This window comes from Acinonyx jubatus, chromosome D3 (genome assembly GCF_027475565.1).
Source record: "Acinonyx jubatus isolate Ajub_Pintada_27869175 chromosome D3, VMU_Ajub_asm_v1.0, whole genome shotgun sequence".
NCBI classification, from domain to species: Eukaryota; Metazoa; Chordata; class Mammalia; order Carnivora; family Felidae; genus Acinonyx; species Acinonyx jubatus.
The window spans coordinates 32908685-32980773 of NC_069392.1; the positions used below are offsets into that span (position 1 = coordinate 32908685).

Genomic DNA, 72089 nt, shown 5'->3' on the forward strand with positions numbered 1-72089 from the left:
AAGTGTCGGGCGGGCTCATTGCTTCTCCAGGATGCCGCTTAGAGTGTCTCTTCCTCTCTGGGGTGAGGAGACGTTTATTTTACTTAAAGTACGTCTCTCTCTGCTAACAGTTCTTACTTGTTGAGCCAACTTAGAAGCCCGCCTAACACGGAGCTGAAGCCCACGCTCACAGAACCTCCCTGGGGAGGGTCCATGCTCCCTGCTCCCAAGCCGCCACCGCCTGGTGCCTGCTGTGGAACTGAGCCCCTGTGTCCTCTGTTGGGGAAGAGGGAATTTCTGTCAGAAAACTTTAAATGTCTCCGGGTTGCTAGCCTGGGAAACCTTCCTCTAATCCAGTAATCCAGTCTGAAAGGAGAAAGAGGAGGGGCCAAGGACTTTGCATTTAGGCAACTTTGTGACTCTCGGGAGAAGGAATAAACCCAGTGGGGTCAGACCGAAAACAGTTACTTGGGGGCCTGGATACCAGGTCCCCTGCATCAGGCGTATGTGAAACTCAAGGGGGGTCGGACAGGAGGAGCCAAATACATGCTCTGTTGTGCACACCCGGTCCGGTAGCCACTGGACCCATGGGGCTATCGAGCATTTGGGGTGTGACTAGTGCGGCCAAAGAGAGGAATTTTACTTGGATCTCCTTTTGATTTCTTTCCATTTGAGCAGCTCATGTGGGGATTATATAGGGCAACACGCTCTAGAGCCGTGTTGCTGATGCTCTGACGGTAGGTCTATTTAGAAGGTAAGGCAGAGAGATACTGTATTCTCAAAGCGGTCTTGGTTCACAACAAGGGACGTTAACCCAACCCTGGGCCGGGCACGTGCACATGTAGGACATTACTGGTTGGTCACAATGCGTGGGGGACACAACCAGCATTTAGCGGGCGAGAGTCAAGGAAAGCTAAGTGACCTGCAGTGAGGGGAACAGGTCCATACAAAGAATTGCCCTGGCCAAAGTTAACACCTCCTTACTCTCCACCCCCCCCTTCCCCTCACCACCACCGGAAGAACTGAAAGTAGCCCAGGACAGAGCCTTCAGGAAGGCCCAGTCCTGTTCACATCGACTACATAATTTTATGCTAAAAGAGTAACGACACGTAAATAAATATAACCAAGGGTTTGCCTACAGAGTGCACGATTCAGAGAGACACAGAGCTGCAAGTTTTCATCTGAGTGGTAACTTTGAATCCTAATCAGCCATCCTATAGTTTGTTCACAGTCCCTGTGAGCAGTAACTTTGGAGTTGATCTGTGCGAAGCACGGCCCGCCCTCGGCCACAGACCCAGGCGCCCCCCAACCGGCAGGCTCCCTTCAGGCCCGCTCTAAGCTTGTTCTGCAGCGCCACCTGGTGGCTGGAAAATTCTAACCCTGGAGCCCCGGAACTGTCCTGATAAACCTAAATTATTATGTCCCCCAAAGGGAAGAGAGAAATGAGCAATAAATAAAGGTTCCATTCCAGAAATGTTTTCTGGCAGAAAATGGCATGAGGCGTGTGTCTTCAGAGCTCTGTTCCCAGGTGAAATCTGGGGAGGGTTTGAGAGGAGCGTCTTCATGAGAGCACGAACCCTGCAGCAGGCCTTCCCCAGGAGGACGTCCTCACCTCCAACACACCGCCCCCCACCCCCTACCCCCAGGGTCCGGGGAAAAACCGTGGCTCGGTCTGACTTGGGTCTACGGGCTTCCTGCCTCTCACGTGGGTAGGTGGCTTCCCTCAGCCCTGGTTGGAGGTCTTCTTCACTCTCTGCTTCTCCATCCATTTTCCAAGGCTCCTTCCAGATGTGCTCTCCCTGCCCTGCTTCCCCTACTGCATCTCTAAAGTGGGAGGCCTCCGGCTCCTGTGTCAGTTATCAGACAATCGGTGTGCACAGACTGGGTCTGAGGACATTTCTTTTTTTATTTTTTAAAAATGTTTATTTATTTTTGAGAGATATGGAGACAGAAAGCGAACAGGGAAGGGGCAGAGAGAGGGAGACGCAGAATCCGAAGCAGGCTCCGGGCTGTCAGCACAGAGCCCGATGCGGGGCTCAAACTCACGAACTGTGAGATCATGACCTGAGCCGAAGTCAGACACTCAACCGACTGAGCCACCCAGGCGCCCGGTCTGAGGACATTTCTAGAGGGCACCCAGAGAGGCCGACGTGTGCCCCGCACTTGAGAAGGCAGAAGAGAAATCACAACGGGAAAACCATGGACCCAGGCAAGCCAGAATCACAGCCGGCAGAGAAGCCCCCGAGGGTCTGTTGGTAAAGTACGAGAATCCTGTCCCCAGCAGCCCTTCCCTGGCATTCCCATTGGGTCTAGGGCTTGGCTACGGCAGACTGATAAAGTCTGGGTCCCCTTAGACCTCCCCACTTTTCCCTCACCCCCAGGGGTGTCTCTTAGCTTAATAATTCAAGGAAGATGGATCATGAGAAGGGGTCGGTATTAGCATGAGAAGTGCTATTTGTGTTTATTTACTCTGCACTGGAGAGCCTGGAAGGCCTTGGCCCCCTCCTACTAATGACAGTGACAACATCTGCCCTCCTATGGGTCCATCGTCAGCCCCCTTCTGGAATGAAGATCCGCAGGGCCCCTGAGGAACTCCTCCAGGATGGAATAACATCTGGGATGCCAAGAGCGAGAAATGCGTACCTGACCTGAAGCTCTTGCTTCCCAGCTGCCATGGGTCTGGGCTGGGCTCCGGCACTTTTGGCCTTTGGCAGGCGACCGGTGCGATTGCACAGGGTCCACGCACAACGGGCCCCACGCCTGGGGTCATCTTGAATTTCTCAATAATCTTGTCTTTGGAGGTGTCTTTTGTAAGCCAATCTGATGGGGTAGTGGGGGATGTGCCAGGGCCTTGGAGCCTTGACTCATGCGGGGTCCACCTCCCCATCGTCATGGGAAGGCTTCTCAGCAGCCGGCTCCCTGCCCCTGCCCACCGACCTGGGGCCGCCTCTGCTGGGAGGGCGGCCTGGGTGTGGAAGGGTCGGCGTCAGGCATGCACCCGGTGCACGGCAGGGCCAAGGCCCCATGAGGGTCTGCTCCCGAAGCACCCACATTGAATAGCAAATGCAAACACTATGATAGGCAGAGAGAGAGACACACACGCAAAGAAACAGAACTTTTTTTTCCCTGTTTTTGAACAAAGAAGCCTGTTCTTTCATGTGACACTGGGCCCAGAAAAATCATCCCATTGACCCTGGCTAGAGAAGGCCTCCAAACTCCAGACTCACTGGAGCTGGGTATGGGTCGCCAGCAGCTGTGGGGCAACTCGTGGCAGCCTTGAAGTTCTAGGTCATTTGGGGATCCTTGCATTTCCTCCCTTGTGCAGCTGTCCACAGGCACACCACTGATGCAGGGGGATGCAGGAAAGGGGGGGCAGGGCCACCGCTCACCATCCTGGGTAGCCACACGGTAACGTGCCAACCCATACATCCCGGTTGAGTAAGCACCAGCGGTGGGAGAAGTCGCCAGCGTCACAATGGCAGTTGGGTCCTGATAAATCTTAATACTTCCGTCCCATTCATCTTTCTTCTCGTGCCTTCTGCACCCTTCTCGGATAACACAGCTACAGAAACCCACTGCTTTTGCCAAGAGAATTGGTTAGGATTATCGCATTGCAACGTTTAAGCCAATGTTCAGCTCTGAAGATACAAGTCCGGACATGCCTCTCATACGTCTGCCAGGTGACAGGACGGTCCAGCTTCCGGTGGGGTGTTCGTCTGTCTATATGCCCACAGAAGCCACGGATATGGCCCCGGAGCTAAGCGGCTTCTGTAGAGGTGTGGATGAGACAGCGGAGGATATGAAGAGGAAAACATTCAGAGACCGAGCCGTGGAAGATGCTGGAAAAACGCAAGACAGCTACAAAGAGACTTCCAAAATACGGGAAGAGATCAAAACGTGTTGCTCATTCTACAACGCTCTACACATCACAGTTCAATTTTGTGAGTGAGTTCACGTAGCATGCTTGACGTCAGCCCTGAAGTTAGAAATATTCATCTGCACGGTTCTGGGAGGTATCACTGTGCCCCAGACATTTTATAAAGCCTCCCTCATCAAAATCATATTCAATCAAATCTCAAGAAACATTTGCTAACATCACAGTTAAAAGGAGCTATTGGCCAAAGGACTAAACCTAAACACACCAAAAAGGTGAAACACTGGTTTCATTTTGAACAGAAATCTTCTGCAGGGGGACTTCTGCAAGCCACCCATGCAATAAGCTATCGGAATGTCGCCTGTTCTCACCATCAAGGTCGTAGGTGCAAAGAAGGCAGGATGTTCCGCTCTCTTGAACTGGGAAGCCCAGGTTCTAGAAAGAGCTTCAGAGAGGCTTGAAGAGGAAAGGCAAGGTTTCTGTGTACAAGTTCTAAGATTTGAACAGCACAGCTCGGACCAATTTTGTTTTCAGATTCTCCAATCTCCGCCCCTCTGATGGATCACCCCTGTGAAATCAAAGCCAGACTGGACCTCAGCTTCGAGCAATAAAACAACTTCAGGGTTTGGCTCTGATATCTGGAGAACTTGCAGCCTGAGACTCACCCAACATGGCCTCGCTGGGCTCTGGAAGGCAAATAGCCGAACGCATCTCCTTGTGCTCAGGTATTTCTCAGAGCCTCCCTGAGGAGGCTTGTGTCCTACGAGTGCCTTGGTCTAAGATCTACAGCAGGGAATGTTCAGTCCCTCTAAATGAGGCATGGAGGGACAGGGAAAACAGAGAAGCTCCTAAGTTAACATTTCATGACCTTAGAAATGCTACGTCTACTGGGTTTGAAAGCACTGGATAAATATTGGCTAATACAAATTAAGAGTGACAAAGAACAGGACCAGAGACCAGCCAGTTTCTTTTTCTTTTAATTTTTTTTAATGTTTGTTTATTTTTGAGAGAGACAGAACATGAGCAGGGGAGGAGCAGACAGAGAGGGAGACACAGAATTAGAAGCAGGCTCCAGGCTCTAAGCTGTCAGCACAGTGCCCGACGCGGGGCTCGAACTCACAAACCGCGAGATCACGACCTGAGCCGAAGCTGGACACTCAACCGACTGAGATGCCCAGGCGCCCTGAGACCAGCCGATTTCAGTAAGAGCAAACGGAATAACATTTGCTGAGTGCTTTTGTTCCCGTATCTATTAATATTTATTCAGTGCCCACTATGTGCCAGAAACTGTTCTGAAAGACTCACAGGTGAGGGAGAGAATGAAGGCCCTGCTCTCATGGCGGCCGTATTTTAACCTAATGGAGTTCACATTTTCTTCACAATTCGTACACAAAAAACACATGCACACATGCCGTAATTCCAAGTACTGAGAAGCACTAGGAAGCAAAATAACACAGGATGAAGAAAGGGCAATCTGGAGAGTGAGAACAAATCCCACATTCTCTGGGAGGGAACGAACCCTAATTTGCTCAGCTGGAGTCAGAAGCCAAGTCCGGGACCAAACCACTGTGGCCAGGAGGGTGGGGACGGTGTCTGAACCTGACTGCTGAGGGCCCACCACACAGCCTGCAGAGGGAGGAGGGAGATGTTGGGCTGTCCCCCCACTCCGCCCCCAGGTTCAGAGCCACTGGTCCTGGTCTGAAGGCAGGCAGAGGTCAGCCTCCAAGAGATCACGGGGCAGTGGAGGACACAAACGGAACTGTGGGAGAGGCCGGCAGGCAGCATCCTGGGTTCGCAAAGCCCGAGGGCTGCGGCCCATCGGTCAGTCTAGCCGGGAGGTGCCAACAGGCACAGAGACACAAGTCTCTAGCAGAGACTTGGCCTCAGTTGTCATCCGGCCACAATGAGAATAAAATGAAGTCTTAGATCAAATGACTTACACCGGAGTCTGAAATGCAGAAGTTCGCAAGGAAGTTTGGCTGTCAAAATTGGAACGACTAACTGACCTTTTCTCTCCCAGAGTTCATGATCTCATTCATCCCTGAGCACCCGCTATTTGTCAATTACTCTGTGAGGTGCTTTGCCTTTGTGAACTCAATCCCCCAAGCCCCTTTAAGTAGACGCCATGAGGCTCCTGTGGTTAAGTGAGGAAGCCAGCTTGCCCAAGATCCACAGCAAGTCAGCTGGGAGCACCGCGGGCCGGCTTGTCCAGGAGCCTGGCTCACCAGCGCCGCACAAAAAACACAATATAGCTTCCATCAACTCTTAACATTAAAGTCATACACGCTTTTCGAAGACCAACTAAAACACTTTACAACAAAACGTGCCTTACTCCAGGCTTATATTCTTATAGAAGTAATAACATTTTTCAAGAAAAATTTCTTGAATAATTAGTCAACTTCTGCACAAATCCTGGGACAGTCTTTACGTACTAAGGCGCACTGGAAACCAAGTTCATTCCTGCTTTGTGTGCATCACAGGTCAGCTGAGGGCTCTGCTTACGGCTTCCGCTCTCAGGGCGGGACACGGGAGCATTCCGGATCTGAGTGGCAGGGGAAAGGGAACTCATGAGTGTCCCTCCAGCAGTAAGTGGTCTGGCCTGGAAATGATGCACTTGACTTCCACCGCCTCCCTTCGTGAAAGAATTACTCTCTTGGAAGAGGTTAATACCTCTTCCAAGAGAGTAATTAAAGTCTTCCACCTCAACAAGCAGCAGATAGTACAGTATTATACTAACTGGAGGATCAGTATCTTAAAAACTCAAATAGTTTAAAGTAACTCCTAAAGGTACTTAACTGACTCCCAAAGAGCAGAATACAGGACCTAACAAAATATTGTTCTTGTATATGTATGGCTGGAAATCACATAAATGAGACTATGTTCTTGGAAGAAAGGAAATAAGTAAAGCGAAATGAGTAACAGTAATAATCATACTTTCATATCATATATATATATATATCATAGTTACAGATTTTATTTTCATAATATCTTCCCACTGAAGCAATAATCTACATTTCTGTAACAACACATTTAATGTTTTCTCATCAAAGAACTGGAAAAAATAGGAAGGAAGCACAGATTCCATACACAAATACCATACATACTCTATGTACAAAGAAATTCAATATATTAAATAGATTTGTAGATCGACTTCACTTACAATATAATAGAACACCAAGTATTCAATTCTGAGCATACTCATGCAGACTTCCACTTTGGTAAAAGTGATGGCGCGAGCTCTGCAAAAGGTTTTCCTGTTGTTGTAAACACACGTTTCCCACTTCGGACCACACTCAGGATACAGACTTCCGTGCGTGGAACACTAAACTGCATGAGGATGGAACAAGGGCTCTTTCCTGGACACCACAGCGTGCGTCCTGCACATCAGTCCCTGAGCATGGGCAGGGAGGGGGAAGGAGGCTGCACTTGGAAGAAACAGAGCCTTTTACATTGCTAAGGGTCAGCTGCCCTGAGGATGCAGAATGCACTGAATCAATCACTCCTCGTTTTTAGAATGTAAAAGTTACCGATTTTTCCAAGGCTGCAATGGGTAATATGGTCTTTAAACAAACAGTCTAAAGTATCTTTTAAGTGCTGCCAAATCTGTTTAGACAGATGGTGACTTAGCTCACAGGAGCGTTAATATGAGGCTCTCAAAGTTTCCAACTAGATCTAAAGGGCACAGCAGCAATGGCGGGATCTTGGCAGCATTCTAGTATGTCCTTCAGTACAAATGTCTAAGTGCAGCTTTACTGAGATTGTTCAAAGTTAATCTCCACACAGTCAGTGAAAATGGGCTGCTACCAGAACTAAGAGAGCAACTTGGGGAATCCAAACATTGTATTTGTTAGTATTTTAAATAGGGTCTTCAATAAATCTGTCTCCCCTCCCACCCACCCCCACCCAAGAGCACCTGCCACATGAAGATAACGTCCTGGCTAAGCCCTCCTCTCCCTCAGCTAAAACCATGGCTAAACACCACACATCGTGATGGATCGGCCCTGGGGTCTTCAGGGAGCAGCGAACAGACACAGGCTGCACTCGCATAAGGCCGGGCTCTGTGAAGACAGGACACGCGGACAGGAAACCACCCTGCCCGCAGAAGGCACCCTGCTGCTGACCGGTGCCTCTTTCCGCTTAGCAGACTGGGAGACAGAGGTGAAAAAGGAATGCTTCAAAAATAATCTCTTAGGAATACCCACCAGGACTAAAATGCTGGCAGTCAGTCCTTTAAACAGAAGTACTTCAGAAACCATTCTTCCCTCTCAGCTAAATGTCTATGGTATACAGCATTCCCACGTCTAGTTACCGTCCGGTTACAGCTCTAAGTGAATCGAAAATTATTTTGGAGGGAAGAAATGTTCTAGACTGCTGGGAATTAGAATGCATAAAAACAGTCCTCATTAATTCCCATTTAGTCAAAACCAAGTGGATTTGGGGAGAGCCGCTGTGTTTTTTTAGTGGAAAAAATGCATTTCAAAGAGGAGCTAAATATGCCTTCAAAGGATTCAATTTACGTGTAAGACTTTAAATGTACCTTTCATTGGGCTAAACAATATTGTAAGGCTCAAAATAGCATCCTGTCCCAGTCTTGCCTTGGAAAAGACTTAGATTTAATAATTTAAATGTATCTGATATCACTGGGGATAAATCTCCTTTTCAAAACAAAAGTTTAAAATACTACTTTGTTTAACCAGTAAACTTTACTTTCAGCAGCAATGATTAAATAAAATGCAAAGAAAATTCTCTAACAATAAATTAAAAAAGCCCAAGAGGAAAGAATTTCTATGTCTACTGTCCCTTTTGTTTAGAACATCATTTGTGGCTCGCAAATTTCAAAATCAACTGTATTAAAATGTGACAATACATTTACCTGTTCATTCTTGCTGGGTGTCTTAGAAAGGCTCTTATGGACAGAAAAAAAAAAAAAGTTCTCAGGTAGTGGTACAATGGGTGACTTCGCAAAATGATGACTAAAGATGAGTCTTTATTAGCATTTTCAAAACCATGACTGCAGTGAAGTCTGGATCCCCTTAGACAAGGTCCAAGTCCATGAACGGCACGTCAGAAATTTCCTCTTCCTTTCTGCGGAGCCAAGACCCTAGCACAGGCCTCCGGCGTACTCGTCCTCGTCTTCCTCGGTGGCAGGGGCAGTGGCGCCTTCAGACTTAGCCTGTGGTGCTGCAGATTTCTTCTTGATTCCCCCTCCTGGAACCACCAAACTCAGGCCCAGCTTAGCATACTGTCAACGACAAAACATGTTCTCAGGAGCTGGATGACCAGAATCTCAGTGTGCCACATGTCGACAGTAGTTATCTATACGAGACAGATCTTAGTTCTCTACCAATACTACCATTTAGATGGACGAACACCCACAGCACAACCCACACTGCTCTGCCAGCGGATGGCTCATGACCGTGACGTGACAGGTATGCAACCAGTAAAAACATCAGTTCTCTGCCACACCTAGGAATCTGAGATCATTGGGACCCGCTAAGTAATACTGGCAGGTACCTACAAAATAAAGATCTGTGCAGTAAATGAGAAGTTAAGCTAGAGACAAATTCTTCAAAAATCATCAAACTTACAAAAACCTACAGAAGAATTTATCAAGAAAAAAACCTATATACATCATTACAAAAAACCGAAGGTCTTAAGCTGCTCTAATATCAAATCAAATGAACAGGGGCGCATCAATCTACTGAAAAGGGAAACACACAAGGGAGACCCACAGACACGGCTCGCGCTCTGTATACGGCACTGTGCGAGGCTGTTTCCCACATGCATATCTATTCTTCGAGACAGGTGGGCGAGACAGGGACCTGCTGCTCCATTCTTACAGATGAGTTAAGTGAGGCTTCCAGAGTTCAGGAGTTCAGTAATACCCCGTGTCACACAACCAGCTGTCACGGAAGTGGGCCTCCGACAAGGCCCCTGAATTACAAAGGCCACTACCTGAGGAGCCTCTTTCAGTGAAGCCTAAAAGAAAACTCAAACTAAGCGACCTACAGAGGTCTATGGGAGGAAGGCAAAGCTGAGAACTGGAACCGAATTAAAAACTACAGATATGGTCAACAGAAGGCTAGATAAATGGCTGTGAACCCACATGGCTGACATCTCAACAATCTAAGACTATGGTGAAATTCAGGGCAACTGCCGCATTCCTTGTCTGGCAGTAGCCAGAGGTGAAAAATAGAAGGGGAACATCTCACACGCCCACAGGAGAAAAATGATCTCACTAGAAGCCTCCACCTTTGAAGGGGAAAGAAAAGAGGCCACTTACATCATTGTCCATGTACTTGAAAAGGGGCGAGTTGCAGACCTCCGACACTTGGTCTTGGTCTTGCTGGTCATAGCCTTCAAGGAGCTGCTCCAGGGCGGCGCAGTCCTCACTCCCGCTGAACCCTGGAATGCTGCGGCAAGCACGAGTCACACGTCTCCACCTGCCCCCCGGCCATCCTGCCCCCCAGCAAATGTTTGGCAATATCTGGAGACATTTTTGTTAACAAGTGGGTGGCGGCCTGGGATGCCCCAGACGCCCCACAAGGTACAGGACAGGCCAGACAGCAAGGAATTATGTATGTGCCCCAAAATGTCAGCAGTGCCCAGGCTGAGACCACTCATTTGAACTACCTTCAGTAAGACATGATCCTCCTGTAACATATAATCTGAGAACATTTCTTTACTCCTTTTTTTGTTGTTCTTTTTTTCTTAGAAGGCAAACAGAACAAAATCATTGAAGTCATTCACTCCCACGAAATCCCCAGGAGAAAAACACAGGGAAGATTCCAACTTGTCAAAATCCTGCTGAAGTGGTTAGGGAAGTCCTCCTACCACTATGAAATGTATTAAAAACCAAAAATGGCTTCAGGACCAATAGCAGCTGTCTAAGCAGTGGTCTGCCACTGAGAACTACAGACATTAACACCGCACATCCGGGCAGCGCTGCCTCCATCTTACCTGTAGCTCTCTCTGACGCACCTCTCCGCAGCCACGTAGTCACTCCTGTGCAGGTGAACTAAGACTTGAGCGATTGTCTTCTAAAACAGAAGAGGTGATTACGGCCCAAATTTACATCTGTTTGGCAAAGTCAATCCCCTGATATCTGGAGTCGTATGGAGAGTTATAAATTCTTAGTAGCTTCCACAGGACGCGTGAAGGAAAACACACAACGGCACAGGTCAAACTGTACTGTGCCCACGAGCCACGCAGGGTCTTGCTAAATGAAGGCTGATTTAGGGGGTCCGAGGCAAGCCTGCAATCCCGCTTGCTCCCAGGTGTCCCAACACTGCCAGTCTGAGGACCACACTGAATAACACAACTTAGAACACAACTACCACACGCTTAAGAAAACGTCTCTTAGGTATCTACATAGGCTCAATCTTGAAAAAGGAATGAAAAAGAGGGGAGACCTGTGACGCCACAATCATACTCTGGAATTCTTAGACAGTAGGAAAAAGACAAATGAATGCATAAAAACTTTAGGTAATAGGAACAATACTATCTATAAGCCCACAAAAGCATCATTAAGACCAAAGATATGACTGATAAGATCTTATTGGCAGAACGGCTCTTCAAAACCGGTTTTTCAATCTTTTTCCGTTCTTCAGACAACTTTTACTGATCCATCTTTAAGTTCACTGTATCTTTTATCATCTCCATTATCAGATTACGTTCATCCAATATTTACTGCAGACATTGCCTTTTCAGTTCCAAAATTCTCATTTAGCTCATCTTTAGTTTTTATTTAAAGAAAGAAAGAAAGAAAGAAAGAAGGAAGGAAGGAAGGAAGGAAGGACGGACGGAAGGAAGGAAGGAAGGAAAGAAAGAAAGAAAGAAAGAAAGAAAGAAAGAAAGAAAGAAAGAAAGAAAGAAAGGAAGATAGAAAGAAAAAGAAGAGCAAACAACAGTCCTTTTGTCCATTCATCTGTTTGCCTTTCCACCTCATGGGCCAGTTGCAACAGCTGCTTCAAAGTTGTGAAGTTGTGGGGGCGCCTGGGTGGCTCAGTCAGTTGGGCGTCTGACTTCGGCTCAGGTCAAGGCCTCATGGTTTGTGAGTTCGAGCAATGCGTCGGGCTCTGTGCTGACAGCTCAGAGGCTGGAGCCTGTCCTCGGATTCTGTGTCTCCCTCTCTCTCTCTCTCCGTCCCTCCCCTGCTTGCACTGTCTCTCTCTCTCTCAAAAATAAGTAAAACATTAAAAAAAAAAAAAAAAAAAAAGGTTGGGAAGTTGTGACCTGGTAATTCCAACATCTGGGGCACCTCTGGGTGGGCGTCCACTGTCTTCTCTTGAAAACTGGCCGACTTCCTGGCTCCTTCTGTGTGGAGCGCTTTGGGGCTGTATCCTCGACACTGTGGATGTTATGCTGCATAGACTCTCCTAGAATTCTCAGGAGAGCATGGATGCTTTCAGCAGGCAATACCACAGGCAGGCTCAGACTGCAGGTTCCGTCTGCGGCTGGCGGGCAGCGGCTCTGGTCTTCAGCGCCTCTGCCCTGCCGCTGCGGCTCGGCTCCAAGCAAGAGTCCTGCCAGGGTGCTGTGGGCCCTAGACAGTGGTCAAATCTTACTTCAGCTCCCAAAGCCTATGCCCTGCTGCTCTGGGTCTGTCCGGCACACGCGGAGCTGGAGAGTAAACCCAGAACTTGTGTGGGCGCCTGCTCACACCCACACTCGCGATTCCCTTCTCCTTCCTGGGCGTTCTACCTTGCTCTTAGCTCATCGTCCCAGCTCCTCTGGCCAAAGAGACTGATAAGCCTCTTGCGGTGTTTCATCTGCCTGCACCATCGTCACAGCCATTGACATGACTAGGACTCACCCTCAGAACAAAGCCATGGGAGAAACACGGGATAGATGGGTCCCTCCAGTTAGAAACATGGGGTAGATGGGTTTTAGCTGCTGGAGCCTCTGCTGCCGAGCTCCAGGACTGGGGGCCTCTCGCAAGCAATGCCACAAGAAAAATAGGGAAAACTCTGGAAACCATCTCCTGTACTGGCTGCCTGTCCAAGTGCTTACTCACCCTCTGCTTTTATTTTTCAGAGTCCAGGAATTTTTATATTTTGTCCAGAAGTTTTAGCTGTAATCAGCAGGAGAGACAGACTATAGGGGGCTTACTCCATCTTGCCCAAAATTATTTTTAAAAATATCCATGGAATCCAGTCCTAGGTACACAGTTACACCAATATGAAAAATTAACAAATATAAAGACAAAATAAGCACTTTCAAAGCATACCTTATAACAAGTTGGATAATTCTCAATCTCCTTATAAATATTTTTTTCTTTCTGAATAGAAAGTGCTGCCTCATCAAACCTAAAGACAAAACAAAGAAATGTCAAACAAGGCAGCTCTAAATGACCTAAAGGGAAGATCGCCTTTGTATTTGATAGCACGGACTTTAGCGAAAATAACACATAAAGCACTTTTAGCTCAGTAACCCAGTTTCCATGAGCTCTGTACATCTGGCTTATGTTTTTGTTTGTTTTTTAATGTTTATTTATTTTTGAGAGACAGAGACAGAGCACAAGCAGGCTCCAAGCTCTGAGCTGTCAGCATAGAGCCCGATGCAGGGCTCGAACTCATGAACCGCGAGATCATGACCTGAGCCGAAGTCGGATGCTTAACCGACTGAGCCACCCAGGCGCCCCATGGCTTATCTTTGGAACACTCCACTCACCTGTTCAGGCATCAAGCAGACAGACAAAAAGCAGCACGTAAGGATAAGTTACTTCAAACAGAGAAGTTTAAGTCTGGTAAAGATCACCCATTAATGAGCCATCTATCCAATTCAACAAACTGCTCTGTGAATTTCCGTGAAAAGCATTAGACAAGCCCTGATTTAATCACCCCAGAGTTCTCTCCTTCCACTAAGGCCATCCAGACACCCCAAGGGCAGTGCCTCACAGCTGAAGAGTTCTTTCCCCAACTCTGTCCTCACCACCACACGCTCCACTGCTGCTCAGTGAGCCAGGAAAAATGTCCCTTTCGTCCTCACCATTCACCGGTTTCAATGAACTCTCATCCGTTTTCCTTTTCTTCCATCCCACTCAGACGGCAGGATGAAGAGGAAAGGCACTGCTAACACTGTTCCCCCGAATCCTCCAAGGCCCTCGCCCTTCCCATTCCACAGCCTCAATCCCAGCACACCGTACACAGCTCCTCGTCTCTTTCTACAGGCGTACCATGGCCCCATCCTGGGACTCCCTTCCTGGCACCTAACCCTTGCCTCAAGAAAGTGTGCAGGCCTCATCCCAAAAGCCAAAAGGGCAAGCAGTCTGCACTGTTTGGATGCAGAGGCAAAGAGCTATTTCGTAACCCAAATTAACATATAAAAATGTTAACAATTATCTTTTAAAAAAGATAATTTTAAAATTATGCCTGAATAGTTGAGTCGCATATGCGTGCACACACCACACACACACAGTATTGGCTTGGTTTAATTCTTATAAGTTAAATTGAATTTCTGTGGGCCTTACCCTGGCAACTTAATACCTCATACAATAAGAGCACCTGTTGGCATGAGCAGTGGGTGTTGTATGTAAGCGATGAACCACAGGAATCTACCCCCAAAAACCAAGAGCACACTTTACACACTGTATGTTAGCCAATCTGACAATAAATTATATTAAAAAAAAAATAAGGCTCACTGGAGAAATACATTCGGAATTTCTTAAGCCCAACTTGATAAATCTGGGGAACAAGGCCAGTTTATAAACTGCACATGGTAGCAGAATTCTAAGACTGTCCCCCAAGATTCTTGCTCCTTATATATATCCTTATGTAGTCTTCCCTTGAATGTGGGCATGACCTCTCAATATGATAGAACTCACTCCTATGAGGGGTGACTCAGTGACTAATCAACTGACTTTGAGGGAAGCAGAGAGATTGTCTGGATGGGCCTGACCTAATCAGAAGAGCTCTTAAAAGGTCAGAGATTGAAGTCAAGAGACATGCTCTCACCAACCCTGAAGAAGCCAAAGAACTACTATCTTGTAAACCGTCCAGAGGGCACATGCCAAGGAACCATGGGTACCTTTAGAGCTGAGGACTGCCCCCAGGCCAACGACTAACAAGAAAATATGGGTGTGCGTCCTACAGCCACAAGGAAAGGAATCCTGCCGACAGCCAATGAGCCCAGAATGACTTCACAGCCATACTGGACACCTCATTCCAGCCTAATGAGACTCTGAGCACAGGACCCAGCTATACTGGAGCTGGGCTTCTAACCTGCAGAACTGTGAGACAATGAATGAGTGACTGCTGTTTTAAGCTGCTGGGTTTGTGGTTACTTGTCATATAGAAAAGGAAATTAATATGCTGGGTAACATACATTTGTATCATTTGTAATTACGACATGAGCTTATCCCAGATCCTGTTTTATAAAATATATTACATCAGGACATTCGGTGAACATCATACCAGATTACACCACTCTAGTAGGAATCTTCACATTTTAAGTTTTTCATATATTTAACGATAAAGGCTGTATTCTTCACACGTGACTCACTTATCTCCTTGGCATAAAAACATCATTTCCATGTGCTAACAGCTAGTTAGCAAAACAGCCATCTAAGAGAAATACTGTTTATTTATGTGTGATTTAAAAAAATGATCAACTTGGCTAAAAGTCCATGAAACTGACATATAAAGCCAACTGTTTTCAAATGTATCCAGGAAATTATTCATAAATTATAATGGAACATGGAGATAATTCTTAATACTCCTAACAAAATAAAATGCATCTGGTTTTGCCGAAAAGAGAATAAACTGTTTTTGATCTTCTTACAATTCAAAAATAAAATAAAACGTAAGCCCCACAAAAATTATGTGCATACGGCAAGAAATTGTCACAGGACTTCACTCAACCCAGTTTTCAATGGACATCTCCCTCACAATAACTCAAAACTCCTCCACGGCCTCCTGAAATCCAGAACGTATTTTTAACTACCTACAAAACTTTCAGCCAATTCATCACATTGCCAACTAAGCTTAATATCACCCTAATAAACCTTGGCATCACAACGGACAGGACAAGGACAGGAAACTAGTCATGTTCAACTAGTACCTACCCCACATACACACACCCAGTTCTCCCTGTATTTATAGTCTAGTGACTGTCTCAGCCACCAGGGGATAGTCTGAGAGAGAGCCTTAGAAGTGGGGAGTCAGGTAGTGGTGGGGGTGGTTAATTGATACAGAAGTCAGATTATCCTCCTCACTGAGAATTATGACAAAGCTCTGGAAAGCACTCTGACTTTGTTCACTGAGCACCAACCACACAGTGTTACCAACCAGCTCAGCTGCCTCAGAACTTCTCTGGAAGGCACAGGAATGGTCTGTTAAGTCAAACCAACTGGAAGGGCCTGTTCAGGGAGGGGACACGGGCACTGGTGTGGACAGATTTAAGGCCTCACAGATGGAACCTAAATGAACTCTGACTCACTTCTGAATTATGGCTCTCCAGGAATGTGGGAAGAGCACGAGACTAATACCAATATATTAAACAGGATATTTAATGTCACTATACTTAGAAACTACTGTTAAGTTATGACTAAATATTACAGAATCACATTAATATAAAAATATATTATTCTAAATGTAACAAACATAAAATTTAAAATTGCAAGCTATACTCTATTAGATGCTCTTTCTATCATTATATAAAATTACTATTTTAGTTCTTTTGGACAACTGACAGCCCCAATTGAGATTAGAATCAAAGTATATATTCAAAATACTCAAATATCACATAAATTCTCACAGCTATCTTTTTTTAACATATATCCTCCAGGTTTTTCTCATCCCATACTACTGAAATTCTGACGGCAGTACTGTGACAGCTGACTTGTAACTCTTTCATACTATCCATACCCAGTGATAGTTTTCAAAACATCAAATTCCTTACCACTCCTGAATAAATTCAAATCAATCTTTATGTTCTTATAAAACTTAAAGAAAGTATTTCCATAAAATTTTTGTTCAAGATACTACATAAAATACTATTTTTCAATGCACCTTTACTAAAAAGGAAGAAAAAAGGCAATAAAACATTCATGAAGTAAATAAAAGACATACTGGCTGCCCTAGACATATAAATGTCCTCTTCCAGCATCTCCATACCACTTTCTCAGACTGTGAAGAAAACTCCGTATTTGTTCTAGAATAATGGTTCTCATCACACACGCTACAGCTGACTAGTAACTTCTGGGAATGGTGGTGGCTACTGCTTGGCCGGGGACCATGTACATGTAGCTAGAAAAGGCTGCTCAGCTGCCCTCCTGGGGAGCTCCTCCTGGCCCCCTCCTTCCCTTTGCTCCACCCCCTAGAAACCAGCTTTAGATAATCTCAGTCTGGACAACAGGTGAGCAGATGTGAAAGCAGAAATACCCTGGGGAGACTGAAGCAGCGCGCACTCGTGCCCAGAGCAGGCCTGACTTTCTGTCCCTAGCTCCAACTTCGCTTCGGATGCCTTCAGTGGTTAAGGGACCTCGGTCGGGCCTTAAGAAGGCTCTGGAGGTCTGCGGGAGGACTGTCAGGGAGTGGATGAGAAGAGGACAAAGTATGCCAGGGCATGCCTGTCTGCCCTGGGATGAGAAGAGTCCAGGGCACCGGTGCCTGTCTCTCCAAGTGCGAGGCTCTGCTCAGAGAATCAGAATCCAGGTATACTTCAGCTATGCTGCACCACCTGGGACCATCACCACAGACAGCTCTGTTTCTATAAGAAACCCTTTCAGGGACTGACCTCAACTTACTATATCACCGTTTATAAGTTGGGAATCGTTGGAGTTAGCATTCCAGTTGTTTGGATCTCTAGGAAGCTTAGATAAGTAAAATGAATAAATGTAATGACCCAAGGCTTATGTATATGTTAAGTTTTGCCTCACGGTTTAATACAAAACTCTTAATTTAAAATCACAACAAAAATACTACGCCGTTTAGCCCAACAAAAAAATCCTAATCAATGAAAGAAGGTCCTATAAAGTAGTAGATCTAAATGAAAACACACCAAAGTTATTAATTCTGTATTAATTTATTCCGATGCTACTTTAAACCTGTTTGAATTATATTTTACAATCTATTGTCTTCATGAAGAAAACATTTAATTCAGTCTCAGAAAAAGGTCAACTGATTCTTTAGTCATTTGTTTTTTGATTCCTTCACAGAATAGATCTTGGGTCTTTTCTGTCACGAGGCAAGTAGGGGCAAATTTTAATGAGGTTATCTACCTTCAGATTTACAGTTTTCTAAGTGTGTTCATCTTAAATAGTACTAAACAGTGTCTTGGCAAACAATTTTATTAATGACAGAGAGTGCCTACTAAGCTTAAATTAAGGTAAATGAATAAAAATAAAGGAAAATCCAGTAGCATTCTAGGTTTCTGGGGTCCAGCTATTTATGCATTAAGTCATATGTTTAAAGGATAAAAAAGCAAATACCCTATTTAATGACAATATTTGACTTTCAAGAACTGGTCAACTTCCCTGGGTGAACACTGGGGGGGATCTTGTTATTTATGCCTGTACAGCAATTTCTCCTCAAGAGAAACATGTTATAACCCAACCAAATAACGTATCAAGACAACTGCTCCCCCACACTGCTGAGCCAGGTTTTAACCAATAAAACCACAATGTATGATACATTTTGGCATCAGGTTTACAAAAACAGCAGATCTTTTAATATTTAATTCCATGTTCCACCTTGTAGACATTACTCTTTCTACTCGGTGGCCTGGTGTGCCTGTGGCTTACACCAAATAGATTAACAAGCCATTCCCCATGTTACTTAACGGTTCCAAATGTGGACTGAAGGTTTACATGGACACACAGCAACACAGTTTTGGAAATCTTACCTGCGTCCTCGGACCAGCAGTCTGGAGGCTTTTCCTAGTAATTCAACTGCCTGTCGTAAGCGTTCCTCATTCTGAAGGAATCAGAGAAAAGAGACAGTTGGCTGCTCTAATCTAGGAATCTTCTTTTCCTCCCAATAATTATTTGATAAGAAAGTAACAGCACTCAATCAAAGTGGGCAGGGGGAAAATGCCAAAGCTGTTAATCCATCTTATTAACTGTCTAATAAAAAACTACAGTTCAACTGTGAGCACAGAAACCTTTAAAAGCAGTCACTGCATTTCTCTATTTTCCTACAGAAAATGAGCCTAAACATGCTAAGTATACTTAAAGGAAAAAAGTAAAATTCAGACTTACTTCGAACACATTTGCTGTCTGTTGATATAACTGTACAGCCTTTTCTGGATCTACATTTTCTATAAGCCTATGAGACAAGAAAATTGGACTCCTATGAGAGATAGAAAACTTGTTTTTCCAAGGACTTTATTAAGACAAAAAGCCAGTGGCTCCTATGCAGACTTGTGTTCCACACACTCACTTTCCAGCGCGTTCCAAGGCCATGGCTGCCGTGTCAGGGGTGCCGTTTTCCAGATACATCATGCTGGCTTTCTCAATCAGCTGAACGGCCTCTGGTAGTTTCTGCATCTCCTTTAGGCAAAGGATAAATGCATCAGCTTAAGCACAGAATTAACAATCAGAAATTCATTTTATTCCTTATTCATGAAAGTAGAATTTATTAATTTTAACGTGTGAATACGTTATACAACAGATAGATTTAAGATGAAATGCCTTCACGTGGTTACTCTCCCCCATCAAGTTCATTTTGCCAAACTAAAAACGTTATCAGTTGAGTTCTACAGAGTTCATCACCACTTTAGAGTTTCAGAAAAGCTCTACCAACGGTAGAAACCAAAACCCTTGCTCTTGACTGTTTTGTAGGATTTATAATTCTCTGAACACTTGCTGAGTCCCTACCAGCTGCGAAGCCTATGCCAAAGGCTGCAAACCAGCAGCTCAAGGGCTGTACCTCATTTCCAAGTGCATCTTGCTTGAACCATTCAGTAGTTTTAAATCAGAAACTTTCACAAAGGTTCTGTTTTACAGCTTCCTATTTTAAAAAAGTATCACAAGCTCTGGCGTCAGCAGGTTTTCATTCCCACGTGGCAGGAGTGGGTTGAGGCTGAGCGGATGTCCCGGGAGGCGTGGTGTCTCCCACAGTGGCCTCCTCTCTCCGCACTCCCCTCCACACTCCCTGCTGTCCTATACGCCCAGGCCTGCCTCAGTCCCCACTGCCCTGGGCTCATCAGAGTCTGCAGCCCTTTTCCACAATGAGTGCCACCAACACGTTAACTCCATGCCTCACTAGGAGATCATAGGTCTCAGCATCCTGTGGTCCTTACATCCATTATCTCCAAATCTAAACTCTTTTAGAAACAGAACAATAATCATTTACAAGCCAGATATAAGGTTTATGTGGCATCGTCCTACTTAGGGTTGACATCCTTAGATCTTAAAGTAGGCTCCATGCAGACGTTTCATGGGTTGTTTTCAAATCTGCCTGTTCAGTCACTCACTAAGTTGGCAAATTCTTTAGGATACAAAACCTGTTGGTCTCATCCTTACTGATGTCCAAATATAACTTTTTCATTCTTTAGCTAAGGAATAAACAAGGATAGGCTGCCATCTGAAAAGTTACACTATTTTATACTCTTCCCCATGTTCTTGTAGCATGGCAAAATCAAAAGGAAAATAAAAACATGCTTATTTTCAGCGGTTTTGTGCCTGAGTCACCCTACTGCTTCTGTGGAACAACCAGGATATGAAATCTAACAGTCGTACAATGACAGAACCAGGGGCGACTCCAGTAAGTGGTGTCTTCCACTCGGCATCCTTCCACATATTGTCACTTCCTAAGCCTTGCTGGCAGATGATTACAAAGGTCTGTATGAATGGAAATTTCAACCCACGGAATTAACACTGAGCCAAGCAGCTCAGGACCCCTAATGCTGCTAAGGACTGTCCAAAGGCATTTAATTTAAATACAAGAGCATGGCAGAAAGCATTTTCTCTTGTCTCTTCCCCTACCTACTAGGTTTATTTTTCCTTCATTCAAAGCAGTGCCTTCAAATCCTCAAATTAAACCAATACTACCACAACGGAAATGATGTCAAAATAATATCTTTTTATGAAGACTCAAGTCTTAGCCCAGCTGTTAGAATATAAACTGAAGCTGTGAGGATTATAAATTATAGTGGTCTAGCATTTCTGTATTAAGAGAGTGGATCCTAATAATAGCCACAAATGAGATGACACGAGCCACCTGGGAGCTTCCTATTTCTCAGGGGGACCTGGGACAGCAGAAGGTCAGGGCAGACACCCAGCTCCTTCGGCTACAAGAGAAATTCTAGTTGCTAAGAAACTGCTGATAACCTGACCTGCATCACCAAATCTGGTTGCAGGTTTTATCCAGAAAAGCTTTACTACAATGGCAACGTAACAGTTTATCACAAGGAAGCACCATAATTTATTTAAATATCTTATTATTAAAAATTTAGATAACTGCCATTTTTCTTAAGCAATATATAATAAACATTTTTACACATAAATCTTTGCTATCTGTCTCTTTACAACAGAGTCACAGAATTGGAATTCCTAGGTCAAAGGATATGGAAATTCTTAAAGCCTGTGATATATATTTTGAAAGTAATTTTTTAAATGGCATGAAAAAGAAAATCTGCATGAAAAAGTTAAATGTAAATAGTAAGATACGTATGTACATAGAAAAATGACTAAAAGAAAAAAATAAACTCATTACTAACGCTTTTTGGTCCTTCCAGTTTCTAAATGTTCTACAATGAGCATGTAGTCCTTAAAAAATCAGTAAGATTATAAAAGTCATTAAAATTAAAAAAAATAGTTTTACTAAAGTATGAGTTCTTAAAGCTTCATAATAATTCAAACAGCTTTTCCCGTATTAGGAAACATAAAAATGGAAAGAAAATGTTCTATGTCAACTGCTACTTGGCATGCTTTGTAAGTGTCATAAAGTAACATGTTTTTTCTCACCACAACAATGTATTACTCCCCAACCTGCTTTAATGAGGCAGAAATATGAAAAGCGGCACAAGCACATTAGCCAACTATTCCATTCAACAAGAATCAGAATTAAATATCAATTGCTTAAGTCTAAGGTTCTTTTCAATGCCAGCTTTTATAAAACAAGCAAAACTCTCCTTTCTAAAACCCAAGAGTGGGGTGCCTGGATGTCTCAGTCCGTTAAGTGTCTGACTTTCGCTGTTCATGAGTTCAAGTCCCGTGTCAGACTCTGTGCTGACAGAGCAGAGCCTGCTTCCGATTCTGTATCTCCCTCTCTCTCTCTGCTCCTCCCCCACTTGTGCTCTGTCTCTGTCTCTCTCAAAAATAAGTATTTTTTTAAAAGTTAAAAAATAAAAATAAAAAAAATAAAACCCAAGAGTAACAAAAAACATGTATTTGTAAATTTTTACTGCATTAAAATGTCCTGAAGCTCTCAGCAGTAGGGAAATCTCCCAAAGAGCTCTCTGTTTATTAACAAGCTCCTGGTTACAAAGCATAGAAATGTGTTCCTGGTTTCCTCCATTAAGTTTTCTCTTAAATTTCACCTTTAAAACTCCCTATCTTAAGACACACAGAATATACTTTGGAAATGAAATCTTAGCACCTCTCACCTTACAGCAAGGAGACTTTTCAATCTGAACACAAATTTACTTTAACACCTAGTTAATTCATTTTACCTACAGAACAGTTGTGACACATTACTGACCTTCAACATCATGCCAGCTTGCTCATAAGCTCTGCAAAGAGAAGACAAGTTCTCAGATGAGATCTTAATGAAATAAGGAGGAGGGGAAACTTTCTACCACAGATAGAAGTTAGATCAACTAAAACTGGCTCAGGCACTATATGCTGCTTTAGGCCTTGAGTAACAGTTTTTTCTTCTTTTTATTTTTGAGGGCAATAATGCCTTGGAAACAACTGACATCTGAGTTAAAGGGATTTTATTTTGCAGATGCAAAATTAAGTAAAACTCAGACAGGTTAAAGGGCTTTCTATGTGACAAAACTAAATCCAAGTTTTGCAACATGTACTCTCCACGAAAGCAGGAGAAAGCCTGCTTCTCTCCACAAGTACTATTAACTATCAAGGAAGAGGGGGGAAAACATACTTGTTTTTTCATAGGTCATTGAACAAAATGGCCCTAAAAATATTTGGTGACTTGAACTTAACCGCTGTATATCTTAGGAGTGACTCAGTTTCTAAGGGTCAGGTAAAGACTGAAACAAATGGAAATGATGATTTTATCTAAATCAATACAGAATAATTCACTATTTATGGATTTATAACATAGGAAAAATTTACCGACCTATGGAAAAACAGCAACATTTAAAACATAAACTGCAAATACATGAAAACATGGAAAATATTTACTTACTTGGCAGCATGAAAAAGACTGAATGGATGTAACAAAGTTAAAATTAAGGAAAAAAACCAAATCAACAGTTTCTACAGATCTACCACTTAAAAAACGTCAACTGCCCCAGTTGGTTCCAAAAGACAAATCCTACAAACAGATGAAGCAGTAATTTTATGCCTATTGATGTCGCTTAAAACTACATAATTCACAAAAAACACTGAAAAAATAAAAATACCACATAGATTTTTAAGTTCTTTCCACTGCCCATTTATCTGTAAAGTTTCACTAAAATGCAAGGTTATTACAACCGCAATTTCAAAGTAGATAAAAAAGACACTTTTTACAGAGTAAATTTTCAAATACCTTAGAAAAATTTATTTAAACTACTCTTCTTTCAAAGACCTAAGGAAGACTGTATTTTAAAAATTTCCACTACCTGCCTCACTCTTCAGCACCTGTGTATTTCCCTCACTTCAGCCCAAGTAAAACCACCATGGAGCAAAATCCAGAAACAACAGAAATAAACTCTCAACTACAGTTCTGCAAAACAGTGTAAACATTATGAGAAGTCTCTGTAAATGCTCCCTCAGTTAAAAATGCAGAACTTTCTAATCATTTTCTAACTTAATAGCATTGTTCTCTCCACACGTAGCCAACTTATAACAAAACAACTAGTTTCAGTCCGTATCATTCTAATTCCCGAACTCCTTTGTAAAGGTTGAAAAAGATACGCCCTGTTATTCTCATGAGCAACAGCTTCTCTCAGGCAGGCATCTTTCGCTTGCTCAAACTGTTTGGCGTTTTTAAAAGCAACAGCTGAAACGGAACAACAACAAAGACAGACGTTCTAATCCATCATGACAAAACTTCCAACGAATCATTACTAAAATCTGTATCACGTGGGAAGTATTAGAAAATATACTTATTTTAATCAAACACCTAAGAAGTTTTATAAAACAGCACTTTTTAAAAAGCAATTTTCTTGTAACTTTTTTGATTACCAGTAACTTAGAAGTACTTTCAAAAGTTTGTTTTTGTTTTTGCTTTTTTTTAAATTGTAGACTACTGGTGATAAGTCAGTGCTACTTTCACTCAAAGCCAAGTCTTTTTAACACCTACTTTTTAACACCTTTATAAGGTACTGTGATAAAAGACAGTACCTTACTTCAGCAGTTTTACAGTTAATAATAAAAACAGTGCTGTAGTTATAGCTAAGTCCATCTTTCAAGTTATTTAGAAACTGAAGACCAATAAACACATTCAATATTTGTGTAATAAACCCTCCTTTTGTCACAATCTTTAAATAAATGCCCAAAACATTAACAATGCATGTCTTTTAAAGCGTTTACACTGTTCAGTAGGTTTCTGTGAAAATGACATTTCTATTGTCCAAAGAGCTAAAATATATTGCTCACTGTTATAAAGTGTCATCAGAGTAAAACAATTAGGAATGGTCCTAAAATAGGATCTTACAGATTTTGGAAAACTTGCCAAGGGTTGCTTACAAATAAGTAAAAAAGGATACTGCTTAAAAAAAAAAAAGTACTTGTTAAAATCAAACTCTTAAAATTCTCGTCAATAAAATGTTGAAAATAAACTACCGAACTATTTTCACCCCTGGACGTCCACGTTTTGCTTTTTAAAAAAGTTATTCTAATGATTAAATGTATTTTGCATAACCCCTTAAAGAAAAGAAACAAAGGATGATTTAATGGCAAAACAGGACCTGAAATACGTTATCTGTGAAAGCAACTCATGGTCTCGGATGTATATAAAACAAATCTGTGTTAAATTTCCCTCAGGAGATTTGCAAAACGTTGTGCCCTCCACTTACAAAACCATTCTTGTACAAGGTATCGACAGAATCCACACGAGGTTTGATTTTAATAATTTTCCTTTTAAGTATAACATAAAAAACTGGCATAAGTCAACAGAGAGAATTTACTCAGGATTTAAATGAAAGTGTTAAAGACTCATTAGTTCCTACTTACCGGATTTCTGCATTCTTTGGTGATATACTAAAACTAAAGTCTATCAAAAGCACATTACACAGGTGGTCTCTACATTTGGCTATCAAACGTGATCCAAGCTGTGGCTGCAACACAACTGCAAATGTATTCAGAGCACCTCAAAAACTGCATTAGGCTTTATATCCAAAATAATTGTGGATATGCCGAAAGCTATCATTCCATAACTGAATGCTAAATTTTTGATAAAGTCCCTCTCTGTTGCATATTGCAGATCATTTTTATCTAAATTTATTACAGATAAATTTATTCAAATATTTATACAGCTTCATACTTCATGAACACTTATCAGTGTATCTCAAAAGTGCGGCTCTTAAAAAAACATGTGCCAAACAAACACAAGATTGGCAGATCTATTCAGATTAAGGCTAAATTTTAAAAAGTTAAGAAAAATTTTTATTCAATTATAGGAAGCACAAGAGAGAGACACAGAAAAACTCCTGGAAGTAGCAAACAACTGACTGAAATTCAAGCATGTAAGAACAATGCAAAAACCCTGCAGCTATGTGCTACCAACCCTACCCATCTCTGCCGTCAGGACAGACAGCTGCAGGGAACTGGACCTCTCACTCAGTCCTCAACACATCTGAAAATAACAAGTGAGAACAAAGCAAGGGTTTGGGCAGGTTTATTTTTTTTTTTGTTTTTTGTTTTTTTTAACTATTAAAATCTTACAGAGAGCATCAAGTGTTAAGTACTTTGCCGAGAAGTTACCAGCCTATGTTAAGATTACATGTTGGAGTTACAAGGCTATGGTCACACATACCTGCTTTTCCATATTCAGAAGCGGCACTGTCATAATCTGGCTTCCATTTTAAAAAACCAGTTTTCAGGCTAAAATGAAATGAAGACACAAGTTACCAACTACATGTGTAAGTCAGAACCCTGCTTTAATAACTTTATAGGTGATTTTAAAAAACCAACAACAGGGTGCCTGGGTGGCTCAATCGGTTAAGTGTCCGACTTGATCAGGTCATGATCTCACAGTTCGTGGGTTCGAGCCCCATGTCAGGCCTGTGCTGACAGCTCAGAGTCTGGAGCATGCTTTGGATTCTGTCTCCCTCTCTCTCTGCCCCTCCTCTGCTCATACTTTCTCCCTCTCTCAAAAATAAACAAACATTAAAAAAAAACAAACAAACCGGCATTTATCTTCTTACCCAGCTGACTTCTTGGGCTGCTCCAAGGAACAAATCCAAGCACATCTGGTGGAGGGTCCAAATTATTACTACCAGTAGGGTAATAAAATAACCAAGGACACGAAAATAGAGATCAAGTAACAATGTCCAGAAAAACACCTCCTGAAGGGCCAGGCCCTGGACAGTGTACCACCCTCCTTTAATATAGCAGTGCTCACAGGTGCAGAGCACACAACAAGCTTTTAAAACGCATAAGGAACAGAAAACTAGCCAAAATGGCGAAACAGAAGAATTCTCCTCAAAAGAAATTCCAGGAAATAGCGACAGCTAACGAAGTGATCAAAACTGATTTAAGCAATATAACAGAACAATAATTTACAGTAATAGTCATAAAATTAATCCCTGGGCTTGAAAAAAGCATACAGGACAGCAGAGAATCTATTGCTACAGAGATGAAGGGACTAAAAACTAATCATGATGAATTAAAAAATGCAATAAATGAGGTGCAAAATAAAATGGAGGCGGCCACTGTGCGGACTAAAGAGGCAGAGGAGAGAATAGGTGAATTAGAAGATAAAATTATGGAAAAAGAGGAAGCTTAGAAAAGGAGATCTATAAAAAAAATCCAGGAGTACGAGGGGGAGAATTAGAGACCTAAGTGATGCAATCAAACGGAACAATATCCATATCACAGGAATTCCAGAAGAGAGAGAGAAAGGGGCTGAAGGTGCACTAGAACAAATCATAGCTGAGAACTGCCCTGATCTGGGGAAGGAAACAGGCACTGAAACCCAAGAGGCACAGAGAACTCCCTTCAGACATAACCTGAATCGAATCGATCTTCTGCAGGACATATCATAGTGAAACTGGCAAAATACAAGGATAAAGAGAGAATTCCGAAAGCAGCTAGGGATAAATGGGCCTTAACATACAAAGGTAGACACATAAGAGTAGTAACAGACCTATCTACTGAAACCTGGCAGGCCAGAAAGGAATAGCAGGAAATTTTCAATGTGATGAACAGAAAAAACATGCAGCCAAGAATCCTTTACCCAGCAAGTCTGTCATTCAGAATAGAAGAAGAGATAAAGGTTTTCCCAAACATACAAAAACTGAAGGAATTCATCACCACTAAACCAGCCCTACAAAAGATCCTAAAGGGGACTCTGTGAGTAAAAGGTTGCAAGGACCACAAAGTACCAGAGACACCAGTACAAGCATGAAACCTACAGATATCACAATGACTCTAAACCCGTATCTTTCAATAATAATATTGAATGTAATGGACCAAATGCTCCAACCAAAAGACACAGGGTATCAGAATGGATAAAAAAACAAGACCCATCTATTTGCTGTTTACAAGAGACTCATTTTAGACCTGAGGACACCTTCAGATTGAAAGTGAGGGGATGGAGAACTATCTATCATGCTACTGGAAGTCAAAAGAGAGCTGGAGTAGCCATACTTCTATCAGACAAACTAGACTTTAAATGAAAGGCTGTAACAAGAGATGAAGAAGGGCATTATATAATAATTACAGGGTCTATCCATCAGGAAGAGCTAACAATTATAAATGTCTATGCACCGAATTCAGAAGCCCCCAAATATATAAAACAATTAATCACAAACATAAGCAACCTTATTGATAAGAATGTGGTTAATTGCAAGAGACTTTAACTCCACTTACAACAATGGATAGAACATCCAGACAGAGAATAAATAAAGAAACAAGGGCCCTGAATGATATATTGGATCAGATGGACTTGACAGATATATTTAGAACTCTGTATCCCAAAGCAACAGAATACACTTTCTTCTTGAGTGCACATGGAACATTCTCCAAGACAGATCACATACTGTGTCATCAAACAGCCCTTCATAAGTATAAAAGAATTGAGATCATACCATGCACACTTTCAGACCACAATGCTATGAAACTTGAAATCCACCACAGGAAAAAGTCTGGAAAACCTCCAAAAGCATGGAGGTTAAAGAACATCCTACTAAAGAATGAATGGGTCAACCAGGCAATTAGAGAAGAAATTAAAAAATATAGGGAACAAATGAAAATGAAAATACATCAATCCAAACGCTTTGGGATGCAGCGAAGTCAGTCCTGAGAGGAAAATACATTGCAATCCAGGCCTATCTCAAGAAACAAGAAAAATCCCAAATACAAAATCTAACAGCACACCTAAAGGAAATAGAAGCAGAACAGCAAAGGCAGCCTAAACCCAGCAGAAGAAGAGAAATAATAAAGATCAGAGCAGAAATAAACAATATAGAATCTAAAAAAACAGTAGAGCAGATCAATAAAACCAAGAGTTGGTTTTTTGGAAAAATAAACAAAATTGATAAACCTCTAGCCAGGCTTCTTGAAAAGAAAAGAGAGAGGATACAAATACATAAAATCATGAATGAAAATGGAATTATTACAACCAATCCCTCAGAAATACAAGCAATTATCAGGGAATACTATGAAAAACTATATGCCAACAAACTGGACAACCTGGTAGAAATGGACAAATTCCTAAACACCCACACACTTCCAAAACTCAAACAGGAAGAAATAGAAAATTTGAACAGACCCAAAACCAGTGAAGAAATTGAATCAGTTATCAAAAATCTCCCTTGGGGCACCTGGGTGGCTCAGTCGGTTGGGCGTCCGACTTTGGCTCAGGTCATGATCTCGCGGTCCATGAGTTAGAGCCCTGTGTCGGGCTCTGTGCTGACAGCTTGGAGCCTGCTTCCAATTCTGTGTCTCCCTCTCTCTCTCTGCCCCTCCCCCGCTCATGCTCTGTCTCTCTCTCTCTCTCTCTCTCTCTCTCTGTCAAAAATAAATAAACATTGAAAGAAAAAAAATCTCCCAACAAATAAGAATCCAGGACCAGATGGCTTCCCTGGGGAATTCTACCAGACATTTAAAGCAGAGGTAATACCTATCCTTCTCAAGCTGTTCCAAAAAATAGAAAGGGAAGGAAAACTTCCAGACTCATTCTATGAAGCCAGCATTACTTTGATTCCCAAACCAGACAGAGACCCAGCAAAAAAAGAGAACCACAGGCCAATATCCCTGATGAATATGGATGCAAAAATTCTCAACAAGATACTAGCAAATCGAATTCAACAGCATATAAAAAGAATTATTCACCATGATCAAGTGGGATTCACTCCTGGGCTGCAGGGCTAGTTCAACATTCGCAAATCAATCAATGTTGATACATCACATTAATAAAAGAAAAGATAAGAACCATATGATCCTGTCAATCGATGCAGAAAAAGCATTTGACAAAATTCAGCATCCTTTCTTAATAAAAACCTCCAGAAAGTCGGGATAGAAGGAACATACTTAAACATCATAAAAGTCATTTATGAAAAGCTAATATCATCCTCAATGGGGAAAAACTGAGAGCTTTCCCCCTGAGATCAGGAACACGACAGGCATGTCCACTCTCACCGCTGTTGTTTAACATCGTGTTGGAAGTTCTGGCATCAGCAATCAGACAACAAAAGGAAATCAAAGGCATCAAAATTGGCAAAGATGAAGTCAAGCTTTCACTCTTTGCAGATGACATGATACTATACATGGAAAACCTGATAGACTCCACCAAAAGTCTGCTAGAACTGATACATGAATTCAGCAAAGTCGCAGGATACAAAATCAATGTACAGAAATCAGTTGCATTCTTATACACAATAATGAAGCAACAGAAAGACAAATAAAGAAACTGATCCCATTCACCATTGCACCAAGAAGCATAAAATACCTAGGAATAAACCTAACCAAAGATGTAAAAGATCTGTATGCTGAAAACTATAGAAAGCTTATGAAGGAAACTGAAGAAGACACAAAGAAATGGAAAAACATTCCAAGCTCATGGATTGGAAGAATAAATATTGTTGAAATGTCAACACTACCCAAAGCAATCTACACATTCAATGCAATCCCAATCAAAATTGCACCAGCATTCTTGAAGCTAGAACAAGCAATCTTAAAGTCTGTATGGAACCACAAAAGACCCTGAATAGCCAAAGTGATATTGAAGAAGACCAAAGCAGGAGGCATCACAATCCCAGACTTTAGCCTCTATTACAAAGCTGTAATCATCAAGACAGCATGGTATTGGCACAAAAACAGACACATAGACCAATGGAATAGAATACAGAGTCCAGAATTGGACCCACAAAAGTATGGCCAACTAATCTTTGACAAAGCAGGAAAGAATATCCAATGGAAAAAAGGCAGTCTCTAACAAATGGTGCTGGGAGATCTGGACAGCAACATGCAGAAGAATGAAACTAGACCACTTTCTTACACCATTCACAAAAATAAACTCAAAATGGATGAAGGACCTGAATGTGAGACAGGGGAAACCATCAAAACGCTAGGGGAGAAAGCAGGAAAAAAACCTCTCTGACCTCAGCCGCAACAATTTCTTGACATATCTCCAAAGGCAAGGGAATTAAAAGCAAAAATGAACTATTGGGACCTCATCAAGATAAAAAACTTTTGCAGTGCAAAGGAAACAATCAACAAAACTAAAAGGCAACCGACGGAATGGGAAAAGATATTTGCAAATGACATATCAGATAAAGGGCTAGTATCCAAAATCTATAAAGAGCTCACCAAACTCCACACCCAAAAAACATAATCCAGTGAAGAAATGGGCAGAAAACATGAATAGACACTTCCCTAAAGAAGACATCCAGATGGCCAACAGGCACATGAAAAGATGCTCAATGTTGCTCTTCATCAGGGAAATACAAATCAAAACCACACTGAGATACCACCTCACGCTGGTCAGAGTGGCTAAAATGAACAAATCAGGAGACTCTAGATGCTGGCGAGGATGTGGAGAAACGGGAACCCTCTGGCACTGTTGGTGGGAATGCAAACTGGTGCAGCCACTTTGAAAACAGTGTGGAGGTTCCTCAAAAAATTAAAAATAGATCTACCCTGTGACCCAGCAATAGCCCTGCTAGGAATTTACCCAAGGGATCCAGGAGTGCTGATGCATAGGGGCACTTGTACCCCAATGTTTACAGCAGCACTTTCAACAATAGCCAAATGATGGAAAGAGCCTAAATGTCCATCACCTGATGAATGGATAAAGAAATTGAGGTATATATACACAATGGAATACTACGTGGCAATGAGAAAGAGTGAAATATGGCCTTTTATAGCAACGTGGATGGAACTGGAGAGTGTGATGCTAAGTGAAATAAGTCATACAGAGAAAGACAGATACCCTATGTTTTCACTCATATGTGGATCCTGAGAAACTCAACAGAAGACCAGCAGGGAGGAGAAGGGGGGAAAAAAGTTACAAAGAGGGAAGGAGGCAAACCATAAGAGACTCTTAAATACTGAGAATAAAGTGAGGGTTGATGGGGGGGTAGGGTGGAGGGGAAAGTGGGTGATGGGCATTGAGGAGGGCACCTGTTGGGATGAGCACTAGGTGTTGTATGGAAACCAATCTGACAATGAATTTCATATTAAAAACAAAACACCAACAACATGGGGAAGCCACCAGGTACAAAGTTCCCATCTTGCCCACCTCTACCCAAATTTATTCACAATGAACTACAACCTCGCCATTTTCCCTTTCACTATCATAGATGTGGATTTCCTTCTTTTGAAATGTTGGTATAACATCCACATACAGCAGAAATTCTCAGTGCGGGGTCCCCAGACCAGCACTGCCAGAAAGCATGCTAGAAATAGTAACTCATCCTGCCCCAGACCTACAGAACCAGAAACCTCGGGCTGGCAGCAGCAATCACAGTATAACAAACCGTGAGGTGCATTAACGCTTGAGACCCTCTGCAGCACAGCATCAAGTAAGCAGCTGGATTCATGAGGCTGAAGCTCAGGAGGGGCTAGAGGTATTAACTAAGGAGCCACTGGCTTATGCCACACCAGGGGCCTAGGTGAGATCCCCTAGGGATATCTTAGAGAATGAGCAGAAAGACTACAGAATACAAACATTCAGAGGAACAACACAGGGAGTCAGCAACACGGGTTGAGAACTCACACCAGTGAACAGGGAGGATAACAAGAAAGATGAGGATGTTATGAAAACAACAGAAGCTATTCCAGGATGACCACTGGTTCCTTAGATACCAAAGCAAAGGACCATCAATTTTGAGTCCTTACCTTACTTGCCCTTTCTTCAATATTTTATTCCTTTTTTATTTTAAAATAAGCTCAGACTCACACTTTGAAGTAACTTTAAAGTAACACTTTAAAGTCACTAAAGTAAAGTGACTGTCAAACTTGGGTGTGCATAAGAACTGCTAAATAAATGTCATTTTAGTTTCTAAATTTCAATTCAATAAGGAAAGTCTACTTACACAGAACACTGTAAGGTGCTTCAAAGGAGCACCCTAACTGAAAGACGGGGGAATCCCCAAGAGCCCTCAGAAATACATGTTTATTTTGTCAGCCCTAACTTTTAAGCAATATTTTTTGCCAAATAAGCATGTTTAACATTTGTGTTTGCGTATTTACTGCTATAAGATCCAAATGTGTGACCCATTTTTTAAGCTCACCAAGAATATTATTGCTCAGAAAAATAAAATGTTTAAATTGCAGTCTAATCCACAACACTAGAGAAGCACTCCAATAAGGCAAAATTCTAATCCTTCACCCTACACTAAAGGGTTCATTATATTCTGTATACTAACGTAATTTCTTAAATCCCAACCCAAACACAGTATGAATGTATTGTCTGATGTGCTACACATGGAAAGAGCTAGAGATTTAAAAATACAGCAAATCATCCCCAGTCAACTAAATACCTCTAATAAGAAAGAGAGAAGGCACACTGGTTAATTTAATGGCTCTACCTGTTAGTGTTTTTGATATTTTGGTCCAAAGAGTCAAAAAAGAAGGGTGCCTGGGTGGCCCAATCAGTTAAGCATCTGACTCTTGACCTTGGCTCAGGTGATGATTTCTTGGTCCTGGAGATCGAGCCCTCATTGGGCTCCGTGCTGTGACTGCAGAATCCTTTCAGGATTCTCTCTCTCTCTCTCTCTCTCTCTCTCTCTCTCTCTCTCTCAATAAATAAATAAATAAATAAATAAATAAATAAATAAAAATTGTTTTAATTTAAATTTTTTTTCTTTAATTAAAAAAAGAGAAGAGTCAATAGCTGAAGATCTCTCTTCCACTTCATCCCTCCAAACTCTCCGAAACCATGACTCTTGTCAAGCTTTTCACTCCGGTCAAGTCATTAAAGATTGCCGATTCTGTCTGACAGATGTTGCCCAATCCTGCCCCCTGCACAGTTACTTTAATTTGGACCCCGGTCAAGTCTACTAACCTGTCATGGGAAAGTCACCTTTCCTGCCTGCTCTCTTCTTCCATTTCCCCCACCCCGAGGATAGTAACTTTTCCTTACTTTGTATATCCACTGAAACCACTGCATACCTCTATTCTAGCATTTAATATCTGACTTATATGCCCACCTGTGAAGTCTAGGCTCCTGAGCAAAGGACCACTTTTCATTACCTCAATAACCCCAGTGGCTGGGACAGATACACAGGACAACTTTGCAGATGTTTGCTTACTGAATAGGCCAAAGTTCTCACTTTTCTCTCTCCCTGCCCATTCCCCATGTTGCTGCCACACCTCTTTTGCCAAAAATAAACCCAAACACGTCCCACTCCTTATATGATCCCCAGAAGAGCTAAGGTTCAGGACCATCAGAGGGGCAGCTCATCCCCAAATTCTCTGCTCTAGCTCATCCCCTGGCACTACAACTACTCTACATTAACTATTCTCCCAGCATATTTTCAGGGCTGTGCTCAGACTACATCCTGTGCATAAATTCTGTCTCACAGGATTTTCCCTCCGTCTAAAAACGCCCTGCTCAGAAATCACCTCTGGGAAATCTTCCTAAATTTCCCCAGGCAGAATAAACTTCTCTCCCTGTGCTACCAAAGCAAAGTTAACACAGCTTTATTCTGGTCCTTAGTACACACACTTTTCTAATGATACTTTTGTTTGCTCTCAGTAGAAAGCAAGACTGTTGTGGTCATTTCCAGTACCTTACACACTGCCTGGAAGCAGTGATATGGTACACCGGAAAGATCTTGAATTTTCCCACTGTTCAAAAACTGGCGCTGCCATCTTTCAACCGTACAGCTTCGGGCAAGTCACCATAAAGCTTCTCCAAGCCTCGCCTCCTCTTCTGTAAAATGAGATTCTGCACGTCCAAAGTTGTAAAGATCTCAGATCAGGTATGTGAAGTATCTGACACACGGCACCGTATAGACTTTTTCACGTTGTAGTACTGCTATACAAAAATTCGTTGCAGTAATGACACGGAGGAGGAGGAGAGTGTGCAAGGACTGGACGAATCAGTTCAGTTCCGCAAATGTCTGTTGGGTGCCTACTTAGTACCATCTCAGAAGCTGGGCGAACACATAAAATGACTAAGGAAGCTCCACCCCCCAGAAACCGTATATTGGGACACAAGCGACAACTGCGGAGTTTTCAGGGTACATCTGTAGCTCCTTTCTCAACTCTACTTTAGAGTGCTGGTTTTCAAGAAGGCGATTTTACCTCCCAGGGGGTCAGTTTCGTCGGCTCGAACAGGGAAGAGAGGTGCTGCAGGCATCTAGTAGCTAGAGGCCACGGACGCTGCTAAACTACAGTGCACAAGACGGTCTCCTAAACCAACCATCCAGTCCAGAGAGCCCAGAACAGAAGCAGCTGCACAGCCTCCAGCCCACCGACCCCTCAAGACAGAGGAGACGACTTCCGGCAAGGGGGGGGGACCAAGTCCGCTTCCGGAGGAGAAGCTGGCCCCGCCCAGGCCGCAGCCTCTCCGGGAGGCCGCTGCCTTCCCCGCTCGCTCCCCCGCGCCCTCCCTCCGACTCCCAGGTGCCAGGACCGGGTGGAGGTGGGGGCACCGACCCACTGCCGGGACAGCGGCCCACGTCAGTGTCTCTCACTCACTATTTCTCTGCTTTGGCGAGGTGCTCCAGCCCCTCATTTATCTTCTGAGCCGCCATCTCGAAGGTCCGGGCCCTGACGTGGAGGGCGAGAGCCCGGCTGAGGAGGCGTGGGAACGCCGAGGGGAAAGCCGGGACGACGCGGCAGCCCGGCTGCTACAGGGGCCTGTAGGGCTCAAACCTAATGAGGCAAAGCAGGCTGGGGGCGGGGTGTTTAGAGGCAGCGCAGGCACACAACGCGCAGGCGCAGAGTGGGTTCGCGTGAGCCTTGCGCTTCTAGCGCAGGCGCCGTGGGCACTGACGGTGGTTGTTTCATTCCGGCGTTCGTTCGATGATTATTTACTGAACATCTAATATGTGCCGGGCACTGTTACAAGCACCGGGAGATCAGCAGGGGGTACAACAGACAAAAACCCCCGCCCTCGCGGAGCCTTGCTTTTCTCTTCATGTGAAAATACGTTGGTGCTATAATTTACTACATTTGTCCCATGGCTGCAAGAGTATTCATTCACTCATCCTGCCTTTTGAGCGCCAACTGTACGTCAGTCAATAAGCAAAACAGACTGTCCGTCCTGGTTACTGTCAAATAATCACCCAGCCGCTACAAACTACGGTGAGCGCTCTGAATGAAACGGAGTTAGGATCGCTTGCAATGTTCAAGCAGAAATAATAGCCAGTAACACCCTTGGCTCAATTGCTAACTCACGGTGATTTCAATATCCACAAGGACGATTCCTGCAATGCCTAGGCAGCCTCTCAGTTTCTAACCCCACCAACTCATCCACCCATTCCCAGGATCATACTCTTGACCTTACTAATTACTCGTAACTGCGTACTTAACCTCCACTTAACCTCCTCCTGCCATTCCACATCACCTTTCCTCGTGCCAGGAATTTTTCACCTTCAACAGAACGCTCACCTTTTCCTATCCTTCTACTCTTATTCATTTCCCCCTCTTTACCCAGCGTAGATTCCGTGTTCTATCATTTTAGCTACTCTTTGGTAACTAAACCGCAACCTCCGTGGCCGTCCCTTTCTCCTCTCTCCTTGTCTAGAAAACCCCCAACTCTCTACCTACTCTGGAACTGCTCTTGAGCAAGGAAATGTGGCTGGAGAAAAAAAAAAAAAAAACAAACCAGCTTGCCAACATTACTCATTCTAATGATCATAAGCATCAAGGAGATCTTTGGTGCTGCTAAGCAATTGTTCTTTATTTTCCTGCCAAATTACTCACCCACTCACTTGGATGGCTGTTGACACCCTCTTTCTCCTCAAAATTCCAACACAATCGTCCTGCCTGCCTGCCTGCCAACTCTTAACTTCTTGTGTAATAGGAAATAGCAATTGAAGAGAGATCTTGCATTTGGCCTCATCAGCCCATCTACCAATTATCTGTATCAGTTCCCGAATAGTCCGCCTTTTCTCCAGTGAACCCCTCTCATCTATCCTCACTTCCTTACTTAGTTTCTTGGGTATAAGTACCACCCACACATGGGGCTTCCTGCCATCATCCCATTATCTAGCCTGGGCTTCCCTATATGAAGGCACAGCATTCCAAGGGGGGGCAGAAGTGGAAATCTAGGCCTTCTGGGAGCAACTCAAAATCACCTCTGCAGCTTTCATTGGTTAAAGCAAGTCACAAGGCAAGTCCAGATTCAAAAGGTGGGGAAATAAAGGAGTTGCAAAATATTGTGACCTTGACTTCCAGTTCACCACAGCTCTGGAATGACTGGTTCAGTATAAGAGAACTGGGGCCTTTATCAGAAAACAGGAAAGTCTTACATTTTTAAGGGAAATTAGACTTAACGTCCACCCAGCATTATCAACCTCTAAAACCATTTGACTGTCCCAGAAGTTTTTCTGCACCAAAAGGCTTCTCCTCATTCTCCCTTGTTCACACATTCAATTATTAAACATTTTCTGAGCACCCACTCTGCACAAGGCACCGTGCCCACACCCACAGGATACAACTGTAAGCAAGGGAACATAGGGGAGAAAGAAATATCTTCCTCTACCCAACTTAGAGTCTCCAACTGGGGCACTGTAAATTAGACTGGAAAGACAGATCAACAGGAGGAAAGCATACAGATCTGCTTGATGGAAGTTTCACAGGACACAAGAGCCTTCCCAAGGAAATGAAGACGTGCAAAAGTGGGTAAACCTGAATGTGATGCTAGAGTCGATGAAGGAAAGGAAAGTTGCGGGAAAACGTAATAGGACAAAGGGTATGAGTGAAGGGTAGTAATCAGAGGGAAGCTTAGCAAGGACTAATCATTCAGGGTCCCCTCAGCATCCCTGCATCTTCTGAGATAAGGAAGGTCCTCTTTTCCAGGTATAAGGAGGGCACATCTCATAGGAGGGCTGATGGGTTCGGGACATGATCCTCAAAATATGCCACCTTGGCGTATTGAATGTTTTAAGCTGAGGAAGTTTGAGAAAACAGTACAAGCAGGAAGATCACTATGAATTCCTCTGCCCACCGCCCGTCTGCTCTGAAAACAGGTCATAAAACCCTCACGTGAGAGCTGCCTCCCAACACCTGGAGGAAAACAACATCCTTATCTCCAAAGACGGAGGAGAAGAAGCTGAACAAACAGGCTTTGCTAAGCGTCCGCCACTTTAATACCCTCATTTCTGCTCCTTAACCTGTCATATTTCCACTCTTCACTGAACCTAGGATAAAAGTACACAGGTCTGGATCTTGGGGTCTTTGTTTCCTTGTGAAGGCTCCCATGCCATGTAAAACTTACATGAAATATACCTGTAGGCTTTTCTCCTGTTAATCTTTGTCTGTTTAATTTGCAGACCCAGCCAGAGATTCCAAGAGAGTTGAGAAAAACTTTTCCCTCTCCTGCAGGGTCTTATGACCTGCTCTGGCAGAGAAGGGTGAGGTCAGAGAGACATCCTGCACCTGCTGTTTTTCGAATTTCTTCATCTTAAAGTTTTCACTAAGCCAAGGTGCCATATTTAGGGATAGCCTGTTCTAAACCCTATCAAGACATAATGCCTGCCCACATAGAACTTGTGGTCTATGAGAGGACACAAATATTAAACCTACTTTTGTTAAGTAGAGACAAAGACAGAATGGAAAAAAGAAAGAAGGCTAGGACATCCCCATGGCATCTGAGGGTTCTATGTTCCCAAAGACCTTTGACTAGGGAAGGTGTGTAAGTACATGCTAACTCTCCTTCACAGGAAAGGGAGCAAGAGGAGGGAGAACAGGGACAGTAAATGGGGGCACACAAATATTCTACCTTCTTCTTCCCTCCCCGCCTCCACCAATCCTTTCCTACATTAGGGTTGAAATAGGGCTTGAGGGAGGGATATTAGGGAAGCCAGCTTGGGTGAGCCAAAAAATGAAAAGACTGGACCAACTGAGGAAAGGCAAAAGAGTGCAGTCTCTCAAGCTAAATCTGGTGGTATACCCCATGAAAATAATTCTTGATATCACAGCAGCTGCTTCCAGCACCCAAGCAAAGGTTGCCATCGTGGCCTTTGCCTCCAACTCACCTGTTGCTTCGCCTCCTTCCGGGGCATCTCTCACCTCCTCTCCTGAACCCCTTCAGATGCTCAATGTCCCTTGGTGGCGCCTGGGTGGCTCAGTCGGTTAAGCGGCCGACTTCGGCTCAGGTCATGATCTCGCAGTCCGTGAGTTCGAGCCCCACGTCAGGCTCTGAGCTGACAGCTCAGAGCCTGGAGCCTGTTTCGGATTCTGTGTCTCCCTCTCTCTCTGACCCTCCCCTGTTCATGCTCTGTCTCTCCCTGTCTCAAAAATAAATAAAACGTTAAAAAAAATAATTTCAGATGCTCAATGTCCCACTCATTCCCCAGGCTGGCTGCTGGTTCAAGTGACCCCATCAAACTCATCCTTTCCTCTTATTCTAAAAATTCCTTCTTTATCTTGCCTCCACAAAAATTTACCTTCCCACATGCTGTCCTGGTTTTGGATCTGACTACAGTGATTTCCATCAAAGGGTGAACAAGGCTGAGGTAGAGCTTGTTACCCCCGGCTCTCTAATGGCGGGCTGTGGTCTTGGGCTGTGGTCTTGGGAGAGTTCTTCATGCCCATGCCCGGATCCCCGGGCTCCTCATGTGCACAAACCTCCCTCCCCTCGTCTCCTCTGCTGCCAGAAAGCAAGATTCTTGGACCCACCTTCCTCAGCTGAATGTTCACGGAAATGAAGGGTCTTTTTCACTGCTTGGGAGAGAGGTTGGTTGGTTGATGAACTCTGACTATTTTGACTCAAAAACCCACACTTTTAGGGCACCTGGGTGGCTCAGTCGGTTGAGCAACCGACTTCAGCTCAGGTCATGATCTCACGGTCTGTGGGTTCAAGCCCCGTGTCAAGCTCTGTGCTGCCAGCTCAGAGCCTGGAGCCTGCTTCGGATTCTGTGTCTCCCTCTCTCTCTGCCCCTCCCCCACTCATGCTCTGTGTCTCTCCGCCTCGGAAATAAATAAACATTAAAAAAAAAAATCAAAAAAAGAAAAATAAGAAACCCACACTTTTAGTCCTCAGCATTGCCCTACTTTCCCCCCAGAGCATCTGTTATCTCCCTACCTGATGTCATTTTCTTGTTTTATGAAGATTTTTGCTTACTGTTCATCTCTCCTGGTGGAAGTTAAGCCTTGTGTGGCTGGCTTTCTTTGTACTGTCTGTTTGCTGGTGTTTAGAACAATGCCTGACCCTTAAGAGGCACACAATGTGCACACCTGGGGTTAACTGGTGAATTGTTCCCTGTCCCTGTGGCCGCAGGGCCTCCATCTGGCATTGTCTGAGGGTTTGCAGTATCTGCCTTTGCCCTTCACCTGTGAGCTTTGGGGGACAGGGCCCCTGACTTCTGCAAGACCCAGTACAAGGCTGCACGGAGAACAGAGCTCACTCAGCGCTCTTCTGCAATTCTCTCGTTCCTGCGGAAGAAGAGAAAGACGAGTTAGGACGTTTAGACGCTGCTTCCTCCAGAGCCTTGGTGTGGCTCCTCCCCGGGGTGATTTCTAGATGGATTTATAGATAGGAAACTGTTGCAAGCATCATTGTTAATGCCTTAATATCTTCAGAAGAATTCCAGAAACAGAACAAGAGGGCAAGGGTGTGAGAATGGAAAAAGACACACCCTGTGTGCTGTTCCTCTTACCTCGGCACAAGATGGCAGACCAGTGTGGCCTCAGCCGGAGCATAGCTTCCCATGTAGCCACGATGCCACAGTCGCCCCTGCCTCAGTGGGGAGGAGATGGGTGTTTGCGGTGCTGACAGTGGATTCTGCCCGGATTGCCTGACCCTGCAGGCTCCGGATGGAGGCCAGCCGCTAAGACCCCCACCCTGGCAGTCCCTGGCAGCTGAGAGACAAACGGCTCAATAGGACAACTAAAATCTGCCTGAAACCCTACGAAGCATTTCATGTGCACCACCTCAGAAGCACGATAACGATCCCATTTCACATATGAGGAAACTGAGGCTCAGAGAAGCTAAGTAACTTGCCTAAGATCACACAATCAGTAAATGGGAAGGTAGAACTTGAACCCAGAACCATGAGACTCCAAAATCTATACCCAAGCCACTCTAGTGGACTTAAAAATGGAACCTGTCGGGGCGCCTGGGTGGCTCAGTCGGTTGGGTGTCCGACTTCAGCCCGGGTCACGATCTCACGGTCCGTGAGTTTGAGCCCCGCGTCAGGCTCTGGGCTGATGGCTCAGAACCTGGAGCCTGCTTCCGATTCTGTGTCTCCCTCTCTCTCTGCCCCTCCCCCGTTCATGCTCTGTCTTTCTCTGTCTCAAAAGTAAATAAAGATTAAAAAAAAAGGTTAAAAAATTTTTTAAAAAAATGGAACCTGTTTTGTAGTCGTTTAATAACAACTCACACAATACACCCACTTAGGCGCATGGATCAATTATAGAAATCAAATATTTCTGAAGAAAAAAAATTGGAGCACGTTTTACTACATATCTGTTAGTGTTTGGAAATTTCACTAGTCATTGAAAAATTGGGGAGTTTATTAGATACGACTGACAGAAGTTGCCAAATGGCTGAGAAGGAAACATCCCTGCCAGATGCGGTAAGTGGACCTTACAGAGACTTTCCCAGTTCATTGCCTCCTTGAGGTGGTCTTGTACTTCTCCCTAGTAGACACACGGTGGCGCCACTCGCACAGGCGTTTAGACCCGCGGGCCATCCAAACAGCAGTGATTTGCTACTTTTGGTACAGAGCCAGACTCCGGCAACACGCTGCCTTCATAACTGAACTTTCCACATTAAAGTGATACCTCTCACTATTTTGTACACAAAGTTAGGCAGCGTTTCCCAAGAGTTCAGAGCACAGTAAAGCTAGAAACATCTGCAGCATTAATGGGCTTAGTAACAGATTTTTAAAATCCCCTTTAACCAACACAATTGTTTTGATAAATAATACTTGTAAGAAGAGAAAAGATGTAGAACTTACTCTGATAGTTATCTTTGAATGAAAGTTGAAACCAATTTACCAAATCGGCTTAGTAGAGTCCTACTGTATATTTTATTAGCCTGCTTGCAGACAACCTAATTTCATCCTGAAAATGTTCATTTTAAAACTACATCCCAAAGATATACCTGTAAAAATGACTTTAGCCTTCAATTGTAATAATTTAATACTGTTGCAAAAGAATACATTCGTGTGGCTACATTTTGTGCAAATATAAATTAGACAAATTTGAAGTAACACAACATTGACTTTATCAATGAAATTTTACCAATAGCATGCATCTTCCACATTAAAAATTCCTCAAGAATTGCACAATTTGAACCTGTCAGGAACAAAGAGTTGTAGACTGAGTTCATGCTATCGACCCTTTTGTTTAAATTTATTTTTGAGGGGTGCCTGAGTGGCTCAGTTGGTTAAGCGTCACACTTTGGCTCAGGTCACGATCTCACGGTTTAAGCCCACATTCGCCTCTGTGCTGACAGCTCAGAGCCTGGAGCCTACTTCAGATTCTATGTCTCCATAGCTCTCTGCCCCTCCCCCGTTCACGCTCTGTCTCTTACGGTCCCTCAAAAATAAACAAACATTAAAACATTTTTCAAAGTTCATTTTTGAGAGAGAGTGAAAGCACATGCTTGAGTGGGGGAGGGGCAGAGAGCGAGGGAGAGAGAGAATCCCAAGCAGGTGCCACACCCAGTGCAGAGCCAGGCACAGGGGTCCACCTCACAAATCCTGAGATCGTGACCTGAGCTGAAATCAAGAGTTGGACGCTTAACAGACTGAGCCACCCAGGCGCCCCTATGCTGTTTACTCGTTAGGCATTCATTCAAGAGATATTTGTGGACTGGCTTCTGTGTGCCAGGCACTGTTCCAGGCCCTGGGGGTACAGCTGTGGACACAACAGACGGCAGACTTGCCTGGTGCTCTCAGAGTTTATATGCTGGGGAGGGAAGGGTGCGGGTGGGGGCCTGGGCGACCAGCTGGAATGCTTGGTGGGATCTGTGCTTCTTGGAAAATAAAGCAGGAGGGGAGCTGGAGCAGTGCACGCACAAGGGTGGGAGCAGTTACCTGACTGGGCAGGTGACAGCTGAATGAAGACACGCAGGCACGATGGCTTGAGCCAGTGGGCTCTCCGGTCAAGGAGCATGGCTAATAGAGAGGTAAAGCAAAGCAGCACGTTGGTGTGGCAGGGTGTGTTCCTGGCCTATTCCAGGGAACACAAGGGACCCGCAATGCCAAGGCCCCATCGGAGTGCAGAAGACCAACTGCTGAGTGAATGAGCCAACACACCCCTCCTCCGCCCAGTCCCATCTAAAGCCAGGCAAAGTTTGGATTTGGTTGAAAATCTTCAGGAATATGCCTCTTGATCACATACAGACAGCTTCCTTCTGCTTGTGTGATTAGAAATGAACAAATAGTAATAAAGAAGGCAAAAAAAAAAAAGTGCCTATAGTCTATGATGGAAAGCTTACTCAAACATGAAAATTTCAAGCCCACAAAGTGCACTAGAGTTGCAAAAGCAGCCTTTTTCTCGAGATTCTCGTGTCGCTGTGAAGATAGAATAACACTATGGTGGGACACATTCTAGTCAAGAGACGTAAAAGTTCCAGAGACGAATCATGTTCACAGGGATCAGCAGGGCCCCTGCAATCCCGGTGAACCTACACAGCCCGCACCAAGCTCCCCTCTGCTCGCGGTTCCCGTTCTTCCCGCTGGGGGGAGCTCTAGGGCCACGGCCATTGCCAGAGGAAGGCGTGGACTCAGAAATAGACTCTGGTAAGGCTTTTTAGTCATGCCCACATTAGAAAGGAGACCTTCCAGATTTGGGGGGGGGGGGGGGGGAAGAAAAAAAGAAGAAGAAGATAAAAGACAAAACAAAACAAAACCTCATCTCCCAACAAAATCAGAGGTTGAAAGAAGACGGTTTTAGCATGGCAAATAAGAAAAATAAACAAGTGCTTGAAATGGATAAGGTTTTCCTTTTAAATTTGTTTTTGCAAAGGGTTTTTTCTTCCCCGAAAAACAAAATACTAAAATAGCAAGTTATGTTTTCACTTATGAATCCTTCTCAAGAGGAAATCTAATAATAACAAGGGGTTCCCATTGGATTGCAGTGTATTTCATAATGTAAATATATTTCTATCCTCTGTGGAGAGAAACCTATCCCGCGCCAGGTAGTTCTCATTTCAATTGGTGATTTTGCTCATTGGTAATTTTTCCTCGTCTTTTACCTCGAACAACCTCTCAAACTGAAGGAAACTTTAGATTCTACAGCTGTATGTTGGGACCGGGGGCCTACAGCTAGTGACAGAGGGTGAAAGGTGGCGGTGGCGAAGGGAGTTCTTATGCTTTCTTCTAGATTCGGTCGGAAGAGTTCTTTGCTGCTCACCAAATGTTCACATGTTGAGAGAACAGGGCTGGTACTGGAAAAAGAAAAGGCTTCGAGGCAGTCCCACTGCCAGTCTCAGCTGTGTTCCTCGTAGGATGTAAATTATTTCACTTCTTTGAACCTCAGTCTCCTCTTCTATGAAATAAGCATAATAACAGCGTGGTGGATTCAAAATGGCAGTCAAATGTCTGGCGCTCCTCCCACTGAGAGGTGGAGTCTGTGTCCCCTCCTCCCTTGAACCCAGGGTGGGGAGGTGTGCTTCGGCCGCTTTGGCCCCTAGGACGTGGAGGCGGCAGTGTTGTTCCAGGCAGCAACTACTTCCTGCCATTCTTGGAGCCCTGAACACAACCACCCCGAGGCCACCATGATGGGTAGACCCCTGAGTTTACCAGGAGATGGTCTGTGTGCGCGTGGAGGGGGAGATGCCCAGCCAGCCCCCAGCTCTGCCGGCGGCTCCCAGTCCGGTGGGCCTCCCCAGCCGGGGTCCCCCTCGGGGTCGCGAGGCAGAGGTGAGGTCCTCCGACCGTACCTATCTAAATGCCTTTTTACACTATCATGAGACACATAAATAACAATCGTTGTTTGAAGCCACCGAGCTCCGGGATCGTTTGCTAAGCAGCAGCAGATAAGCACACTGAGGGCTTATCTTGCGAAGCTGTGGTCAGTTTTACCAAAAATACCTCCAAGCCACCTAGCCCAGAACGGACACAGGCTGAGCGCTTGGTAGACAGTGCCCTCATCATTACTGCTGGTTGTATTTTCTTTCCAAAGGACAGTTTTTAAGACTGTGGGCAGAAAATCCTCTCTGAGCTCACAGAGGACATTGAGAGCCCTCGCAGCTGACTCGTCTGGAAGTCCACGGGCTTCGGGACTGCAAATCCTCCGCGGTCTAAGCAAGTCAGGCGCAAGGAGAGCCACTGAGTCCAGCCTTTGCTGGCACTTCTGGTAAACATGAGCTCTGTCCGGGAGGAGGACATGCTGTCCCCACATTCCAGGGACGCTACGGCATATGCAAGAGCAGCTCTGTGCCTGCCTTGTGCTTTTTGTCCTGTAAATCTCTTTGACCACCTAACTTCGGTAGGCAACCGAACACAACTGGGCTTAAAGAAGGTAAGAGATTGTCTTGAAATGCAGCTGCTCATGCCCAGGTCCGTGGAGGAGTTGAGAGCTTGCCAGCCAGGCTGAGAGTCTCTCAAGCACTCGCCTTCCCCATGGCCTCCAAGTGACCTTCTCTTTTGGTCACAGGTATTTAGGGGATCCTCCCAGTGATGACACTAGACCTCCTGGGATAATCAAGGCGGTAGTAATGTTAGGATAGAAAGTATTCTTTTTTTTTAATTAAAAAAAATTTTTTTTAATATTTATTCATTTTTGAGAGAGAGAAAGGCAGAGCATGAGCAGGGGAGGGGCACAGAGAGAGGGAGACACAGAATCCGAAGCAGCCTCCGGGCTCTGAGCTGTCGGCACACAGCCAGCTGCAGGGCTCAAACCCACAAGCCGTGAGATCATGACCTGAGCGAAAGTCTGACACTTAACTCACTGAGCCACCCAGGCCCCCCTATAAAGTATTCTTAGTGCAGTGAACTTCTAGAACTCAGAAGCCCAAAGAAGGGCGTGTGCTGATTCTTAATCTGTCCCACATGAGCCTACATTCCCATCCCTGCAGCCACTGGCCCTTTCTCTGGCCTGGACGACTGGCCAACCTGTTCTTACCGGCCAGTCATCCTGCCATCGCTCTGACTTCTGTAGAAGCCATCATCCTCCCAGCAGCCTTCTCGAAGCCCCAGTATCACGGTGTGACAATACCACTCCCTGTTTCAACGACTTCAGTAGTTCCTCTTCACACAGAAGAAAATGTAGCAAGTCCAGGGCTGGCAGCCCAGCTTTCCGGGCGCAGGCCCTGCGTTTGCCCCACCTGCTCTGACTGATGGCTCAGGCCAGTGCTTTGCCCATCCCCCGACAGGAGGGGACGTGGGGAGGACTGGGGGCTGAAGGTGGGGATGTCACAGCCCAAAGGTGGCAGAAGCAGATGACTCGGTGGGAGGTGAGGTGAGGATCTTTTGCTTGAGGACTTTGTACTTCTCACAATCCGCCCCTGGATCCTCAACCTGGGAATCTCAAGGTTGGTTCAAATCGCCGGGATTGGAACAAATAACTGAGTGAGGTGCTGTCCCCATCGGTGCTTTGGAACCGCTTGGAAAAAGGCAGGATTCGCTAAAATCGAAAAGTCAAAAAGCAAAAACTGAGACTTTCAGCGAAGGCGCTCGTGTTCCCCAGCAGACTAGGACCAGGCACCTCACTTCTCGTACTGATGCTTCCAAACGCCTCTGTTCCCCAAGGAATGCAACTCTGCCTTAGGGCCCTCACGCAGCCACTGTGACCTCCCCTGTCCCCATTTAGAAACCAAGCTTCTATTTCTCATGTTTCCGGTCTTTCTTGTCACACGAGCTCATGTTTTCAGTTCTTCCTTTGGAGCCGTAGCACGCATCTCCAGTATTCCCACAGGCTTGACCCCGATTTCTTCTGTTGACCTGGCACACAGCCCTGGCTCACTTCTGTTCTCCCCACTGGCCTCATTACCTTTGAAGGACACTCCCTGTGTGGCTTCTCTTTGCCTTTGTTTGGCTTTCTGCCACCCACCAAGTATCAGAGTGGGGACAGAAAGACAAGGGGGCTGGTGATTTCCACCTAGTGGAAAATCCGGACACACCGTTATAAGAATGCAGGGTGGTTGTGAGTGGTTCTAGGAAGCATTTTTACATTAGCTGTGATTTGCTCTAAGTCTCTCCATTTCTAGGGGCCAGTGCCGGTCCTGCAGAGGAACAGAGAAGATTCCCCTTCGGAGCAGGGGGAAGAGATAGCAGCAAGCCACTTGAACAGATAGATCTTGTAGCCCTGCTAAAGCTTCATTTTCAGAGCCACCGTTTAGAAGCTGTCTCATTTATCATTGGAGAACTTTGATTTTATGGGTTTCACTTTTGAGTAAGCATCGACCAGCAGGCAACTTACGGTTTAAACTACAGAGTAAGTCTTTGATATTCAAAATCAGCTCTCAAATCAACCTTCTAACTGAATTATAATCTTTTTTTAAATTTTTTTAATGTTTTATTTATTTTTGAGAAAGAGAGAGAGAGAAACAGAGCATGGGTGGGGGATGGGCAGAGAGAGAGAGGGAGACACAGAATCTGAAACAGGCTCCAGGCTCTGAGCTGTTAGCACAGAGCCCGACACGGGGCTGAAACTCAGGAAGAATGAGATCATGACCTAGGCTGAAGTCGAACGCTCAACAAACTGAACCACCCAGGCACCCCTATACTCTTTTTTAAAATGTTTATTTATTTTTACATTTATTTTTTATTTTTATTATTTATTTATTTAAATGTATTTATTTAAATAAATTTATTTATTTAAATATTTATTATATTTTTATTATTTATTTATTTAAACGTTTATTTATTTTTACAAAGAGAGTACTAGTGGGGGAGGAGCAGAGAGAGAGAGGGAGAGAGAGAATCCCAAGCAGGCTCGGCGTCATCAGCACAGAGCCTGATCGATGAGGGACTCGAACCCACGAACTGTGAGATCATGACCCGAGCCAAGTCATGGGTCGGATGCTCCACCGACTGAGCCACCCAGCTGCTCCTGAATTATCATCTTCTATACCTTATTTATTAAAAATACAAATTTGTAAAAAGGGATAAATTTAGTAAGTTTTCCTTGTTGAATGTATCAAGACTTATCGGTTGTCATTGGAAGCCCTTACATTACAGGCAGTGCCCTGCCTTGGACTGGGTCCCGGTCAAGGTCAGCCAACTTGGTGCTCTTGGCTCCCAGAGACCAGCTTCAGCTGCCTTGCTTGCCAGGCATTGAACGGAAAAGACATAGATCTTCACAATTGTTGCTGGGACTATCTGTGTGTAATTTTCCCAGACAAGATTCTTTTCTCTGCCTCTGGAATAAAGGTTCTCTTTCTGTCTTAGGCAAGCATTGGATGTCTTTGCATAGAGGAGCACTTATAATTAAGTTTGCTCTTGACAATAGTTTTAGATAGATAATTAGAATAACATTCATCTTAGGAAAAAAAGTCGGTATGTTTTATATAGAACTAAACATACTGAATTGAATCAAAAGATCGTTTCTGAAGCTAGAGGTCTGCTAATTGTATTGCCAGAGCTATGATGAAGTTTGTTTATTTTCAAATTTTGTAGCATTCTGTGACCTTGAATTCTTTCTGGGGAAGTTTTTAATAAAGCAAGGCTTTATGGTTGGTGGGGAAACCAGACGGTACAGTCAATGTTCACTTATTCATCTAGAACATGTTTGCAAAGTACTAAGGTCCCCTGATATGGAAACAGCATGGGCCAGTCAGGCACCGTCCCTACCCTGGAGGAACTCACTCTGTAGCAAAAGTGTCAGATACTAAATAACATTTAACATTTTTAAAAAATGTTTATTTTTGAGAGACAGAGACAGAGTATGAGGGGGGGAGGGGCAGAGAGAGAGGGAGACACAGAATCCGAAGCAAGTTCCAGGCTCTGAGCTGACAGCCCAGAGCCCAACGTGGGGCTCGAACTCACGGACCGCGAGATCATGACCTGAGCCGAAGTCGGACACTTAACCAACTGTGCCACCCAGGTGCCCCCTAAATAACATATTTTTAAAATTACAAGTAGCTGCGGAGGAGATAGAGCTTGCCAGGGGGCAGGTGTGGGAGAGGAGAGAGGGATGAGCATGGGCGTAATCTCAAACAGCTCAGGAAAAAGTTAAGGAGACAAGATTCTAGGGAAGAGAGCACCCTGCAGCTCACAGAGACAGGCCCTGGTGCCCATGAGCCCCAGCTAAACTTTGGGTGGGGATATGGACCTCTGAGCAGCCAGGCACTGAGTATCTATTGACCGAATACATGATGCTTCATCGGCATGTCACAGGTTACTTCTCAAATACTGCAAAGTTGGCAGAAAAGGTTGAGAAGTAATAATATAAGAATTCAAGGGAAAGACACATTCCGGTTAACTCTGGTATTTTTCCCATTTGAAGGTTATTCTTTAGGATGACTGGCTTTTAAATGATCAATTACTTACATGTGGATATTACAATTATATGAAGATGAACAGAGGAAACTCCTTTTTTTTTTTAGTATTTATTTTTGGGAGAGCGCAAGTGGGGGAGGGGCAGAGAGAGGGGGACAGAGGATTCGAAGCGGGCTCTGCACTGACAGGCTGGCAGCAGAGAGCCCAATGTGGGGCTTGAACTCAGGAACTGTGAAATCATGACCCGAGCAGAAGTCAGACGTTTAACTGACTGAGCCACCCAGGTGCCCCCCAGCAGAGGAAACACTCTTATGGGTAGAAGGGAATGGAAGAAGGAAAGAGTCTAATTTGGGTTACTCTTAGATCGGAAGAAATTCCAGGGAAGGGTTGGACGCTACAGTTAAAAAAAATAGTGCTCAGGGGCGCCCGGGCGGCTCAGCTGGTTAAGTGTCCAACTCTTGATTTCGGCTCAGGTTATGATCTCATGGTTTGTGCATTTGAGCCCGGTGTCAGGATCCTGTGTTGGGATTCTCTCTCTCTCTCTCCCTCTCTTTCTGCCTCTCCCCCACTCACTCACACACACACACACACACACACACACTCTCTCTCTCTCTCTCTCTCCCTCCCTCAAAATAAAAGCTTATCTTGTGGTGCAATGCTTGCTTCTGCTGATGAAACCTGCCCCAGTTCATGCCAGTGAAGACGGTGAGGAGGATATGAAGGAGGCTCTTTTTAACTGGTTTTGAACTCATTTAGAGACCACTCCTTCTCCTGCTGTTTGGGGGCAGCTGTGACCCAGCCAAGAAAGCATCTCTGATTAAAGCCTAGGACACTGTTTTATAAGACAAAGGAAAAGCTTTGTGATGCAAAACACAGACACACAGACACACACATACAGATTCACACACCCATAGATGCATACACAGAGAGAGAAAGAGAGGGAGAGAGAGAAACACAGAAACACACACATATAGACACACACACACACACACACACACACACACACACATCCCTGTCTTAGCGATAGCAGGGTTTTCTTTGAGAAGAGATTGGCTTGGATTGAGGACTTAAAAAATAACCCTCTGTAAGAAGATAAAGGAGAATTGAAGAAAGCAAGATAAGAGAGGGTGGACAGTGGGCATCTAAGGAACTCAGCTCTGGAAGGCCCATCACCTACGGGTAAGACAAGAGAATGGTTTGTGATCAAGTGAAAGAAAAATTCCATCCTTAGTGTTTTGGATGCCATGCCATGGCTCTGAGATCCAGCTGACTCTTCACAAAGAGATACCACCAAGGTCTGATGCAATTGGTCTGGGGTAGACTACCTAGGCAGGAGGGATGGACAAAAGGACTCCGTACTGCCAATCGTTCGGTGAGAAAACTGGGGTGAAGGAGGGCAAGGTTGATGCGATTAGGGCTGGTGGAGAGAGAAGACCCACTGGCTGGCCTCACTGAGCCCCTCCAGCTGTGGGGACAGTAAGCAGAACTCTGTGTTGCCGCTTACTCCCACTCCACCCTCCCAAAGATTTTCCAAGAACACCCTTGGATGTATAAAAACGCAAGGACCCTTCCATGTGGAGGCCACACAATAAATGGTTTTGCTATAAAGAGGTAGAGCCATTTAGGGTTTTAAAGTTGGATAAGCTTAACCAAGACTGTCATGTCAACTATTCAGCAGAAGGTACTCTGCATGCAGACTGCGTGTTTGGGCCTTCACTGACACCTGACAATAGAATGCCATAATTATGGGACCGCTCTGGGGACAGATAATTATGACCCTTTGATGGGAATGCATCTTCGTGTTTATGACTGGGGTAACAAGAGGACAATCTGCCTTTCATTAGCACACAATAACATCTCACTTTTATGGGAAGTTCCTTCAGTTGATTTTCTTAATTAGATTTAACCGAAGGATGAAAGTCAACTTTTGCTACACAAAGCCCTGAAAAGGAAGACCACTGTGTTTAACACAGTAATTGAACATGAAAGCCACATACATCAAAGGTACACACAAATAAGAGAAGTATGTTTCCTAAAGATCCCTGCACCAGAGAAGGCTAATTTCAGACGGACCCAGGGCTTCAAATTTAAGCAAAAGCTTCCATACTGGGACTAAATGGTGTGTAGACCTGGGGTATGCAACACAGGCATCCTTACTTCACCTTCTAAAAAATACACAAAAAGGTAGCCAGCTCACTAGGTACCAAGATGGTCTAGCTTTCAAATTCCTCAATGGAAATGACTAGACTGAGGAATAAACAAGCGGATTCTTCTTTATTGAGTAAGTTTTCCAAAGAAGAATCTCTGCTTTCAGAAATAGTTGTTCTTTTTTTCCTGAGCAATTAACTTGTTTAAGTCACTTGAGATTTTAAGTCATGTTGCCTCTTTGGCGTCTAGAAAGCCAAGGGGAGCATTCAATATGGCTCCCCTCTAAGTGAGGAGCTGAGGTTTGCCAGCACCTCCTGAGAATACCCTGTCACGTCCGGATTGTTCTTGTTTTTGTAGCCCTACATTCTGTTTGCTCAGATGCACTCAGCTATTTTTATATTTCATTTGGTCTTGTTGAACTGTAGGTATTTCTGTAAGCTGCCTTGAATCATTTTGGGAATATAGTGGGATATGAATAAGTAAATGAAGAAACATTGATTGCACATTAAGGAACTCCAACAATTTAACCATACTAAAGTAATGCAGTAAGATCAAAGCTTCAAAAGCACAAATAATAAAGCACTAAGATAGGCAAAATATAACTTTATAACCCCTCCCCTGCTTCAAATACAACCAGTCGCTATCAGGCCAAGGTGATGTTCCCTGTTTTGTCTTCCCCTGAAAATACATCAAATTCTTGACCTATTAAAACTTCTTGATCCTTTATGGAAACGAAACTCAGGGGTCCTGCCTTCCGGGGATAGTGTCTTGTCCCACACACTCATCTCGTTCTTCCACCATAATTAAGTGTTGTTTGTGAGCTTTGATAAGCATGGAGTCTGTCAAAGGTAAAACATTTTAGCCATTGTCTTCATGAAATATGACATATAGTGCATATGTCAGATGCCAGACCAGAGGAGGTGATGCTGGAGTTGCACTGGTAGAGCTTCTAGAGAGACAGAACAAATGTAGACATCCATCATTTCTGTATGAAACAACTTGGAATCTTCTCAAATTCCCAGAGCAATTGAGTCCTTACATTTCTACACTCTACAACTCGAAAGAGACAACTCTAGCTTCTAAATTTTGAAGGACACCAATGCCAAAAATGAATGCAAGTCTTATATTTAAAACTGTAACTTACTGATAACCACCAGAACTGGCTTAGAATAGGGGAAGCATGGGTACTAATATTAGTTTCATCGGTCTATTCATCTAAATATCTATGACAGTCTTTTCAGTATTTTAAGAGAAATGTTAATTTGTGAGACTGAAGCCAACTGAAAGAGAAAGAATAAAGAAGTGATTTTTAGCACTGTATCCAAGTCTATTAGGAAAGTGTGAAGAAACTACCAGAGAACAGAATTGGAAAGAATAGTTATTTGGAAGCGTATCAAGTGAAGGAAGAGTATAGTTTATTCTGACAAAACTAAGGCCATGGGTAGGAGCAAATTCGTTTTAACTCAATATGAGAAAGTTTTTAAGAATTTCAAGTGTTTAGGGGCGCCTGGGTGGCTCAGTCGGTTAAGCGTCCGACTTCGGCTCAGGTCATGATCTCACAACTTGTGAGTTCGAGCCCCGCATCGGGCTCTGTGCTGACAGCTCAGAGCCTGGAGCCTGCTTCAATTCTGTGTCTCCCTGTCTCTGCCCCTACCCTGCTTGTGCTCTCTGTCTCTCATAAATGAATCAATATTAAAAAAAGAATTAAAAAAAAGAATTTCAAGTGTTTAGAATGGAATGGGAAGCCTTGGGAGATTTGAGCGATGTTTCCGAAAGTGTTTGACTTAACACTGGACGTCCCAAGCAGTTACAGGATCGGGGGGCTCACTGCATGGGATATGTGGTGGGACTAGATAGATTCGAAGTTTTGTTGTGTATAACATTCTTTATTTGTTGCAATATATTTGCTGTTGCTTAAATGGTGTAAGGGCAGAGCCTGGAGATTGGCTTACATAATGGTGGCCATATAAAAATAAGTGAACTCTAGGATAATTGATTTAAGTCATGCCATCTAAGATTAGCTAAGCTGCATGTACCACTGTGTTGTGAAACAGCTGCTAGTAATAAAGCAGTTAGGATATGTCATTTGCATGGAGGAAGATGCTGGGACTTCACAGACCTTACAAGAACAGGTTGAATAACCATATTTATACTTGTTAATAGATATTTGTATGTGCGGTAGAATTTTGCGTGAGAGCTATTTTCATTTTGCCAGAGTGCCTGGCAATAAGACTATAGATAGAATCACAGATTGTGGGGCAAGGCTGTGAAGTCACAAGTCACACAAAATGTGCCAAAAATAATACGAAAACTATAAAGAGCTAAGTTCCCATTGCCAACAGTTATTCTTGAGTCTTTTCTGAGAGATAGAACATAATAAAGCAGTATTCGTCTACAGCTTGTTGTTTTCAAACAATATATCATTTCAATGAACCAGATCCTAAAATGTCTTAGAAGAAAGGAAGGCTTGAGTTTTTAAGACATGGTCAATAAATAGATAGATTTTACCTTGAGGCAATCAGGGATATTAAAAAATATGGAATCGATCCTAAGTCAATGCCCGTCAAGAAAATACGTAAAGAAAATTTGATTCAGAGGTGTGGCAAGATTTTGGACTCTTGGCAAAGTCCTTCTGGGATCGGCATAAATTGTGCTATTAAATATGAAACAGAGGTAACCGTTGTCGAAAAGTTTAGGTTAAACCATTATTGAATGACTGAAAAATGGTAGTGTAGAGAAGTCTAAAACTACCTTCCCTCACTAAAGCAACAATTAAGCTAGCCAAACCTGTCAGAATTAACTTTCTGGATCTCTGGAATATAATTTAAAAACTTGCAACAACTGGGGAATGATTAAAGAAGAAGGAAGCCACTGAAATTCAATAAGAAATAATGGGGGTATTTTTACTTACCTGCCCATGACCATCCATGCCCCAGCATGGCAGCAGCCATGAGTCCCTGATGCAGCTTGCGCCAACCAGCGGGAGCAGTGTGGGCCTTGTTATCAGAGAAGTGTGTTTGCAGGTACTGATCTGTCTGCTGGCTCCCTGACATCGGTGCCAGGGTGGGGGTGGTGGAGGGTGGTGAATAACCTTTATTTTCCTACCTTAGAGCTGCCTCAGGGATGCCTAGGTAGCATTTGTCAAATGCATTTAAAGGAAAACACATGAGCAGAAGCCACCCACCAACGGGAAAGCAGCAGACAGACCAAAAAGCCAAAGAAGGTAAAGTCTCGGAAAGAGACACCATGGGGAAACAAGGGATTTAAAAAGCTCCTGAGTGTACCAAGGAATTTAGAAAGCCATGCCCAGGACTAGATACGTGTTCAGGAAAGACCTGAGAAGACCCTGAACTTTGGCCACCCTCGGGCTGACCATTAGGCTCTGGATAAGCAGGAAATGAAGGTTAAGACAAATTTGTCAATGGCCTGGCTAAATGTGGAAAGAGTGTCCCAGCAAAAGGCAATCTGCAAACTCAGGATTTTTTTTTTCCAGGCATTTAAGGAAGACTGTCTAATGACACAACTAACAGAACAATCAGTGACCTTGGGTAGCAAAGAATACATTCTTTATAAAACTAACTTAGAAAAGTCACTAAGCAAGCAACTCTAACGCATAACACACAGCAGCAGCAAGCCCTAGGCAAAGCAGCAAATCTGATCTCAAGCTGTCTCGTTATAGAATTCAAAATACCCAATTTGCAATAAAAATGTATGAGGCATGTAAAGAAAAAAGAAAATAGGATCTAATCACAAGGAAAAAAAGAAATTAAGAGGAACTGTCCATTATTAAACCCAGGCATTGTACTTACTAGACAAAGATTTTGAAGCCATTGTCTTAAATATGCTCAGGAAACCAAGAACAAAGAACTAAAAGAAACCAGAAGAATTATGTCCCACCGAATAGAGACTATAAATAAAAAAGTAAAAATTATAAAAAGAAGCCAAAAAATATTCTGGAGCTTAAAAATAGAACTAAAATGAAAAGTTCACTCATGGAGTTCAGCAACAGATTTGAAAAGGCAGAAAAAAGAATCCGTGAATGTGAAGATATGTCAGTTGAAATTATCCAGTTGAAAGTCTGAGAAGTAGAGAAAAAAGAATGAATAAAAATGAACAGAGCAGAAGAGACATATAGAACACCATGAAGTATACCCATACATGCATAATGAGGGTCCTAGAAGGAGAGAAGAAAGGGAAAGAGACTGCAAACATATTTGAAGAAATAATGGCCCCAAATTCCCCAAATATGATGAAAGACATCAATCTCCACATCCAGCAAACTCAATGAACTCCAAGTAGAATAAACTGAGAGATGCACAGAGACACATTGTAATCAAACTGTGTAAAGCCAGAGACGAAGCAACAATCTTGAAAGCAGCAAGAGACAAGAGGCTCCTCACACTCAAGGGATCTTCAATAGATTACCCATCTATTCCTTGTCAGAGACTGTGAAGGCCAGAAAGCAATTGGATGACACATTTAAAGTGCTGAGAATAAAAATTGGATTTGCCTGATAGGTAGTCTGAGTCAGACTCCTTACAGATGAATCTGGGACAAGGAGCCTTGGGCACGCAGAACACCCAGGAGTTTCTCATCCCAGGAGCCCCCTGCCAGCCCCATAGAACTTCCAAGATCCCATGAGATTGGACTTCCTCTGGGAAGAGTGGTCATGGCTGTAGCATCCCAGGCCTGATTTCACCATTCTCTGAGCTGCCCCTACACTAAGCTCATCTCAGCCCATCTTCTCCCTGCCCCTCCATCAGGACCCACACTTACTTCCCCTATACACATGCAGTCACATAGCATATCCTACAGGGCTCTAACTGAGCCCTGTCGGCTTCTTGGGACACTCTACCCACCTGGACCAAAAGAATTTTTTTTTCAAAATATTAAGATTATAATTCTGAGTTGTTGTGTAACTGAATATTTTCATTTTTATTTCTTTTCTGCATTTTAAATACTTCTACATATGTGAAACATGTCATGATTTTAAAAAGATATCAGTTATTTATTTACTTATTTTTTTTAAACTTTTTTAGTGTTTATTTATTTTTGAGACAGAGAGAGACAGAGCATGAACGGGGGAGGGGCAGAGAGAGAGGGAGACACAGAATCGGAAGCAGGCTCCAGGCTCTGAGCCGTCAGCCCAGAGCCCGACGCGGGGCTCGAACTCACGGACCGCGAGATCGTGACCTGAGGCTGAAGTCAGATGCCCAACCGACTGAGCCACCCAGGCACCCCAAGATATCAGTTATTTAAAAAAGTGAGTAGGCATATAGATGGCAGACAGATAAAACTGATACACATCTACAGAACACACTTTGCAAAAATAGAATACACATTCTTCTCAAGTACTCATGGAACATTCTCCAGGGTGGCCATATGTTAGGCCACAAACAACTATCATTAAAATTAAAAAGACTGAAATTTTATAAATTATCTTCTCCGCCTACAACGGAATGCAAGTAGAAATCAATAAGGAAAATATAACTGGAAAATGCACGAATTTGTGAACATTAAACAACACATCCTTAAGCACCAATGGATCAAAGAAGAAATTGTAAGAGAGAATCAGAAAATAAGCAAAACTTGTCTTAAAGTGACAAATGAAAACAAAAACACAACATACCAAAACTTATGGGATCCGGTGAAACGTGTGCTCAGAGATAAATTGTAACTAAGGATGTTGACATTAAAAAGGAAAGTAGATCTCAAATCAATAACTTAAGTGTCCACCTTTAGGAACTAGAAAAGGAAGAGGAAACTAAAAAAGAAAAAAAAAACTAGAAAACTAAAAACTAAAAAAACCCAAAAAACAAAAAAAAAAAACCTAAAAAGCTAGCAGAAGGGAGGAAATAATCAAGATTAGTAGAGAGATAAATGAAATAGAGTGCTCAAACAAGTAGATTAAAAATTAGTTCTTTGAAAAGATCAACAAAATTGAAAAACTAAGGAAAAAGAAGATTCAAATTACTGAAATCAGAAAGTACCAGCCTTGCAGAAATAAAAAGGATTAAAAAGCAATACTATGAAAACTTGTACATCACAAATGAGATTACCTAGATGAAATGAACAAATTCCTAGAAACAGCACACTACCAAAACTAACTGAAGAAAAAATAGAAAATCTCAATGACCTATATAACAAGAGATTACATCAGTAAAAAAAAAAAAAAAACAAAAAAAAAACCCTGCCAACAAAGAGAATCCCAGGACCAGATGATTTCACTGGTGAATTCTACCAAATATTAAAAAAAAATTAAAGCAAACTTTCTCAAGTGCTTTAAAAAATAGAAGAGAAAGGAATACTTCTTAACTCATTCTATGAGGCCAAAATTACCCTGATACCGAAGCCAGACAAAGATATTACAAGAAAAGAAAATGATAGACCAACATCCCCAATGACTACAGACGAAAAAATCCTCAATAAAACACTAACAAACTGAACCCAGCAGCATACGGCACATAAACATCATGATCAAGTGGGATTTATCTCAGAAATGCAAGGGCGGGTGGTTCAATATAAGAAAATTAATCAATTGAATGCACTACATTAGTAGAACAAAGAAGGAAAAAAAGCCCCACAATCACCACAATTGATGGAGTAAAAGCATTTGACAAAATCCACTACCTTTTCATCATAAAAACACTCAACAAACTAGAAATAGAAGGGAACATCCTCAAAATGGCAGTGGGCATTTATGAAAAACTCCACAGCTAACATCACACTCAATGATGAAAAACTGAAATCTTTCCTGCTAGTATCAGGAACAAGACAAGGATGCCTACTTTGGACCCTTATCTTCAAAATTTTACTGATTGTTATATCGAGAACAATTAAGCAAAAAAAAAAAAAAAAGGAATAAAAGACATTCAAATCATAAAGAAAGAAAGAAAACTATCCATATTCACAGATGACATAATCCTATGTAAAATCCTACAGTATCCTTATGAAAATGGTTAGAGCTCATAAATGAATTCAGCAAGTTGCAGGACACAAGATCAACACACACAAAAAACAATTGCATTTCTATACATTAGCAATAAACAATCTAAAGGGAAATTAAGGAAGCAATTGCATTTTCACAGTAACATTAAAAAGAATAAAACAGTTCGGAATAAACTTAACTGAAAAGGTACAAGACTTGTACACTGAAAACCACAAAATATTGTTGAAAGAAATTCTAGAAGACCTAGGTAAGTGGAAAGTCTTCTGTGTCCATGGGTTGGAAGATGTAATACTGTTAAGATGGCAGTATTTCCCAAAGCAATTTACAGATCTGCTGCAATTCCTATCAAAACTCTAAGAGGCTTTTTTTGCAGCAATGGGAAAGCCAATGCTGAAGTTTATACAAAATTGCAGGGCACCCTAAACAGTCAAAACAAAGGGTAAGGCTGCAGTACTCATATTTCTTAATTTTGAAACTCACTACAAAGCTACAGTAATCAAAATAATGTGGTATTGGCATAAGGATATACCATAAATAAAGGTATATGTGAGAACATATTGATATAGATCATGGAATAGAATTGAGGCTTTATAAATGACCTATACATCTATTTTTCAACATGTCTGTTGAGATCATTCAATGGGGAAAGAATAATCTCTTCAACAAATTGTGCTGAAGAAGGAAGTTGGAACTCTATCTCACCCCATATACAAGAATTAATGCAAAATGGTGCTTAAAACTATGAAAATCCGGGGTGCCTGGGTGGCTCAGTCGGTTGGGCAACTGACTTCGGCTCAGGTCATGATCTCGCAGTCTGTGAGTTCGAGCCCCGCATCAGGCTCTGTGCTGACAGCTCAGAGCCTGGAGCCTGTTTCAGATTCTGTGTCTCCCTCTCTCTCTGACCCTCCCCTGTTCATGCTCTCTCTGTCTCAAAACTAAATAAACGTAAAAAAAAAATTTAAAAAAATAAAAAATAAAAAAATAAAACTATGAAAATCCTAGAAGATAAGGTAGGACTAAATCTTTATGACCGTTAGATTTGGCAATGATTTCTTACATATACTATCAAAAGTATATGTAAGAAAAGAAAAGAAAACGTAAATTGAACTTCATCAAAATGAAAAATTTTTGTGAATCAAAGAACACAATCAACAAAAAAAGGAAAAGCCACAGAATCAGAGAAAATATTTGTTAAATCACGTACTCAGTCAAGGTCTAGGATCCAAAATATGTAAAGAACTCTTAAAACCCAACAACTAAAATACAAGCAACCCAATTCGAAATGTTCCAAAGACTGGAATAGACATTTCTCCAGAGGAGACGTACAAATGGCCACCGAGCGCATGAAAAGATGCTCAACATCGATAGTCATTAGGGAAATGCAAGTTGAAACTATAGTGAGATACCAATTCACAATCACTAGGATGGCTATAACAACAATAACAGAAAAAGGGAAATAACAAGTGTTGGCGAGGGTATAGAGAAATTGAAATCTTCACACGATGCTGGTTAGAACATAAAATGACACAGCTGTCCCTCAACAAGTTAAACATTACTCTATGACCTGGCAAATTCTACTCCTGGGAAAAAGCCCAGAAGAATTTAAAACAGGTGTTCAGATAAAAATTGGCACACAAATGCTCATAATAGCACTATTTTCAATAGACCAAAGTTGGAAACAACCCAAATGAATGAATAATGAATGAGTAAACAAAATGTGGTATGCGATGGAATATTATTCAGCCACAAAAAGGAATGAAGTACTGATAAATGTCACAACATGGATGAATCTAGAGAACATGCTGGATGAAGAAGCCAGGCAGAAAAAGCAACATATTGGAGGATTCCATTCAGATGAAATCTCTAGAATAGGCAAATCCATAGAGACAGAAGGCAGATGAGTGATTGCCTGGGGCTGGGGGAAGCAGGTAACAGGAACTACTACTTAAAGGGTATTGGTGTCCTTTGGAGGTGATGAAAATGCTCAGGAACTAAATGGCGGTGATGGTTGCCTAACATTGTGAATGTACTGAATGCCACTGACCAGTGCACTTTATAAAGTGGTTAAAATGATAAAATTTAAGTTACATGACTTTAAACACAAATCAAATCATTATTAATTCAGAGGCGCCTGGCTGGCTCAGTCGGTTAAGCCTCCAACTTCGGCTCAGGTCATGATCTCACAGCTCGTGGGTTCGAGCCCCACGTCGGGCTCTGTGGTGACGGCTCGGAGCCTGGAGCCTGCTTCGCGTTCCATGTCTCCCTCTCTCTCTGCCCCTCCCCTGCTCCTGCTCTGTCTCTTTCTCAAAAGTAAATAATGTTAAACAATTTTTAAAAATCATTACTGTTCAAATGGTAAATTATAGATATCATCTAAACTTCATTCAGTGTCATATTTTTCTGAAAGTGAACAACTCTGCAAATGCACCGAAAACATCTTGCCTCAGATGGAAGTCATTTCTGTTGCCTTGTCAATATTCAGTTGCAAACACTTAGAAGCCAGGGTCCATGTACTCATCTCTGAAGTTTTCACGGTCCTGCCTTCCCACCATCCCACCCGGAAACGTACAGTTGCCTTATTCATGCCTTACTCAGCAGCACATTTTCATTCCCTTTTCATACTGTCTTCCCAACACATTCAATGTGGATTTCATGGCCACGACAGTTCTCTTTTGAAGTTTTTAAAAGTAAGTTGTGTTTATGAATTTCTTTCTTTTCTATCCTTTTAAAATTCAGTTTTGAAGTTATTTAAAACATTTTTTAAAAATGTTTTTATTTATTTTTGAGACAGAGAGAGACAGAGCATGAGCAGGGAAGGAACAGAGAGAGAGAGAGAGAGAGAGAGACACAGAATCCGAAGCAGGCTCCAGGCTCCGAGCTGGCAGCACAGAGCCCGACGCGGGGTTCGAACTCAGGAACCGAGAGATCGTGACCTGAGCCGAAGTTGGACGCCCAACGGCCGAGCCACCCAGGCGCCCCATGAAGTTATTTATATAATGACAACAAAAAGAAGAGCATGTGCAAATAAGTGTGGGGATTAAAACAACTCGTCAATGAGCACACAAGTCAGTTGGTAGCAGCAGAAGTGCTGAGTGTACTAGAGAGTAAGTTAGTCACACCTCTCGAGCTTGCATTGTGCACAAGAATCACCTAGAGAGAGATCATACTGAAATGCAGATTCTGATTCAGGAGGTCTGGAATGGGGCCTGGGAATGTGCATTGCTAACACACTCCCAGGGGACGCCACGCTGCTGGTTCGTGGTCCACACTCTGAGAAGCAAGGTGCTGAAGCAAGCCCTGAGCACCAGCCAGGCCTCCAGGATATTTTCTGGAGGGAACCGGACAGTCCACGAGTCCAGGACACTGATAAGTGCAGGTCTGCTATAAACATTTCTATCCCACCGGGTTAGGCTTCTCATTATATGAATGCAGAAGCTGAACACAGAAAAGCTGAAGGACTTACTCAAACAGGGCAAGTGGGCAGTGGGTGAGCAGGCATTCAGATGCGGGTCTGCTTGGCTCCGAAGGCTGTGGTCTTCCCACTGGATGTCTTGCACAGATGCTCAGGGAAGGGCTACAGGAAATGATGGCAGTTCTGGCCAACCCGCCCAGAGGAAACAGCAAAAAGGAGAAAATAGTTTCCAGGGCAAGATCGGTGACTTTCGGGATCGCTTACAAATCATTAGAAGGGTCAGCTAAAGGTAAGGGGCTAGACACTCTCTTCCTTAAATTTACGTATTACCACAAACACTTGGGGCTTGCAGAGTTCCTATTAGCTTGTAATTATTTTTATCGTCACCATTTTCTCCAACATCCTGGTGCTTTTTGAGTGAATTGTGACTGGAAAGTTAACTTCTTGGCTCTCTGTTGTCTGGAAAAATGATCAGAAACTAGGCACAAATGAACAATTGGGCATCGTGCAGTGATGTTATTGCCTACCTCATTCCTTAGAAGAAAGGTTGCTCCAGAAATAGAGTATTGTTTTGTTTTGTTTTGTTTTGAATCAGACTGCTCATTTGAATTCATATTCACTGCTTTATTATGCTGAAAATTGCACATGACTTCTTTGGATCTTTGGCTCAATCATCACTTTGATGTTTTATTTATTGATGCAAAAAAGGGACCTGCCTTTCAAGTTTGTTATCTCTCATTTCAATGGAATTTTTCAAAGCATCCAGAAACTAGCTTCATAGTACTGTCTACCCAGTTTGGAATTGGCACAAGATTCTGAAGTGTTATTGGTGCCCCTGGGTGTTTCCTGCCATTTAGTTTCAAGCTAATAAGGAAATGCAGAGGTTGGCTAGAGTTTGCTATGAATACTGTAGATAGACATTTGTACTGGAACACACTCAAAGAAGTTTCTTTAGAGAATGCATTTTATCGTACCAGGGACTTTGTTTTTTTGGCCATTGAAATGATTTGTATTTGGAAATCAGAGCCATTTCTCATCTTTGACCAACTCTTTTGTGAAGTCTGAACTTCCATGTTTATAGAATCTGTCTGTGACATCATTCAGCCGTTTCCATGGCAAAGAAGGTAATTTTTAAAAAGTTTAGAAAAAGTCAAGGAAAAGACAATATAAAATGTAATATTGTTTTTGGAGAAATGTCTATTCCAGTCCTGTGCCTATTTTGAAAATTAAGTTACTTCCTTTGTGTTTGGCTACTGAGTTGTAGTAATTCCTTATACCTTATATTTCTTGGAATATTAACCCCTAATTAGATATATGATTTGTAATTTTTTTTCCTATTCCATAGGTTGCCTTTTTATTCTATTAATTGTTTCCTTTGCTCTGCAGAAGCTTTTGAGTTTGATGCAGGCTACTGATTTATTTTTCCTTTTGTTGCCCTTGCTTTTGGAGTCACATTCAAGAAATAATTGCCAAGACCAATATCATGAAGATACTCTCCTATGTTTTCTTCTTAGGAATTTTACAGTTTCAGGTGACATGTTCAAGCTTTTAATCCATTTTTATGTGACTTTGTATATGGTGAAGGGTCCAATTTCATGTTTTTAGGTGTGGATATCCAATTTTCCCAGAATCATTTGTTGAAGAGGCTGTTTCCATGTTTTTCTAGTGCCCTCGTCAAAGATGACTTCCTGTATAAGTCTGACTTTATTTCTGGGCTCTCTGTTCTGTTCTATTGGTTTATGTCTTTATGCCAATACCACACTGTTTTAATTACTGTAGCTTTGTATATATTTTGAAATCAGGGAGTATGATGCCTCTAGCTTTGTTCTTCCTCAAGATAGCTTGGGCTCTTCAGGGTCCTTTGTGGTTCCATATATATTTTAGTATTATTTTTTCTATTTCTGCAAAAAATGCCATTGAGATTTTGAAGGAATTACACTGAATCTGTTGATCTCTCTGGCTAGTATGGACATTTTAACAACATGAATTTGTCCACTCCATGAGCTGGATGTCTTTCCATTTATTGTGTCTTTAATTTCTTTCATCAATGTTTTATAGTTTTCAGTGTGTAAATCTTTTGCTTTCTTAGTTAAATTCATTCTAATATGAAAAAACAAGCTATGAAATTAGAGGATACATTTGCAAACTATGAATCTGACAAGAGGTTAATATTTTAAAAATATAACTCTTACAATCCAAGAGCAAAAGAAATAAATATCCTGATTATACAATGAACAATGAAAAGAATTATGCACAATAATTAAGTGGAATTTATTTCAGGCATGCAAGTCTGGTTCAACATTTGAAAATCAAAAATGTAATCCATCACACCAATAGAAAAAAAAAAAGGAAAATCACATGATGACATCAATAGATACAGTAAAAGTATTTGACAATATCCAACATCCACTCATGATAAAAATCCTCACTAAACTAGGAATAGAGGACTTAAGTCTCCAACTTGATAAAGACTACCTACGAAAACCTACAACAAACATCATCTCCAATGGTGACAAACTGGAAACTTTCCCACTGAAACCAAGTACAAGGCAAGGACATCCCCTCTCACCATCACTTTTCAATATCATATTAGAAGTTGTAGCTAATGCAAAAAGGCAAGAAAAGGAAATAAAATACATGCGGATTGGGGAAGAAGAAATAAAACTGGGTTCACGGTTGACATGGTCATCTGTGTAGAAAATCTGAAAGAATCAACAAAAAACCTTCTGGGACTAATAGGTGATTATAGAAAGGTTGTTGGGACATAGGAGTAATATACAAAAGTCACTTTCCTACATAGTAGCAACAAGTGGAATTTTTTTTTTTAACGTTTGTTTATTTTTGAGACAGAGAGAGACAGAGCATGAATGGGGGAGGGTCAAAGAGAGGGGGAGACACAGAATCTGAAACAGGCTTCAGGCTCTGAGCTGTCAGCACAGAGCCCGACGCGGGGCTCGAACTCACGGACCGCGAGATCATGACCTGAGCCGAAGTCAGACGCCCAACCGACTGAGCCACCCAGGCGCCCCAACAAGCGGAATTTAAAATTAAAAATACAACGTCATTTACATTAGCACTCTAAAAAAATTAATACTTAGGTATAAATCAAATAAAATATGTACAAGATCTATATGAGGAAAACTACAAACCTCTGAGGAATAAAATAAAATAGCTAAATAAATGAAGAAACGTTCCATATTCATGGATAGGAAGACTCAATAGTTTCAAGATGTCAGTTCTTCCCAAATTGATCTATAGATTCAGTGCACACCCAATCAAAATTTCAGCAAGTTATTTTGTCGATACTGACAAATGGGTTCTACAATTTATGTAGCAAGGCAAAAGACCCAGAATAATTGACACAATATTGAAGAACTAAGTTGAAGGGCTGACACTACTGGACTTCAAGATTTACTTTAAAACTACAGTAACCAGAACAGTGTAGTACTGGGGAAAGGATAAGCAAATAGATCAATGGGACAGAACAGAGAGCCCAGAAATAGACTCACATTAATGTACTCAGCTGACCTTTGACAAAAGAACAAAGGCAATACAATGTATCAACAAATGGTGCTAGAACAACTGGACATCCATATGCAAAAAAAAAAAAAAAAAAAAAAATGAACCTAGACACAGACATTTCCGCTTTACAAAAATACCCAAAATGAATCATAGACCTAATAGTAAAACATAAAACTCCTGGAAGATAACATAGGAAAAAAACCCAGATGAACTTACGTAGGGCAATGACTTTTTAGATACAATACCAAAGGCATGATCCACACAAGAAAAAGTAATAATTGATAAGCTGGACTTCATTAAAATTAAAAACTTCTGCCCTGTGAAATACAATGTCAACAGAATGAGAAGACAAGCTTCAGACTAGGAGAAAATATTTACAAAATAAACACCTGATAAAGAACTGTTATCCAAAATATACCAAAAAAAAAAACCTATTTAAACCAAAGAATAAGAAAACAAAAAGTCCAATTTAGAAAATGGGCTCAAGACCTTAATGGACACCTCATCAAAAAAGATATACAGATGGAAAAGAAGCATATGAAAAGATGCTCCATATCATATGTCATCAGGGAAATGTAGATTAAAACAATGAGATACCACCACACAGCTATTAGAATGAACACCACCAAATGCTGGTGAGGATGTGGAACATCAGGAACTCTCACCCATTGCTGAGGGAATGCAAAATGGTACAGCCACTTGCAAGACAATTTGATGGTTTCTTACAAAACTAAACATACTCTTACCGTATGCTCCAACAAGAATGCTCCTTGGTATATAGCCAAAGGAGTTGAAAACTCATGCCCAGCCAAAAACCTGCACATGGATATTTATAACAATTTGATTCATAATTGCCAAAACTTAGAAGCAGCCAAGATGCTTTTCAACGTGTGAATCAATCAACTGCGGTACATCTAGAAAATGAAATGTTATTCAGTAGCAAAAAAGAAATGATCTATCAAGCCATGTAAAAACACGGAGGAACCTTAAATGCATGTCACTAAGTGAAGAAGCCAACCTGAAAAGAACTACATATTGTATGATCCAATGACATGACATTCTAGACAATGCAAAACTATGGAGACGGTAAAATGGCCAATAGTTGCCAGAGGTTAGTGGGGTGGAATGGGGGAGGGATGAATAGGCAGAACACAGAAGATATTTAGGGCAATGAAAATGCTCTGTATGATACCAGAATGATGGATACATGGTACTGTACATTTGGCCAAACCCATAGAAGGCACAGCACCAAGAGTGAACTGTAATGTAAAACCATGGACTTTGGGTGATAACAGTGGGTCAACATAAGTTCATCTATCCTAACAAATGTACCACTCGGGTGCCAGGATGTTGATAATGGTGGAGGCTGTGAATGTCTGGGAGCAGGAAGCATCTGAGAAATCTCTGTACCTACCCCTCAATTATGCTGTGAACCTTAAACTGCTCTAAAAACGTAAAGTTTTATTTTAAAAAAAATGAGCAAAGGACTTAAGTAGGCATTTCTCCAAAATGACATACAAATTGCCAGTGGGTACACTAAAATCATTAGGGACCTGCAAATAAAGACCATAATGAAATATTACCTTCTACCTGCTAAGACGGCCCTTATAAAACCATTTCACCACCACCACCACAATAAACTGATAACAGGTATTGGAGAAGACATGGAGAGATTGGAACCCTTGTAACTGCTGATGAGAATGTAAAATGGTGCGGCCACCATGGAAACTAATATGGTGGTTCCTCAGATACTTAAAAATAGAATTGCCATCTGACCCAGCAATTCCACTTCTGCCTATTTGTTCAAGAGAAATGAAATCACTGTCTCACAAAGATATCTGTACCATGTTCGCTGCGGCATTGTTTATAATAACCAAGATGTAGAAACAACCTGAATGTCCATCAACAGACAAATGGATACATGGGGTATATGCACACCATGAAATTTTGCTCGGCATTAAAAAAGAAGGAAATCCTGCAAAATGTGACAACACAAATGAGCTAGAAGTACATTATGCTAAGTGTAAGAAGCCACTCAGAAGGACAAATGCTGTATTATTGCATTTATATGTGGTATGCAACATAGTCAAACTCACAGAATCAGAGAGTGGAATAGTGGTTGTCAGAGGCTGTGGGGCGAGGGAAATGGTTATTGTTCTTCAATAGGCATAAAGTTTCAGTTATGCGAAACACGTAAGTTCTAGAGATCTGCTGTACAACATCGTGCCTATAGTTCACAATACTTTCCTGTACATTTCAAATTCTAGACAAAAGCCTAGACATTCTCAATCTTCTTACTATAATAAAAAAATAATACATGTAACACACACCACGTTTTGGCATTGAACTCTTCATATTGAAAATAAAAGCGTCAACTAATTCAAAGTCATAGTGACTACGTAAGTCACCTACGGGAAGATGAATAGGGCACGCAGGCCAATAGAAGAGAGCTTGGGGTGAAAACATGAAATCTGATCTGAATTAAATGACCAGTTACTCCCCTCCCCCAAGTGGAGAGTGAAGTTTGTGTAATATGGAAAATACTTTTCACTCAGCATGCCCTCATGGAACCTGAGCAGTTCAGCTTCTCATCCATGTCTCTCCTCTTCTTGTTTGCCCCCTCCCCCTGTCCAGCAGTTAACCTGTCTCCATGGAAATGCGATCTGCAGTGTGAGGGGCCACCACATGTGTGGGCATGGGCCCCGGAAGATTGGGTCAGGTAAGGAAGGACTTTACTGCTTATGAAAGGAGGCAGCTCCTTGGAAAGGCTGCCACCAGATTCGCCCAGATGTCCTAGAAGTGCTAAGGCATCGTCTCAGAAAAAAAAAAAAAAAAGATTCAAATGCATATTTATGTGTTCCCTCTAATGAGATCAGATGTGCCACAAAGATAGAAAAACAAAGCTGGTCACCAAAAGTGGGGGAAATGAAGGTTATTTATGAAGGAATGCACCAAAAATGAAGGGCAAGCAATGAGGGCCAAGCCTGGTGGGGAGCCATGCAGGGTGTGGGAGGAAGGGCTTCCAGAGAGAGCAGAGAAGACAGCTGTGTGGAGAGGACTGGCTGGTAGGAGCCGTGGCTCTGGCAGCTGACCAAAGTGAACCAATGGGGAGAGAGCCAGGGCTCCTACCAGCCAGTCCTCTCCACACCCTCTCCACAGACTCTCCCACCCCTCTCCTCCCGCCTATACCCCCATTGGCTGAAGTCGGTCAGATGGCCAGGGAGTGCATGGCTGCCGTCTGTGTGGGGACCCAGGCGGGGAAAAGTGGAGCCCAGATCTGGACCTGGAGAAACCAGCAGATACTACCCTGCTCAGCTTACCATGGAGTCCTTCCCCTGGACTTTCCTCTGGGCCTCTCCTGCTGAGCATGGCTTCTAGAATTTCATCCTCAAGACGTAGGTGAGCCTGTATACCTGAAATGTCTAGGCTATGGCCTGGCTGATAACACCACCCCACAAAGGGGAGCAATGGCTGAATATTTGACTTGGGTGAAAGAACTGAAAGGCACAATGGAGAGCTGAAGGGAGTGATGGACTGAACAATGGCTATTTAGCCACCCTGGCAGATGTGGCTTTACCTGGACTGTGTGATAAGCCGGGGCCAAGATGAAAGTTGGCCTAAAATATACTTTGGCCCCAGAGAGCACGGACGCTAGTTCATGTACTTCTACCCAGAGGATCCCTCCCATGCACAACATGCTGTTTCTAAGGACTTCCACTGAATGCATTAAATATCTCTCCGGCTTGACCCGAGGGGCTCAAATACCTGTCCCTCGAACCTTAAATATCAAGTGTGTGCTCGTGTGTGAGGAGCCCATCCTGAAGGCACCTTTACCCATTGGTCTAGTAGACCTTGGACCAACCAGGAAAGATCAGGACGGAATCATCTTGGGTTGGCTGAGGAACTGAGGGTCGTCACTCAAGCCTGACGAGGTTTGGAAGTTGAAAAGGCCCACTTGTTGCAAAGAGGGCATCGGTTGTTCTGTCCAGATGGTTCCCGAAGCCTTCTGGGAGGAAAGAGTCTCCCTCGGCTTTCCCAAGCTTGATCCTGGGAGGAATGATTGGGAGTTTCACTCTCAAACTTAAAAGCAGAGACCAATGCCCCCCGAGTCTCTCTTCTCTCTCTATCCTGAGATTGGGGACTCACATATGCTTCGTAAGCTTTGCTTGCTGCGTCTCCACATGTTCTGGAAGGGTGGGTGATAAAGTCCCTAAAGAAAAACTGGTTTGTTTATAGGGAATTAGGACAAGCAAACCATGACCAGACTTTTCAGCCAGAACTCCAGACTGCAAAGCGTGGTACTAGGTTGAAGATTAAACAAAGCAATATACGTAGACAACCAATTATGATGCAATATATTCGGTGAGCATTCAAGAAATGGCTGCCGTGCTTGAGAAAACCAGGCTGAACTGCTGGGGCATAAAAAAAAAAAAAAACCAGCTCACTAAAAGCTCTTTGATTCCCTAATCCTTGACCTCAGGGAGCTTCACCTTCATCATCTACAACATGAAATTAATAACACGTTTTTGGTCTGCTCTAGAGTTGATCGAAGTTTCCAGGCAGTTTAATGCTTGTTTAAGGCTATTCGCTAGCCTTATTTTAACAAACATTTAACACCTAGTCAAATTTCATGGGCAATAGAATCTGGAACACGTAATGGGGAAGAATTGATTTGTACATTGACAAAATACACACACGGTTAAAAAAACAGAAAGATCTTCCCATTGATAAAGGGCCGAAAAAGCATTGAAAATGCATAAAGATGTCCACCGGAATTGGATAATGATTGCCTCTCTTTCTACATAGGTGGCAGAGAACTCTATAAATGAGGTTCTTTCTTTTTAATGGCCCACGGTGCATGTATTGCTGTGCTCTCCATCTGATATTAGGAAGAGAATTCATTTCAAAAGCTTAATTTGTGCAAAGGGATTTTAAGACAAAGCAGCCCTATGTGTTCCTAAGGTGTCTTTTGTTTCCAGGGAGAGCAAGGCAGCAATAGCGGAAGAGGTATTTTCTTGCAAATACGAGTTTCCCAGGACAAGCTGCTTGCTTCTAATACAATGCAATATACTCTCTTTTGCTTCGAGACTGCACACTCTTTTCAGGGAATTTTTTTTTTTTTTTTTTTTTTTTAATGCTCTACTTAGGCACTATGAGTTGAGAATACTGCGAGGCTGGTTAACTATTTTCTTTTACGTAAGTGATGCTGGGACTGAGAGGGTAAGACCGCAACATGCAACCGATATCCTAATTTTTCCATCTATGAGATATCTCAGTTTCAATGAGATATCTCAAGACTTCAAACTGATTCCAGGGCAGATGCATTACCCTGGGCCTAGCATATGAGAACACAGCCTATTTTAGTTAGGGAACAGGAAGATATTCTGTAAATGAGCTTTATTTATTTTTAAAAAAATTTGTGAAATGTTTATTCATCCATTTTGACAGAGAGGGAGCACGTGCACGAGAATGGGGGAGGAGCAGAGAGAGAGGGAGAGAGAGAGAATCCCAAGCAGGCTCTGAGCTGTCAGTGCAGAGCCTGACGCGGGGCTTGATCCCACTGACTGTAAGATCATAACCTGAGCCCAAGTCGAGAATCAGACACTGAACCGATGGAGCCACCCAGGCGCCCCATAAATGAGCTTTCTTAATACACAGTGTCCCTCACCTGTTTGTTATAACCTTGATCTTCTGAAGGTTACATACGTCCTCTCAATTGTCCTACCTATGTTGCCTTATCTGCTGCAGAAAAAGCCCGAGCCTCAAGTGCCTAAAGTCCTCAGGAAATACAATTCCCAGCCTTCTGAGGATCTTTCCCAGCCTTTCATATCGCTTGAGAGGGAGACACTTCAGGAGGAATAAGAAGGCCGGAGCAGTCCCTGAGCGGCTGACCAAGCTGCCAGGAACCCCTCCAGCTCAGGAGGATGAAGATTTACCCACCGGTTGCCGCGGTGGCGTGGAGGCCTGGGGCTGCAAAGTGCTGCTCTCTGTGCCCGCAAACCCTCTAACCTCTAAATTCTAAGGTAAGAGCTACACAAGATTGATTAAGTGAAGGGGGTGTGGAATTTCTCAGGTGGTGTTCCAGAGGGTGTAGGGCTCTCAGAGGTGACTGTGTGGCAGATGTGAGACACCAAGAGACCAAAAGGAATCCACGGAAACCATGGGGGTGCCCACCGGTCGGATCCTGCAACCTGCTGCCCAGTGTGCCGTGCATTGGAGTAAAAGAGCTGTGTTTGCTCAGTGTGGCACCCTTTGTGGAGCACAACTTGGTGTCGGGTCTCCCCTGGAGTAATGTGGTTATGTCACGTGAGCGATGTGACATAACGTCATCACGTCTCAGTCAATGGAGAAGCTGGAGGTCATAACCCCCCCCCCCCCAGTATTTTTTTCTCATGATAGTGTCACTTACTTCTGCCTGCCGGAACACCGGGGAAATGGGGCAATCATAAAATAGGAGTCCCACGTACCTTCAGAGACTGTTTACCCTGCAAGCCGGAAACACTCTTGGACCATCACAGGGATTTAAAGAATTAGTACTTTAGGACATGTGATTCAGGAAAGAGTGCTTACACATTTTCTCATGAATCCAGAAATCAGTGAGAAACATCTGCCCCAGCTACCTTTATTTATTCTTGACGCAGAGGTATCCTTATGAAAGATGTTTGGATTCATGAAAGCTTCAATGTCTCGAAATGGCCGGAAGGTTCTGTGCCGGGCAGAGAAAGTCTGTGTGTGAGAGTGGACCCACTCTCGCTTGTATTTCCACCCCACATCCTTGCTCCAATATCACCACTTTGGGATGGTCTGCATTTTCCTTCGAGGACAGCATCCCGAAATGCCCAGTGAGGTGCCATCTGTCGGTTTCTGCACTCCATTGCCACGTGCCTAGTAAGTCTTGTAGGGACGGGGGAGGGGGG

The 72089-nt window shown here is 43.0% G+C and overlaps 1 protein-coding gene across 1 annotated transcript; it reads right to left on the reverse strand.

Annotated features, from left to right (window-relative positions):
• Nucleotides 1–6800: 6800 nt before the first annotated feature.
• On the reverse strand, nt 6801–35434 carry NAPG (NSF attachment protein gamma). The gene is made up of 12 exons (XM_015061615.3): nt 35277–35434; nt 25942–26009; nt 23880–23964; nt 23167–23184; nt 22498–22528; nt 19234–19343; nt 19053–19119; nt 18698–18768; nt 13083–13161; nt 10814–10893; nt 10137–10266; nt 6801–9095 (listed from the first exon to the last, which is right to left on the reverse strand). The coding sequence occupies exons 1-12, from the start codon at nt 35330–35332 to the stop codon at nt 8955–8957; spliced, it is 936 nt and encodes a 311-aa protein (XP_014917101.1). The 5' UTR covers nt 35333–35434; the 3' UTR covers nt 6801–8954.
• Between the last annotated feature and the right edge of the window lie 36655 nt (nt 35435–72089).

Excerpts from the sequence above, each read along its gene's own strand:
- NAPG (XM_015061615.3), bottom strand. The coding sequence starts at position 35,332 with ATGGCGGCTCAGAAGATAAATGAGGGGCTGGAGCACCTCGCCAAAGCA. Across the intron at positions 26,010-35,276 it reads CTCGCCAAAGCAGAGAAATA|CCTGAAAACTGGTTTTTTAA; the intron begins GTGAGTGAGAGA and ends ATTTCATTTTAG. Across the intron at positions 9,096-10,136 it reads TCAAGTACATGGACAATGAT|TATGCTAAGCTGGGCCTGAG; the intron begins GTAAGTGGCCTC and ends TGTCGTTGACAG.